General features: G+C 41.7%; 1 protein-coding gene across 1 annotated transcript; it reads left to right on the forward strand.

Annotated features, from left to right (window-relative positions):
- The first annotated feature begins 29,442 nt into the window (after positions 1-29,442).
- LOC135700004 (ras-related protein Ral-a) lies at positions 29,443-57,858 on the forward strand. Its single transcript, XM_065220363.1, has 4 exons — positions 29,443-30,004; positions 41,376-41,536; positions 41,598-41,772; positions 57,283-57,858. The coding sequence occupies exons 1-4, from the start codon at positions 29,852-29,854 to the stop codon at positions 57,397-57,399; spliced, it is 606 nt and encodes a 201-aa protein (XP_065076435.1). The 5' UTR covers positions 29,443-29,851; the 3' UTR covers positions 57,400-57,858.
- Positions 57,859-72,089: the final 14,231 nt, after the last annotated feature.

Genomic DNA, 72,089 nt, shown 5'->3' on the forward strand with positions numbered 1-72,089 from the left:
GGAACTGGGCGAATCAAACAACAACTAAGGTCACATGATGGTTCCACGAGTTTCCTCCTCTTGTTGTACGCCTTCGCCTGCTTTGGATCTCAAAACAATCGCCAAAGATCGGGGGTGAAGACAAGAGCGATAGCAGCTATTGGGAGGGCAGCGCGAAAGTTAAGCTTTTCCCTCATCAAGCCGGGAACCAGCGGAGATAGCTGCGGTAGTCGAATGTTGTCTATTGTTTTCGAAGATGACGGTGACGAATGGCTCTCCAAGATGGGGAAACAATGCGATGCTTGCGAAAAAAAGAATACTATGAAGCATTTTCGTGAGTCAACTCTGTGTTTCTATCTACAAGGAGATAAGCGTTACCCGTGGAACAAATTGAATGTAACCCTACATCGTGAAACATCGTAATAACACCGGTTTATCATGTTGTAATTTTGTGTGTTGAGTATGACTATGCATGAAAGGAGGGGCTTAGAATTGGAATTTAAAAGCATAAATAAAAGGTACCGTCCGTATTTTTCAGTTTTAGGCACTGAATTCTAAAATCTGTGAAAGGGAAATCGCTAATTTTCCACCACAGAAACGCCCCATTTTCTTATTCAAAATGATGGATTCGCACAAAATGCACGAATATTTAAAAATAAGCAATATTTGGCCATAATTGATTGGAAGGATTTCTCGCTAAAATGTTAGCAAAATTTCGCTAAAAATAGATGCAGAATTGTGCACACCCACTTCCTGAAATGTCCGATCGGGATATAATTCAATACTGTTCTATGGGAGTCAGATACAAATCCAAACACACACGCCCGCGTGCGCTTCTAATAGTGGTACATTTTTATTCGGGATACGTCTTCGGACTGCAGTTGATGGTTCCTTGTTCCTTGTAATATGCTTACTTCAATGCTCCAAGAAACTTGCGTATTGACGCCCCAGCAGACGGCGAAAAGCGAAAGCCACGCGGATAGTATTGATTTTTCTTTCGTTTCAGTTTGCCCCTGTTTTTTCCTCACTCTCTCTCTCTCTCTGTTTTACTTATGTGTGTTTGCATTCAGAGGTAACTTTTCCTCACTTTACTTTCAAGGTTTCCACCCATCGTCGCTGCGTTATGGGAGTATACGACGTATCCACCCCTCGTGCTATGGTTATTTTTTGTTACTTTGAAGCTTACAACACGCTGGAGATTCGAAACGGCGAAGTTCACTGTATCAAGCACCCCAGTTCCTAGTAACTAATTACCCAAACCCGCGCGCGCGCGCTCATCTAATTTGAACATCAGAACTCCATTCTTCGTCCGAAAAAAAAAATGAACGGAACAGATAAAAGTGACATTAATGCGTCCGAGCGCTGGTCTGTGACCGCATTACAAAAGTCGGAAATCGTAAAAAATTGAATCTACATTTTTCTCACACCGTAAGGGGTCACTTTACAACGAATCAAAGAGTACAATGTCATGGTATGTGGGAATCATTGTGTGTGGGCACCTCGCACAGAAAATTAGCAGGGCGGGTGTGGGGTTGGGGGTGCATCTGGCGTCTTTTAGATGGAACGATTTTGTTATAATTTTATGGCTTGATGATTTAAGACCAATGGTAATGAAATCCGGTGGGTGTACGGAAATCCGGGAATTTTGAGCTGACCGTTGGAGGAATTTGGTTAATGAACTCCCAAGTAACAATTTTGGTTTTATAAGGGTTCTGAAGACCCTGATTTAGACTTGTAGCATGCTTGAAAACCTCGATAAAACTTGCAATGTTACTTGGGCTCTAACTGCAGATTAACTGGCTCCTTAAGCTCAGTCGGTAAAGGCGCAGCTATAAAGCAAGATCATGCTGGAGGCGGCTGGGTTCGAGTCCCGGTCCGGTTTAGGAATTTTTCGGATAGAAAACTACAAGGGACAGCCCAATGGGGTTGTACGAACAGTTGACGTAGGACTACACTCACATTTGTTAACTATTTTGAGCAAACGTTATTTAAAATTCCCTATATTATTATGACATCCGTGAATTTCTTCCGAAGTGTAATAATTGCCCGAGCAAAGTCTGAGATCAAATTGAAATCTAAATTTAGCTGATAATGATTACTCCGGTTGCTGTCGTTTTGGTCGGTTTTAACGGTTAAAATATCAAAATTGAGAGCAAATAAATCTTCCTGTGACATCACATTGAAAACTATTTCTGCTATCAGTGAGAGCAAACTGAAAACTAAATTTGATATCCATTTTTCCTGTTGATAACAAAACAAGCATTCAATTTGATGCAATAAAAACAAAACCGCCACAACATATTTTTGAAGAGTAAATGTATAGCAACATGAAAACAAAATTAGGTATCAAATTTGTCAATTGCGTAAACTGAAATCAAATTATGATTTCAGTTTGATGTTGATATCAAAACTTGATTTCAATTGGCTGTCATTTTGATGCTGGACTTTGCTCGGGGTCAGTGTCCATTTTCCGTTTAATACTAAAAAGATTCTTTTCAGTTCATGTGTTAGAAAATATTCCAAACTTACTCTTTCTTTGAAAATTGTGGTGGCCCTGAAAAGGGCCGTTTTGATGTTGCATGGCCCTCAAAAGGACCGTTTTGGTGATGTGGTTTTAAAATGAACGGTATGTAAGGTGATGTTGTTGTAAAAAGATACTGTGAACACCCAGTTCAAAAGGGAAGCATCCTACTGCCACTACTGTGTCGTCGGTGGCTATAAAATAAAGCAAATGATCAACCATATTCAAGAATTATTCAGAAACTTACAGCAGGCAACAAGGTAAACAAGGGGCGATGATACGAAAAGTACGTAATAAACCTTTTGGTTGAAAATTCCGGTATTTTCCAAATCGATGCATGTGCCACCCAATGTAGTCGGCAGCTTAGGGTCTGATACGAGATCGAGTTGCAGAAAATTCTTCATAAATTGGACGAATCCGATATTCTCAGCTTTCGAGACGTCTACGTTGAAATCCCCCGCAACGATGATTGGATTATCTTTCGTTCTATAGTGGAACAGATTGCTGGTCATGAAGGTTTTGGCTTGCTTCATCGTAGTATTCGGTGCCAACACAAATATATGAATTTTGTATTGTGTTGCAAGCAAAATTATATTCTATGCATTTCGATCAACATCCGAAGTCCCTCCTTTTTTACATATTCTGCACAAAGTATGCTGTGCAGAATATGTAAAAAAGGAGGGACTTCAAATTTTAATCTAAATGCATCTAAGAGGTACCAGACAAGTTTTGCACTACACTGTCCTCTGTGAACAATTAACGGAGTGAACAATTGCGTAGTTTCAAACAACAGCAGTGATGGAAAAGGAATGTAGACAAAATGGTTAATTATCAAAATCAACTCTTTGGTGGTACAAGTAATATTAGCGCCCCAAAAAAGACGGTTTTGTGTGAATTTTGTTGCGGAAGGAAATGCGGCAACGGCAACTATGTGATGTCTTTGTTAGGAAATACACCTTATGGTGTAAGCAAATGTATGGGAAATTTTAATGCTACAAATTTGAGTTAAATTTCTTAGTTGTTTAAATATTTGCACTTTTTGTACTATTTGCCACAAAATTGCTGGAGTAAGTCCCCGTCGAATGGCAGGTTGCATGACATATTTCACAATAGTGCTTTGGAGATATATGCGTTCAAAACCTGACCCTTTCGTTACATGCTCATTTTTCGTACTCGCAAAGTGTACCCCCATATAGAAAACAAAGACGTAGTCCTACGTCAAAAAATGCTCGACTTCCCTAGGCAATAGAATAATGCTTGCAGTGGCGTCGCGTAACCTCACGTTTTACCTGTTCAACAACTTTGAAAACGTTATTTAGGGTCATGTTTACATTCAATTCAGTTTCAAAAGGCATAGGGTCTTCTAGTTTCACTGATTTGTATCCATTGGAACCAATATTGTTTTGTTTTTTATGTTTTGGGAGTTGTTGAACAGGTAGATTGAGGTTAGGGCTACGCCACTGAATGATTGTACTTGCGCCACGCATTTAAACTTACTAATGCAACAATGGTACAGGCTTAGAGGCCTCTCAATTAAAAACTATGGAAGCGCATCTAGAACACTAAGTTGAGCGGCGGCGTTAAGTCCCAGTTAGGACGTAATTAAGCCAAACATAGGAAGAAGATTAACTGTCTCTGGCTTAACTAAAATGTTTTTATACTTGTGAATCTATTGTATCAAATAGGCTAAATTTCAAGTCTTTTATTGAATTTCAGGTCGCTACACACTTAAAAAATTTCGCCGAGATTCCAACAGCCGAGTAGTTCTGCAATTTATTTTGCTGAGATTCAGTAAAACAATTGCCGAGACTCAGCTAACAAATATCATTTTGCTGAGATATCAGCTAACAAACAGATATTTTGCAGATATATCAGCAAAAGCAAATGCCGAGGTAATCGGCTGTTGGAGATTTTACCGAGCTAGATTAAGTGTGTAGCTTTACGAACGAGACTTATTCCTAGTCAGACGTCTTAGAACCGCGTATGTCTATAACAACCCAATTGATAATTGTTTTCGATTGTTAAGTAATCTGAGCGCTGTCTTGGCTTTTGTCCAATTCTGTGGTTGAAAGAAAAATAAGCAACTTTGGCTAAACATCAGTCTTTAAAAATTGCATTCGAATTAAAAATAAATAAATTTGAGTTTCTAGCTAGCTATGATTAATTTGGGCCAACTTAACATCTATTCTTTATTATTTCGAAGGTAATAAATTCCATACACCCACAATCGGGGCATGCTGACTGGAATCGAACCACGAACGTTGCGATTATCAGACCTGTGCTTTCTCCACTGCTCTCTCCATGTTTCGGAACATGGATAGGCTAAAAGCGAATAAGAAGCGCTTATAGTACGGTAATTTGATTTCGCATACTTTTTCCTGCTGAACGGGATGTGGAGAGAATCGAAGCAATCTATCTATCGTTCTACAATCTAGCTATCTATATACAGTGTATCTTAGCGTACATATGTCCTTAAATTTTAGAAAAAAAAACAGTTTTAAAAGCACAATTTAAAGAGATACGTTTCTGAATTTCTGGCTGTTGAATCAAGATAAATTTATCAATTATTGGTACAGTGTTGCGCTTATATGGTTGCGTTTATTAAAAGTAAAAGCTATTTAAAAAAAACGCCTTTTTCTTGAAAAACCATAATATCTTGAAATATAAACTTGAACTTTTTTTTAAATTTTGTTCATTTTTAGTCATAATAAAGATCATTCAAATTCCACTTATTTACTAAAATTCGTCCACTAGGTAACAAGTTAAAAAACGAGCGTGTTACTAAAATAAATCTAACTTCATGCAGGTTCTTCCTAATAAAGTCCAAAACTAAAGCCAAGATTTGAAAAAAATATATCTATTCACAATGTTTGAAAAAATTTTCCACTAGGGTGTACGCTCAATTTTGCGATACACTGTATATAAAAACTAGTTTCTGTCTGTCTGACCCTTATAGACTCGGAAACTACTGAACCGATCGGCGTGAAAATTTGTATGCAGCGGTAAGGCTCCCAAAGCAAATGAAACCATATTTGGGGGTAGCCCCTTAGATAAGAAGGGGAGGGGGGGAGGCTACGTACAGTATAGCATACTTTTTTTTAATTGACGCATAAATTCAAGCTAATATTGTATCCCGAGCAAGGCCGGGCACACTCAGCTAGTATTATAAATAAAAAGCTTGGTGGTATAGTCGAAACCGTAAACAGACCCGAAATGCAACTAACATTGAATATAATAAATTTTTGGATTGCGTGCACGAATCGATTAGAAAATCTTATGGGCTATGGTCAACTTTGGTTGATTGTTAATTAAGTTTTAAAAATTTCATGCTCGTGCCACCAATATTGAAAACCGGGACATCCGGGAATCGAAACCCACCGAGAAAACCGGGAATTTTATTGCAATCTCAAAATATGTTTGTAAATACAGGATCGACTACCTTGAAAAATCTGGGCATCCCATTCCATTTTAGTCCAGGAAACCTAGCATAACCTAGCATTAACTAATTGTAGTACCTCTAGAATTCCTAGGGTCTATAGACTATTTCGATTATAGAAAGATTGAAAATAAGGTCGTTTTTTAAAAGCAAAAAGAGTCGTTACCAAGGGGTAGGTCACTCCGCACACCAATCTTGGGTCATCTTTTTTTGGTAGTGTGCCACAAGTGTGCCGCAGGTGTGCCGATTGTACCGCAAGCAAGATGCGATTGTTTGTAAAATACCCATCCCGGTATTTCGGTTTGAGGATGCCGCGGAAAGTGTTTTGTGTTCCATAGAGTAATAAAAGTCCTGTGTTTTAGTGTTTTATAATGCCTTCAAAGGCAGACCAGAAACACATAACAGAAGGGGAAGTGCAAACAAATCGGTGAATCAAAAAGTGGTTCATTTTTCTGCTCAACAAGCGATGTGTTGTGGGCTTTCTATGTGCATTCACACTATCATAGCATGCTGGCTATCGGCAGGCAGAATATGCCTTCTACCGCTAGGTGCGCTAGTGTTCGCAAATGACAAGTGGAGCCACTTTCTGATCCGAAGTTCCACTCTTGTGCCAGAAACCTAGCCTTTCGTGATGTGAATGCAACGGACTATCAGCGGCTGGAAAGAGTTGAAACCGGTGGGGAACATTGTTGGAGACCGACTATACAGGATGATGAATAGACTGCATTAGTTTGTTTTGTGGGAGTTGCAGCATTATTTGAATTAAGGCTTACTAATGTGGTCTGATTAACTGCCTCTTTCTCTTGAGCCCACTCTAGAACCTACATTTCGTATTTAGATCTATAGGTTAACTGCTGGTCTGAGTTCCTCTGGTATATTCAATTAGAGGATGTTCCTGAAAATACAGTCAAATAGCACGTAATGTTGTTAACAACTTCAATGACAGTTGTCCAGCAGTGCTCCCATTTTATTTACAACAATCCAATGCCTACAATACTGTGCCGAAGGTGTGCCGATGTATGTGCCCAAGCTGTGCCGAATCTAGTTTGGTTTTGGGTTTTGTAAGTGGCTTATGATCTATAATATAGATTAATGGCCACAAATGTTCATTATTATCCAGAATACAGTCATGGTTCCTATATATAGATCCTTGAGACAATGGAACGGTCCTCGAAAGATCTACAACATCCGTAAAAATGGTCAATCCACGAACCTGAACCTCCGCGGTTTTTCGAAAACATTAGGAACTGTGATATAAGAAAGAATTTGGTGTCGTGCCATAAACATGAACCTGGATGGCCATGGGACCGTCCTCCGGAAGATCCGGAACATCCGTAAAAGTGTGCAATTCATGAAACTGATCCTAGAGCTCCGCAGTTTTTGAAAAACACTAGGAACTGTGATGATGAGGTCGTGACATAAACATGGACCCTGGTGGCCATGGGACCGTTCTCCGGAAGATCAGGAACATCCGTAAAAGTGTACAATCCGTGAAACTGATTTTAGAGCTCCGCGGTTTTTTTTTTTGAAAACATTAGGAACTGTCATATATAGCATTCAAAGTGTTTTTATGTTACTTCATACGAGTAGTTTGCAATTTTCAGAGTTGGTTGGAAATGCTATCTAACATGAAGCTTTAGTGTGATACTTTATTAGCTAGAGAATGGTCTTAGACGAGGGTAGGTAGATGGTTCTGTTAGAGTACGGCGCTCATTTTAAACTTTTATTCAATTTTCACACTGCCGTACTCTAACGGAACTATCTACCTACCCTTTTTTAGGACCATTCTCTAGCTAATAAATTATCACACTACGGAAAATCCTTCAAATGGTCAATCCACCAAACTGATCCTAGAGCTCTATGGTTTTTTCGGAAACATTTGGGGTCGTGGCATAAACATGGATCTGGATGGCCATGTGGCTGTCTTCTGGTAGGTCCGGAACATTCGTATAATTGATCAATCATTGAAACTGATCCTAGAACTCAGCAGTTTTTTCAGAAACATTAGGAACTGTGATATAAGAATGAATTTGGGGTCATAACATAAGCATGTACCTAGATGGCCATGGGACCGTCGTCTGGAAGATCTGGAACATCCGTAAAATGGTCAATCCATAAAGCTGATCGTAGAGTTTCACTTTTTTTCGAAAACACGTGGAACTTCTTGCGTCGACAATTGTCCATACACAATAATTAAAATTGGTATGGGCCGTGGGTCATTGCCAATATTCTGCATGATTGCTTATCATATTAACTGTTTTGCTTATTTTTTAGGACATTTTTGAAATCTTAAATTTGAAAATATCGTTATGGGGTTAAATTGATCAACCCCTCAAATTACTTTCGAGTAAATTTTTGGTAAGTGTTATTATTTAATATGGTTTCCCTGAATCTGAAACAGATGATATAATCCTTGAACGAAGTAATTTTCAGTAGAAATTACAAATAAGATTTCTTAAAATTGAAAATTGCGCCTAAATGTAGACAATTTTTTTTATTCGTTGAGTTTCTGTTGGTAGTGGATCATTCTTAGCATTCGTTTCAAATCTTTTAGGAATTTGTTAAACCCCTTTTTGATATTGGTTAAATTTTTCAAGTTTGGCTTCCATCAGTTCCATTCTGGGTTCAATTCAGGTTTCATTAAACCTCTATTTTCCTGAAGTTATCGATTCAAAAGCAAAAACCTATGAACTGAATATGCAACTGAAAAATAAACATCTTGAAATTCTCCTTTCAGCCGCTGAAATAAGACCTATAAGAGCACCTCAGCATCAGAAATGGGTTAAATTTCGTTTTCCTTGAATGGATTGCTGCATTCCTCCACCGTCGACGAGTTGCTGCCGCCGCCGCCACTTGAGAAGCGAAAGGCAAACAGAACGGAGCCAAAAGAAAAGCACTTCCTACGATGAAGATGATGATGAGATGCGGTTGAGATTGGAAATTAAATGGTCATCGAGAGACGAGCGGCGGCTCGTCGATCAACATTGAAAAGCAAACAAACAAGCTCAAGAACGTTCCAGTGCCGGTGTGCGAGAGGGAAAGGAGCTCTCTACTGCTAAGCTGCTTTGGATTGAACAGATCGGTAATTGAATTTCGAGCACGTGGGGCGAAGAAAGCAAACGTCTGTTTGTTATCTGTGACATACTGGTGATGGAATGCGACTGCGGCATCAGAAAGTTGTTCGCTGCAGATTGTTTGTAGATTTCGAAAGGAATTCAGCAGTGTCGAGTTCGTACCGCTTGAGCTTCATGCTCGTACCCCTAAGTGTTGCTTGCACATGAGCGAGTTTTTTTTTGCGAAATCGAGCCTTATCTTGAACAAACCGCAATGCCAAAGGTACTCATACGTGCACGTGCTTGGAAACGTAATAAATTTCACTTTTCAACATACTTCTTCGATTTTGCAGTCAGAGCTCCATAATGTGAGGCATAGGTTCGAAGCTTAAGCAACAGTCGTACATGGTGCATATCTGCCTGATATTTTGTTTACGCAATCTCAATCTCGATGACTGACCAGCAGCAAACCAAACGAACGAATGAAGCCTTATGTAGAAGTATAGTCATGCTGAGTTTGTATCGGAATCGGAAGCATCTCTTGCCATTCCGCTATGTTATGTTGCCTATTGGAACGGACATGTCCATCAGCTGGTCGACGGCCTTCAATGGTCCTACTACCGGCCTGCTACCATCAGCCCACCTCCATCATCAGCTCTAAATGGGCAAATTAACACCCCGATGGGCGCGTGTAAGCGTGATTATCGTGATTTTACTGTTTCCTCCCTTTTCGGGCGGGCATGTATGTACGTTGAACGACCGCGACGACGACGACGACTCCGTTGTAATCTTGTTGGATCAATTCTTCTATGCCAACGCAATGTGATGAGCATCACTGGTAGGTGGCAAGATCCACACGTGTCGTGTCTAGCTACAATACGATTGGATCTCGATTTCGAACTTACTCACTCGGAAATGGCGCGAGATTCGATCGCAGGCTGCTTGCTGGACCGGAAATTACACAATCTTGGTAGTGCACATCCCGCCGTAGTCATCGACCCTTTCCAACTGAGCATTATTATAATGCTATATTGATTTTTCACGCGCTCCGATGTCCATTTTTGGAACGACCGCCATCGGCTGCTCGATGTTGCCATAAATGGATTTGTTTCCGCGAGCCACCACAAAATATCGGTACAACATACTTGTTGCATGAATCAGCCTGTTCCAAAATTAGAAGTGCCTGCTGCTGCTGCAGCGCAAGTATCAACTTTGGCCACCGTACCACCACCCGGGTTCAAGAGCCTGAAAAACGAAAACTTTCTTTCGCATGCACATCAGCCTGTTTGAAGAACATGGGAAAAAACCGTTGTTTAGGTTGTTGCTCGTTGCTGTGCTACTACAACTATTTGAATGTAATATGCTGAAGCCATGAACTACCACCAGCCGCAGTAGCAGCAACAGTCCGCGCCGTCAGTAGCTATAGCTTAAAAGCGCAACTTGGGAATGAACAATTAACCTTGTTATTAACCTCGTTTAATTTTTCCTCCTTTTTCCCGGGCGCTGTTCGAATTGAAGCTTCCCTGTTGCGGCACACCATCACTCACTCACTCACTCCGTGATTCGGACTGGTTTAGTTTCGTTTAGGTTTGGTTGAGTTAAGCTGCTACTATACTGCTTTTTACGGCACAATTGGTGAAACTGCTGCAATTTGCTGCGTTGGTTTCCCTCGCCATTAGTCAGAAGAGTAGCTCGTCAGCGTCAACAACGGCGGGAGTTGAAGACCTCTGCCACCCAAGCCGGATGAGACGTTTTTGACATGGCACGATGGCTTCTCAGGGTCAAGCCAAGACGTGATTATGCTGGTACTGCCATGCAATGCTAACAAAGTGCCACAAATTGGGACGCTGGCATATTTGCGTTTACCTGGGCAAGGTTTGTGGGAATAGAACAATCTCGTGGAGTTGGGAATTTTTGAGTTTCGGAATCTTAAATAAGTCCAACTCGAAGTGTTCAGAATGGTCGCCATAGGGTGACAGCAAACGAGTAGAGCGGGCCCACGCCAACAGACGAATCGATTTTATTTTTCCCTCTTCGAATTCCATGAAGCTTCGCATAATTAACCCTTTAAAAGGGTGTCACACATCAAATTGCATCACGAAAAAACGTTGTATTTTGTCTTGAAAATTTGGATAGAAGTAGTTTAGAGTGTATTGTTTACACTGTATTTTATCGCTGTCAGTTTTTCGAAAGTTGTTTTTCAAAAAGCAACGTCGCGAATTGATTTTGCGCAAGCACCTTGAAAATCCTCAACTCTCTCATCGGGACATCGGAAAACAACTCGGAATCGTGCAGTCAACGGTGAGTCGTGTGATTAAACGTCACTACGAAACTCTGAGCATCGAATGGAAGGAGAAATGCGGTCAGAATGGATGTTCTATTAGTGATCAGGATCACAAGCGTGTCGTGAAAGCGTTTAAGCGGAATCTCAATGCTTCGGTCAGGGATGTGGCCAAAAAAAATTGAATCTGTCCAAGTCTTTCGTTCAGAGAGTCAAGAACCGGGAGGGACTGCAAACGTACAAAGCCCAGAAGGCTTCAAATCGTGACGAACGCAAATCACGGGCCCGAAAACTGTACACCCAGATGCTGACGAAGCCTCATTGTCTCATGAATGATGAGACTTACGTTAAGGCGGAATTCCGGCAGTTTCCGGGGCTACTGTTCTTCACCGCCCAGCACAAGTTTGATGTTCCGGAGGAAGTAAGGAAGCAGAAACTTTCAAAGTTTGCCAAGAAATACATGATTTGGCAAGCGATTTGCTCATGCGGCAAATGGAGTGTGCCATTCGTGACTACCGGGGCTGTAAACGGGGAGATCTACCTCAAGGAGTGTCTACATAAGCGTCTGCTGCCTCTGTTGAAGCAACACGAGGGCCCTACGATCTTCTGGCCGGATCTAGCTTCGTGCCACTATTCAAATAACTGTCTTGGAGTGGTACGAAGCCAACAGGGTCACTTTCGTACCCAGACCCCCCCCCCCTCCCAACGCACCGGAACTAAGGCCCATCGAAAAATACTGGGCTATTATGAAGCAAGCACTACGAAAGCAGGAGGTCACATGTGAGGAAGCCATGAAGAAAAAGTGGGTTTCCGTACAGAAGAAGCTGCAGAACCTAATGAGTGGAGTTAAGCGCAAGGTGCGAGCGTACGGTTATGGCTTGCTACTAATGGGTTATATTTTATTGTCTGAAAGTTTGAAAAGGATCGGTCAACTAGGTAATTTTCTACAGCGTTTTTTCCGTGATGCAATTTGATGTGGGACACCCTTTAGTCAAGCTTCTGCATTCATTTTCCATCAGATGTCACTTGTTGTTTGCGGTATCGTCTATAGGAAGTTAGTTGTTCACAGTGCAATCAAAAAACCTATAAATCCCTTTCACAGACTACAAAATAGAGTACTTGACAGTCTGACACTGCAAAACATGTCTGGTACCTACATATATGCATTTAGATTCACATCCGAAGTCCCTCCTTTTTTGCATTCTCGGTACTAAAAATACTTTCTAAGTCCCGCCCCTAACAGGATTTCCCGCCGTTTCAATGAATGGGTCGGGGCTTACAAAGTATTTTTTTTTAAAAAGAAGGCACTGCGAATGTTAATCTAAGTGCGTAAATAACTTTTTCGGTGCCAGGTGCTCTATTCTGAAGTCTGTGAGAGGGAAATCACAAATCGCCGTTTGTGTGAAAAATAGCTTTGACTAAATCGTTCACTAAGGGCAATGAACCAAGTTTGTGCCGGAATTCGGTCATTTTGACTTTTGCTTAATTTTTCGAAATGGCGTATTCGATATTTTTCAATAAATTATAGCACGAAAACGACTCATCTAAATAATCGAAATGACCTCTGGGACAAAGTTGTAGAGAACTCAAAAGACAAGGATTTACTCGATAAGCCTTTAGAACGCGGACAAGTTCAGATAATTTCAAGGGTAAGCTCAGTCCCTAGGACTTCCAAGTAAAGTCTAATGGATCTATGGGAAAACACTACATAATTTCAAGGGTAAATCAGGTGAACTCCGGAGAAAAGTATATTAGGTAAAAATACAAAGGTCTTGATTCCGAAATCCAGAAGACCACAAAGACAAGTCAAGACACTTCAGTATAAGCTCAATGGACGTCAATAGCAAATCCAGTGGGCTTCAATAGTAACTCCAAATGAGAAGCTCAGATGATCTTCAATATGTCCCTAGTAGAGGTGGGCAAAAAAGCTCATCTGACTGAGCGGATCAGACCCGTCCAGCTCAATAAGGGGAGCTGATTCTTTTGAACAGCTCTTCAGCTCACATTGAAATTGTAGACATTTTGACACAAATTCAAAAACAAATTTAAAACTACATAAAATAGTAAAAGTAATCTAAACCAATAAATCCGTAGCTTACAATATTGCTCTACTTTTCAATTGAAAACGCCACTAACGCATCAACTGAACAACCACCATTTCAGTAAAAACAAAAAAATGTATGCGAGAGAGCTATACCTATATCACACGCGATGAAAGAATTGACGCCTTAATGCTAAAGTTAATTCTCCAGCAAAATTGCTCTCACCATTCTCGGCTCAGATCCGGTTCCGGAGCAAAATCATGACAAATCGAGAGAAAAAAAGAACCGAAGAGCTGGACGGATCCGAGAGCTGTCATCCTGAACAGCTCCCAGTGAAATCATTCGCTGAGCTGTGAGGTGGAGAGCTGCATTTCGCTGTTCGGTTATCTGCTTTTGTGCGGATCTTCCGCTCCCCCAGAGAATGATGGGAAGAGAGATGAGAGCACATGAGAGCAGCAATAACATCAGCAATAAGAGCCGGGAACGTAAATACATTGGATAATATCAGTAGACATTTAACATAGTGTAAAACATGTAAATATGTCTCTCTTCCATAAAGCCGCTAGGAACTCAAGTAACAATTTTCGTTTTATGAGAGTTCTGTAGACCATGATTTAGACTTGAAGAATGCTTTAAAACCACAATAAAACTTGCAATGTTACTTGGGAAGTTTGCTTTTACCGTTGATACTATCGATCACGTGTTGTATTACGCGCGCATCTTGGTTTACGCGGTGGCTGTTCAATGCATAAGGGGAGTGTGGAGTCCTTCAATGAAAAGTTCCTCTATAAGTAACGGATTGAATGGATTAGACTTGTTATATCAGTGAGCTGATGAGCTGCGGTTCCTAAAAATTAAACCGGGGGTTATCAGCTCACTTTAGTGAATCGACTAGCTCGGCAGCGGATCGCACATCTCTAGTCCCTAGTGGTTGATTGGGGAAAGTTCATCGAAGGCTGGAGGAATATAAATCTTAACCTTTTACAAAAAAATTATTTCGCTATTGATTTTATCATCAATAGTTTAAGAAACATTGCTTTTCGTAAGATATTACAACAAGTGACTTTGCTATTATTCTGAAAGATCCGGAAATTATGAAATTGCTGCTCGTATAGCTCCTCGACTCGGGTCGAATACACTTATAGCTGTAATACTGAGCCACAGAACGGTAATTCATAGGGGTGTTAGGCCAAATTTTGAAAAGTAAAAGATGAAGCTTAGAGTATTAAAATGTGTAACGGCATATTGACAATGTTTGAAAAATCACTGCTCAGCCATTTATCAACAGGTTTGAAATCTATTGAAACTGAATAAATCTTTAAAGTATGAAGTTTCAAATGGCGTAGATAGATTTGAAATTCGTGAATAAATGGCTGAGCTATGATTTTTCAAACATTACAAGTTTGCCGTTACACATTTTTCCGGAGGCATCTTGTTCGGAGTGTTAAAAAAAATGAGAATATTTTTCATAACTCTGCGTTTTTGGATCATTTTAACAATCTCAAAACTTTTTCCTTATTCACCCTGACCAGTAAACCGGAAAATCGGGAAAACCGGGAAAAATCTGGGAATTCAAAATCACCGGGAAAACCCCGTGAATTTGGATGACAAATCGGAAAAATATACTCCTCTCTTCGAAAAATAAAAATAAAATTTTGAACCTTGAAAAAAATTCAAGACCTCTACACTGGACAATATTTTCAGGATACTGTCACTTTGATATGGTACTACCACTCACTGTAGCATGACAACTGTCGGTAGACTGTGGGCCATCCTCGCTGTTCGACTTGATAAAAAATAATAACCTCTAAATGTACTCAACATACCATTGTATGAAGGGCCAAAAACGGTTTGGGTGAATCCTTGGGCAACATCGCCAACGTGCATCATCCACGGGATAAATGAGAATCTCCTTCCAACAACGGGATCATACAACCGGTCAAAAAACAGGCCATCCAACAGGAGGATGGCCCAATGAGTGGGGAGAACAGCCCGCCCTCTATTCACGAAATGTTAAAGACAGGGAGTTGGAATTTCTACTCTCTCCGTCCATTTCGCTTCAATCGGGTGCCTTTGTGAACCCTCCCGTACCCAGTATTTAATGTGTCATATAATAACGGAATGAAAGTTAAGAGAACATAAAGGAAAGATCTCACCCGATATGTTGCAAAGGAAGCAGATTTTCAGAGAAAATGCCCTAGGGAGTTTTGGGATGAACTTTAAGCGAGTTTTGACTAGAACTCCAAGTAAATTGTGTGAGTTCAGAGTAATTTTTTAAGTAGCTCTGTGGAAAGTTCCTTGGCAATAGTAAACAGGATTCCAGGATCCGCGAAAAATACCAAATGAGTAGAATTTTAGGGGTACACTTTCATAGAAATTGTGCCAGGAGTTTGAAGGAAATTCTTAGGATAATTTCAAGGGCATCTGGATAATTCTAAGAAGAATTTCAAGTGAATTTTCAGAAGAATTTAAGGGATAATTCCATGATAATTCTGAACAAAATTTCAAGACAGTTTAAGGAGAATTCAAGCAAATTTATATAAAAACAGAAGGAAGCTTCAGTGAATTCTTAGAGAATGTTTAAAACTCGAAGAGACTCTAACGTCAAATTTCATGATTTTTTGGAATGCCCTCTAGATAATTTTTGAACTGTTATGTTGACTCCCAGAGAGAATATTAAATTTATGTTAGATTAATTCTCAACTCTGTGGAGGGAATTGATTTTAAAGAAAATACTTGAGAACAATCAAGTAAGATCCTGTGACGTATTGAGTACATTTTCATGAACAAATGTTGAAGACCTCGAATGCAGATCCTAATGCAAGATCCACACAAAATGCTGCTGTCTTAACCTAGTGATCTCTTCGGCTGAATCGCATTTTTTTCCTTGATTTGTTTTCCATCGATCTTGTTTTCCGTGCTGATCACCAATGCTACCGACGCCAGGGAGGCAGCTCCCACATCTAGACCCTTCCTATCGACCCATCAACTCATGGACCGGGGACCAACGGCTTTACTTCCCGTGATCAGAGATTTTATGCCTCAGAAAATCCCGGCGCGGCCGACTGGAATTGAACCCAGGCCTTTTGGGATGAGAGGCAATCACGCTTACCACTACGCCACCGGCGCCGCTATCATTGTGCTGTGTTAATCCAGAATTTTGCTCACAGGGCTATTCGACATCGCGCTTGATCAATTGGCACGATCTTCAATAAATCCAGCCATTTCCATTTGCATCGCCGCCGACGTGGACATTGTCGGAAGAACTTTCTACCAAGCTGAAATGTGAAGCGGAAAAGGATTGATTAAATATGAATATATACGTCGAAAACTATGTATCTGTTGGCAGGCTGAACCAAGCAGTCTTATAAGAAAAAAAAAATACGATTTAATTAAATAAACTATAAAACAACGTCACAGTTATGTTTTAGGCTTACTTCTATAAAATTTAAAATATTGATAACATATCTTGAGATCTTGAGATTTGACTCAAAACAGATTCTGTCCACATCCCCTAGGGTATCAGGAACTTGTCCGGATGTGGTCAATATAGTTCTTACGACGCTCAATATGACCGCCAATGGTTCTGGCTTTGGATTCTCATGTAAATTGATTTATCGCATGATGAGTTTGGCACGTTTTAGAAAATGTCTGTCCTATACTCGCCGGAATATCTTCCTGGCCATAGCTCCGGAACCAGCAAAACGATTCCAAAAACATTCAATAACGATCTATGGGACCATGGCATCATTCTACTGTTTAATACTATACTAAACTAATGCAGCATCGTCATGGCGTTGTGACTGACTTGCGGTTATTATTCTCATTGACGTTAAATGTAATCGCAAGTAGGGTTGACAATACCGGCACATTTTTCCTAAAACCGGTTTTACAGTATGGAAAATTCTAATACCGGTAAAACCGGTATTTGGACGAAGTTCTAAAAGAAATAAAAAGCTGCATAATTTGTATAAAAAGCGTTTATTGGTCAACGATTGAATAAAAAAATGCACTATTCAAAGCTTGGCCTGTTTGTTAAAATAACCTTTGAGAACGCAAAGAGCGTTTATCGTATTATGTCCCAAACGAGAACGGAGCTTACTGACAAAGTTTCCGGATGCCGAAAATGCTCGTTCAGACTCCACTGATGTAGGACGTACAGTGCAAAGGGTATCGTAAATGATCTTCATGTATTTTCCTTTCAAACTCTCTGCATCGTAGTAGGCGAACTCTTGTCGAACAACTTTTGTCAAACTGTTTGCTGACGTTGACGTTGAGCCAGAACTAGAAGCTGCAAACTTCGACTGCTGCAACCGTCTTTCAAATTTTTCCTTCACGGTCAAACCATCGTTCTCTGCATCAGCTGCATCATCTAGTCGATTGAGTTCCTCTCTTCGCTCGATCTCTGCATTCATTCCGTCCCCTTCCAAATCAATCAAACGATGTAGTATTTCAATCGACTGCTTTATCAAAGCAGTCCGCGAGGTCTTGAAGAATATTCCAAAGTCATTTGTCATTGTATCGCGGACAGAGCGGTTGCTCATAAATGCAAACAAATCTGCGTAGACGAACCGTCTTTCTGAAATTCTTCCAACAAGAGACTCGAGGAGCTGTTTCGCGATATTTGAAGTTTGTTCCGAGAGCTGCTCTAGCATAAAGTGTAAGCCCACATCGGCTTCATAGATCGTACAATCCTTACGGCACAGCAGTTCAACAGAAGCCAGAACTGGTTCCAGCGCTTCAACAATTTCTTTGATTGTTATCAGTTCTTCTTCGCTAAAACTAATCTTGTTCTTGGTTTTCAGATCGAGCAGGGATTTTTGAACCGCAGTCCGGAGGTCGTAGAATCGGCGCAACATTGCCAGCAGGCTATTCCATCTTGTTCTGCAGTCAGCAAGCAAACTTATTTCTTTTCCGTGGTCTGCTTTGACATTGTTCTGGAGTACTTCGTGATTTTTCACTGGAGATTTTCTGAAGAGCTTCACTGTATCTCGTACTTTTTTCACCGTACAGTATTCGGGCATAATTGTGTGTTCGTCGTGGTCTGTATTGCCAATCGTAAAAAATCCGCGTTTCCATCATCGTCATCATCCGTATCTGTGTCAGTATCACAGTCTGAACCTATAAATTGAATAATGAGGATCATAGTTTTACTAAAATTTTAAGCTAAATTACCTGTGCTCTCTCCGAATTCGATGTAGGCGGCCGGCTTAGATGCTTTCTTGTACAAAACGTCGATTACTGCTAGGTGTATTCCATGTGCTAAACATACTTGATGCGTAGCGGGGACCTCGTTACCAACTTTTTTCATCACTGACGCTCCATCTGTTGTGATAGCCTAGGTTCCACGTTTTGTTGGCAGCATGAGCATTTACATTCATGTAACGTCGATTCCTGTTGGATGTCCACTCGTCAAACGTGAGACTTAGTTTCCTTCCATCCTTTTTTATGTCTTCGAATTCCTTCCGGTATTCGTTGACGACCTTCTCAAAAAAAAATTCCACTCGATGCCTTATTCCTTGATGTCGTTGAAACCACGAGCGACTAACCCTTGCCTTATGTCCTCCAATTTGCATATTGTGTGGAATGAAGTTCCGTCCTTAGCAGATAGTCGAGCAAGAACAGCATCGATAGGGCAAGCCTTTGAAAAATATTGAACGATGGTTCTCTTTTTCGCACTGGATCCGGATGTTGATACAATTTGCTCAGATGTTTCAGACGGGGCAGATGCATTTCGTTTGGCCAATATTATTTCATGTTGTGTTCGGAGATGCGCAATTAATCCATTTGTGCTAGAACCTTCACACTTGATAACTTTATTGCACTTGACACACTTTGCAATTCCTCTGTTCTGTTTTCCTCTTAAGAAATAGTTCCAGGCAGAATATTCTGGCACTCCTGGCTTTACCTTTTCTTCAAAATCCATTTTGCAATATTGTTCTCACGCAATTGGTTCAAAATAATTGTTTCAAGCGCTGCTGCCAACGAACCTGACGTTCGTGAGTTATTCGTGTCATCAGAGCTTAACAAACCTTAAGTTCCACACAGAGAAAAAAAAATTACCCTAAATTTAAGTTCTTTTTACTTAATTTTGGGTAATTTTGAGTTTTGCATCCCACTCTCACTTTTTGTTGTCAAAAACGGAACGAGAGATTCGACTTTCTCATGACTATCGTTCAATAAGCTACTAGTGAGTATATGAGATATTCTCTAAGTTGAGTCAATTGATCTTAATTTTGGGTAGAAAATACTCATGAGTAAGTAATTATTTTTGCCGCAGTCAAATGTAAACTACTATAAGCAGTTTACTCAAAATTAGTTTATTGAACGGAACATGGGAGATGAGTGAAAAGAACTTAATTTTGGTTAATTTTTCGGTTCCGTGGCACCTCTCTCGATACACGCTAACATCATTTTACTCAGACGATTCAAAGAGATTACCCAGATTGGGCATAAAGCGGACTTGGTGGTGTAGTTTAGCCAATTTGGTTAACATGTTCAAAATTAAGAGAGCTGCTTTTTTTTTTCTTTTAAATTGATTATACTTTTGCAATAAAATACCGAAAATACCGGTTTTTGTTTTAGAAAAACCGGTATTTTGGTATTGAAAAACAGCACGGTAGTACCGGTAAAACCGGTTAACCAACCCTAATCGCAAGTCGGTCCCACTCAGATTATGGTCCTAAATTAGAGATTTCACGATGTGTTATCCAATATTTGCTACGAAATTTAGATGCATTCTATCCCATTGCACGTTTATTTTTAAAATTATCCCTCCGAAATAAGTGTAAAATGAGAAAACTTGTAAATCGCCGTTTTCTCATTTCCAGTTTTTTACAGACAGTACTGACTTACGGTATGGGCAGCAGACGACGATGAGTTCGAGCTGGTGGATGAATTTGTGTACCTAGGATCATTGGTGACGTCAGATAACAACTGCAGACGAGACATTCGTCCCAGTACCAAGTGTACCATGTACAAGACGCTGATAAGACCGATGGTTCGCTACGGGCACCGGACGTGGACAATGCTCGAGGAGGACCTGCAAGCACTGGGAGTTTTTGAACGACGCGTGCATCGGATCATCTTTGGCGGTATATGAAAACGGCGTATGGAGGAAAAGGATGAACCACGCGCCCGCTATAGCTGATGGGTACAATGGGCGGGACACGTTGTGAGAATGACCACAATCACACAAACATTGTGTTTACCTTGAATCCGGACGGTACATGACGCAGAGGAGCACAGCGAGCTAGGTGGTTAGACCAAGTGGTGCAAGATCTAGGACATGTGAGACGCTCAAAAAGCTAGAGACGAGCAATAATGAATTGAATTAGTTGACGCAACATTGTACAGCTGGTAAAATCTTGCAGGACGTCGTACGAGCTACATTAGGTGACTCTCTGTCACTTTCACTATTGAAGTGACAATGGTCACCTCGTCTGACGTGGTCTCCTTGCAAATTCAACACGAGTGAGCTACTAGTCACCTCAACTCACGTGCGGCGCAGAATAGGTTCACTTACTTTACTTTTGCTGGTCCGACGTCCTTCAAGATTTGACCTGCTGTACAATGCTGATTTTAGATTTAGATTTCCCAAAGAATCTACTGGGTAAAATTTAGCAAATTTTGAAAGCAGTAGAGTCCTGGCAAAAAATCAACCTCAACGGCAACTGCAGAGGACTCAACAGACACTAGCATACGATACCTCAATAGGAAACGAGTGACCAGAGACGATTTTCAGCAAACATCATGCGCATCAGTTGTCCGATGTGTGAAAAGAAGTGGCATTTAGCAGTTCATTCGCACATCGCAATGCGAAGCTGGTGATCAAAGAGTCAAGTATTTAGCAAGCTGCGCATTCTCGAAATGATGTCACTTTTCGCTTACACGTTTCCAGCTGGCTTTCGTGTGTTGACCACCACAGAGGAATAAAAAAGACGATTCAACCGGACGGACAACACCTCTTCCTCCTCCTCGTCCATATTAGTTGGTCATCTGATCCATCGACGTACCGCTCCACGCTGGCACACAAATTTAGCATAACAAACTGATTACAATGGAGAGCTATATGAGTAGAACCACAACAGCAACAACGATGACGAAGGCGACTGTATTCAACAGCCTAGAGTAGACCATTGACCGTTTTAATAGCGGCTCGCTGCCGCTTCGCCATCGCACTCTTGTGGCTATCCAAAAATGGAACTACAAACTAACGGACCATCGGACCATCTCGCAATGTTTAAACTCCGACAGAATGGTGACGATGATTACGCTTGTCGTTTATTGATCCTCCTTTCAACTCAACAAAACACACTACTGAAAGTCGCATTTCCGTTCCTCGAGTCAATGTCACACGAGCGAGATTACTAGCATGAACCATTTTAGCATAAAATAGTAGTTCTGGCCCTTTCGGCTAATTGAGTTGCTCACAATGGGGCAATCTCACAACGTTTTACGATTTAGCTGTTTCAAATCCAAATGACGCCGGTACCGCGGGCCCGAGGCACAGAACTGCATAGTCACGTGCAAGCGGAATCGATGTCATGCATAATTGATATCGGCTATAATCACATTTTCACCGCTCCATAGTGCTACGGTAAGCAAAATTTTCCAGTTTTGCCTATTTTTAGACAACACGAATCCTGAACTTTTAGTTTCACTCACTGTCATAACCACACTTTGTAAGGTTGCATTGCACAGGAAAAAAAAACGCAAAAGTTCAACCGGAGCATGCTTCAGTATAACGAAAAAAAAAATGAAAACATAGGTACCTAGGTTTACTGGCGAAAAGAATGTGAAAGTCATATCATTGGCATTCAACACTCATGTCATATTCATGTGCAGTGGCAGTGCGTCTTGTGCAAAGTTACACAGCAAACATAACAATAAATAAAACGCTGCTGGGCTGGTTGCTGATATATGACACACTCCATTGTGTATCGACGACGACGACGATGACGACGGACGGCTGGTGAACCCAGGCTTTTTGCACGGCTCATTTTATGAGCTTGTGGGGTCAGCGTCAGTGATGGGAATGGAATTAACAAACCAGACGGATTACTTGAGGCTGGTATGAGGTGCTGATGAACCATAACCTCAATACCCGAAGAACCATTGACAATGAGATTAATGTTTTCAGAGAGAAACCCATGACCTAATACGGTGGCAAATCTAGAAATGTTGCAACGCTTCAGGTCACACGACGGCTTATGGAAATGTCAATGAACAGTGCAGAAGAAAGTTGACAAGATCTCTTTAATAAGTATAACAGTTTCTGACCTCCCTTAGCTTAGCTGGCCGAGGTCCAGCTTATACAGTAAAATTATGCTGGAGGTGATGGGTTCGATTCATGGTCCGGTTAAGGTCCGGTGTTAGACTGGTCCTGTACAGCAGAGAAGCTATAACGATGACAGAAATCTTCCATCTGAATGTAATTTGTGAATAGGGAACGTTTTTGTGGACCAAAGAAATTTTCTAATGTTCTACAATGTTGGTCAATTTAGAAATGCCCATATTGTAAAATATCAGAAAAGTTAGCATTGATAAGCTTTTAATTAATCATAGGTTTAAAAACCATAAAAATGCGCTTGTTATGCCATTGATGTTTTTTTCATTTCTCGATTTCTTTTTCGAAGGGACGTATCAGATTTTGTAAACAATGCATTTAATCGTCGAATGAAAATATTGACTTTGGACGAAACTGAACCAAACAATTTTGCTCTGAAGTATCAAGGAATTCTACTTATACTTACCAGTGAACTCTCCTCGTAATTACCTTTGAATCCACATTGGAATTTCCTTGAAACTGCTTCTAAGAATTTGATTAAAATCCTTCCTAGAATTCCCTTGAACTTATTCTGAGAATTCTATTTCATTAAAATTCTTCTCAAAATTTTCGTTTTAACTCTAGTCAAAACTCTTAGCAGAAATCTTTTGAAATTCAGAAACCTCTTGGAGCATTTGAAGAATTTATTTCGAATTCACAGCGATTTTTTTGGAATCAATTCTATTGTAGTTCCTTTGAAAATATCTCCAGAGCACTCTTAAAATTCGGTTTCTCGTTGAATTCTCATCATAATTCTGTTGAAATTCCCCTTAAAACTTATTTGTCATTTTACTCACGAACCCCATACTTCACAGAATCACGTCAGAATTTCCCTTGAAATTTTCTTCACAACCATTTTTGAAATTTTCTAAACTGACCGTGGAATTGAACTGAGGGGGTTAGAAGGAAAGGGATGTAAGTGACTTTGATCGATTCTCTTCATCGACTTTTTCTTTCGTTAATAATTCAGCTGCAAACACATTCCTTGATTCGTGTGCCATTCTGGATGCTAGATGAGAACCTCCTTTATCAAACTATGTGGCAGAAATAGCGCAAAATCTGTTTATAAAGCTGTGGCTATCAAAAGAGCCAGTCGACGAAGAGAATCGCTCAAAGTCACTTACACCCTTTTCCTTCTAACCCGCTCAATTTAAAACTTCTTTTCTTCTCCACAGAAATTCCTCAAAATTCATCTGATAACTTATTAGGACTACAGTACTTGTTCACTAACTGGGCTAAAAGCGCAGACCACTTAGCGAATTCCACTCGCTAACTGGTGTGGCTTGTCAAACGTCAAAAAACACTGAGGGGAGCTGCAATGGACTGTTTGATCGACGTAAAAAAATTTATGTGCCTTGAATTGATACAGTGTAAAGTTTGTCATTGTTATTTTCACAGCATTCAATCTAGCTAGTTTAGAAAGACTCAATGCTTTTGCTCATTACGCTTTTAAGTCGTGATTTCAGTGTGAAATGAAAATAATTGCAATTTTATTTACATTAACACTTAATATTCCATTCGAATACACCTCTCTAATTATGACAACTAAATCTCAAACTAAATGTGACGTCTATTTTTGACGTATAACTGCTTTTTAACTGGGCTACAGGCCAGTTAACGAGTGTCCAGTTGAAAAGCAGCCCAGTTACAAGTACTGTACATCATAGAATAATTTTGGAATTCTCTTCAGAACCTCTCCCTCCTAAATTAAGTAGGAATGCTTCCCAGTATTTCTTTGAAATCATCACTTTGATTCCTTTTAAATTTTACTTAAAATTCCAGGGTTTGTCCGTAGGATTGTATAGAATTTTCCTGTAAAATTATTCCAAGTCTCGGAGCCTTTATTGACTCCAGGGTTCATAAATTATGATTTTTTGATCAAATCTGTGATATTGGAATTTTTAAAAAAATTCACATTTTAATTTTTTTCTCTAAATCTAGGATCACAAAGATTGTTATTAGTCACACATTGTGAAGGCCTTAATGCGACCGATTTGATTTACTGAGCAGAGAATCATGAGTTTAATCTCGCTTTGGTAATAGCAACAACTCGATAACAAGTGGTGTGTTTTAACGTAAGGAGCTCGTTTGCCTAGTGGCAAACGATTTTGCATACTGAGCAGAAGACCGTGGGTTCAATTCCATGCTCCTTCTCGATATAGGATCGTAAGGTATCAATTCAGCTCATCGTTTACCAAAACGAACCCTGCTACAAACCCAACCCTCTTACCCAACAAGCCAGTGATTCCTCGTAGAAGTGCAGAGGACTCCTCGGCTTCCATCAAAGCGAGTGTCACGTCAATACATGCCTACCCATTCACTTTCTTGATCTGCATTCGGACGTGGCCAGCGCTGGTATGGCCTAACTAGTTTACGATCACCAGTTCACATTGCTAGTCCCAACCATCGTCTATTGGTTCTCTGTGTAATTACAGCTGATCTGGAAATAATGGAGTAGCATCCTTGGGCGGTCAATCATGCTGATGCTCACAAATGTTGAAGAAAAGACCAAGACTCTACACAAATGTCAATGCCCCTGAATCGCAAATTTTTAAAGATGTACAGACAACGGAGTGAAGAGACATTTTTTTTTTAAATAATGCGTTTATTTTTCCAGGCTCATTTGCCGTAGCTTTGCGGAGCCGATATTCATTGTGTGGATCACAAAATTACTAACGTTAGTAAAGCGGAGGCCGATTACTCGCGGCTATAGGGTGTCCCAGAATGTCTAAGCACGATTTTTATTTAATACTCATGTTCTCTAATGTATTCTCTTACGATATCCAGTCAGTCTTAAGCCAAGGAGCGGATTTTTTATCTTACCCTACTCAGACTGTTCCAAACGTTGTTACGGAGTTCGCTGCCTTTCCACGTTTCCGCAAATATGCTTTGGTCAGGGCCCAGAAAGTTTCGATTGGCCTGACTTGTGGACAGTTTGGCGAATTCATCTCCTTGGGTACGAATTGGCTACCGTGTCCTTGGAGAAATGAACCGACGCCAAATCCGGCCAAAACAGTACTGAGGCGTCATGTTTGCGGATCATGGGTAACAGACGCTTATTAAAACACTCACGCACGTAAACCTCCGTTTGTTATTGTGTCCGTTGTCACAACAGGTTTGGAAAGCATACCACACTCGCACATGGCATAGCCTTTTTACCGCATTTTTGGGGTAAAATCGACTTATGCGCGTCGTCAACATTTCGGCCACCACGAACGGTGGTAATAAAATAAAATTTTACGTGTCGTTCATAATTACGCACACCGAATTCCAACACAGAAATCGGTCGCATAACTTCCGAGTCATCGGTTTGACGGATGCGGCTTGATTTTCACTTCGCTTCTTCTGCTTCTTATACGTCTTTTGGCCCATTCTTGCCTTGGCCCGCTGGACGGTACTCTTCGTGGATCCCACTTTTTTAGTCACGTCTCGAACCGAAGCACTTTTCTTGCGAGTGAAAGCTTGCGCGATTTTCCGGTTAAGATTCACGAATCACGTTTCGAACGGCTCCGATGCTTACACCTTCCAATTTCTGTTCTGATCTGTTTGCGGTTTTCCGGAGAAATGCTTTGGATTGTCAATGGGAATGCAAAGAACCGACATTTGCGATACACGGAATGGTTGATCGAAACCGTATAAAATGATTCACAGTGATAATCAGCTGTTCGAACGTCATCTGACACAAGCAGGGGTGTTCCAAAATCGTGCTTAGACATTCTGGGATACCCTATATCTTGAGGTTGGGGGTAACAAATTGTAACAGGGTAGGGATTGAGAACACAAGGTTTGGAGAGCCAAATGCTCTTGATCTCGACCTAAGCGACATATGTACTAACGAAAAAGACAAACATGAGGGTACACCGATGGGGAGCTAACAACTTCGGAGAACACAAGATGACACGACACCTGTGGGAGAATAGAATGCAGCCATCTTCCCAAATCACCATCATTCCTTTTTTGTTGCCAACTCATGAGGACTTGCTGACGAGCAATGGAGGAAAAAATTCGCTCAAAAATGTCGCCTTCATAGCGTCCACCTTAGCCAACGAGTCCGCTTTCTCACTACCCGGAATTGAGCAATGAGATGGGACCCAAGCTAAGGTGATAGTATAGGTTAGGTTATCTTTATTAGCGAGACTTTCAGTCAGAGGCTGGATCATCTCTTGACGAATATTGGGGAATCCAGAAGGGGTCCCCCCTAGTGAATAGCGGTGGGGAGCCAGAAGGAACCCCCTAGTTATAGAGTTAATGAGGTGCCATAAAGATCCCTAATTCTCTGGAAACCTGGGCAATTCACTAAGAGGTGCTCTACCGTCATCGTTGTGTTGCAAATATCACAGTGTTTTCGGAACGAAGTCGCACTTCCCATATTGTGGGTCGTCCGAGTATGTCCTGAGCGGAGACGAGAAAGAATCAGTTGGTCATGACGGTTTGGAGAATCTTGCCACTTGGTGGTTTCCCTTTGATTTTTCGGAGGAACGGTTCCCTTTTGCTGGCCCACTCCTGGGCCCAAGCATTCCGAAGTTTGTACTTCATCCAAGCCTTGATATCAGGCCCTGGAAAGGTTTTAGTAGCGAACCTTCCGGATCGGCCCGTAGCCGCAAGATGGTCTGCTTCACAATTCCCCCGGATGCCTTTCGAATTCCTTTGAAGATCTCCTGGAGTTATTCTCAGAATTGCAATCCTCCTTGTAGCTTCTCCCTCATACCCTAAGTATACACGCAGGCAAAAGAACGTAAGAATTTCATAAGAAACACTTATGAATTTTAGCCACAAGAAATCAGTATGAATGTCATTGATTTGCCTTATGAAAAATAATGTTGACAAAAAATAATAAATCGGAGCAAACTGGAACCGAACCATGGACGCTGAGATTACGGAGCTCGTGTGTTGACCACTCGTCTTTCATCGCTTAATAAAATGGAATGGCTAAAGGCGTATAAGAGCTACGTTATGTTAGACGAAATTTTTTCATAAGTCGAATCTTATGAAATTCTTAAGTCTATTTGCCTCAGTGTACTTCAAAAATGTCAAAGGAATTATTTTCCAGATTCGTTTTCTCCCACAAACTTCATGGAATTATCCTCGAAATATCCTTGGAATTTTCCTCTGAAGTTCACAGGAGTTCTGCTCCCAAAATTCCTATGAGTTTTCATTAAAATTTACGTTGAATTCAATTCATCCGGGTTTTCTTGAAATTCTACTCAAAACTATCACATGAAATCTAAAATTCATCAGAACTACCTTTAAAATGACAATTCAGTTGTCACCTTGAGTAAAGCTCTGTAACATTTTGATATCCCACGAGTAAATTATATTAAGGAAATAATTTGATCATATACAAGTCCCTCGTCTGCTCCTATCATATCTGTGCCAAAAAAAAATACGCCAATGCTCCCTCCCCATACCTATTTATGCTACCAAGCTGATACTTCCGATTTTATTATACCGGCATCCACAAACCCCAATATAAACCTTACAATCAAATTCCCTCTTGTCTCTTGTCTCTTGGCTAAGGAGCTATGTAATACATGGATAGGGTTTTACGATCCGAAATTTTACGCTAAAGCGACATCATCTCCGAGCATAGCACTAGGAAGCAGGAAAATCCTGCGACTTCTTGCCACCATCTACGTCGTTGTTTGTTTTGTTTTTCCGATCGATGCGAATTTACTTCCCAACAATTGGCCGGGTTGGTTGGTTGGTTTATGATTTTAATAGAACTTCCGGCTTTTAACCTCGATGCAGCACGCGAAGCGTAGCTTTCCCGCATTAAAGGTTCGAACACAATGAAGCACGGGGCCAGTTTCAAAGTCACACGCCGCGTCGCTTATATTTTCAGTGTGCTTGCACCTTTAATAATTTAAGGTGATGACGGCGAAAGATGCCCTGATGTTAGACTAAATATGTTACGACACTCACGACTCACCCCGAAGCTAGATTATTTAACCTTAATTAATGCTCGTTACTTCAAGCATTACCCAGCGATTGGCGATTAACTTTTACACCAATTATACATTTAACCTAATTGAACTCTCTCCATCTAGGCCGTTAAATACCCGAATGGGGAGCTGCTGCATTCCATCGTCGTCGTTTAACGTTAATCATGTTTGAAGCCATTAGGCAAACCGGCTTTCTTCTAGCTTCCAGTAGTGTACCTATAATATAAACAACCCCGCGCTGATGCATCGTAAATTAAACCCGTGATGATTTTCACAAACATTTGCCCGGTCCCAGTTGGGACCGGCTGTTGCTACGGTACCAGCAGATGGGAAAACTGTGGTCTGGTTTCCCCGATGAACTTTGTATACGCACGCTCGAACGATTTTCAGTACACAAATATTCCAGAGTTTTGAGCAGTTCGGGTCGATTGCTTCTTATTGCTCTATATTCAAAGGTCTACGGTTTACGTTCGGGAATCAAAGGGAACGGAAAATCTGCAAACACACACCCACCCACTCGACGTCGTCGTCTTCCACCGGAATTTTCCAGCACACACCGTCGTCAAATGTTGTTTAAATCACCACCAATTCGGCACGTGCCATGCGTGTCTGGTTTTCCAAACAAATGTACAGTGGGCATCGGAATCAGGATTTTTTTTCTAAAACGCATCATGCGTCTCCAAAGCTTTGCAAAAATCATGGAGACGCATGGTTCATTTTTGAAACATTCGCTTTTTTTAAAAAGTAGATTTCTTTGCCCAGTGTAATTCAGAAATTTCAACCATCCAACCAAAATAAAACATAAATCCTAAACTCTTGATTACTTTACCGCATTTGCAGATTCCACAACATCATCGAGCAGGCGAGAGCAGCGTACGAGTATACCAGGGTTCCAATCATGATGAACCGAAAGCGATGATGGTGATGATCTCGGTGACGACAACCATGATGGAGCCCAGAGTTGGACTGGAGTGAAGTAGCAGCAGAAGAAGACGAAGTGGCAGGCAGTGCGCCATCTCAGTAGAGATAAGAAGTGATATTATAATTACCAAGTGTTCATCTCATGTGGATAGTAGAGTATCGTAAGGACTGAATGCATTTGGCGAATCAGTGCGAATCTGTCTCTAACGTGTAACTAGTGATAACAAGCGACCAGAATTTAAAAAAAAAACGATATTACCTCAGACGTGCTTACATCATCCTGCTGAAATACTAGCGTTCTACTGTGTGTTCTCGAGAAGCGAAGAAGAATCAGAAAAGATCGGAAAAATGTCGAAGAAACCTACGGCGGGACCAGCGCTGCACAAGGTCATCATGGTGGGCAGCGGTGGCGTTGGAAAATCGGCACTCACACTACAGTTCATGTACGACGAGTTCGTGGAGGACTACGAACCGACCAAGGCGGACAGCTACCGGAAAAAGGTGAGTGTCGGTGAACCACTTAGGTTGGGCTATTTTTCTCACAGATGGTGCTTTTTCAGTGGTAGAAAGTTATTAAACAGAACCATGCACAAATTTTGAAACGTAGAAATACTACGCCTTTCATACGTATTCAGTTCAAGCAAAGTGAACGACCACTTCAAGAAATCATTTATGGACTTCGTTATTCAGTTTTGTGTTTCGGAAGCTATTGTCGAACATATCTCGATGAACATTTCAAAAGGTCCTACCTACTTTGATCGATTCTCTTCATCGACTTTGCCACAAAGTTTGATAGCAGAAGTTTTTGGCTTACAGAAGTCATTGTCTTAGAACTTTGAACACAGCAAGGAATGCTTTTGAAATTGAGTTATTGACGAAAGAGCTAGTCGATGAAGGGAATCGATGAATAGGATAGGACCTTTTGAAATGTTTATCTAGATATTTTCTCTCTCCGACAAGCTCGCAATCTGTCATCTTTCCATGTTGATGATACACGATGTGCTTGGATCAGCGCATCTGACTTGACTTCAAATCCACGTTTAATGACACAACTCGAACTCGCTAGAAGTTGCCCGATATTTTTTGTCAACCTACACTCCCGATCATAAGATTAAGGACACCCCCCAAAAAAACATGAAAAATTTGTTGTGTTCATATCTCTGTCATGTTACGTCCAATTTTCGTTTTCTTTAGATTACATTTGAAAGGTATTGAATGGAACTTTTCTCGTCGGCAAATTGTTCAATATAATTTTCAAATTTTGTGTGCTAAAAGTTCACCCAAAGTTACAATATTTTTCAAAATTTACTCTGAAGAATTGTGACTGATTTTCTCAGAATTGGGTTGGCCAAATTTTGAAATAAAAGTAGTAGTAGAACACTTATGCTATACCATTATTATTATTTAGCTTTATTAAGGAGGCTTTCAGCCTTGGGCTGGTTCGCCTCCAATTATGCTATACCATTCATACCATTCAAATAACCTTTGGAGATCGAAAATTGAACGCAAAATGAGAGATCCTTGAACAAAACATATTTGCATGGTTTTTTGGGAGTGTCCTTAAACTTATGATCGGTAGTGTACTTCGAGCTGTTTCGAACTGCTTGTGTCAATAAACATCCGTTTGACTCGATTCACAATTTTCTTCCTTTTTGTAATATGAAAAATAAAACTTTTTAATTGTAAGAAGTAACGATGGTTTTTGTGAAAGCTCGCGCCATCACGAGAAAAGGGTCTATCATTGTTGATCGATTCTCTTCATCGATTTTCTCTTTCGCGAATAATCCGACTGCAAATGCATTTCCCATTGCGTGTGTTGTATCAGGCTAATCAGGCAAGCTAACGTCTTCTTCTGTCGAACTGTGCTGCGAGCTTAACGAGAAGTTCGTTTATGTTGCCGTGGTAAACCGTCGATGAAGAGAATCGATCAACGAGGATAGGCCCTTTTCAAATGTTACGCGAGAAATGCTGCTTTTCATAAGTCAGTCGATATAGTTCAAGCTGGTAGAACTTGCTCGGACTTGCGATTTGAAAGGTGCTTAGGTTTTTCAAACCTCTAGTCCCGTTTAGCTCCGGAAATGAGCCCTAAATCGTATTTTGAGGAATCCTGATGAATGTGGGCGTCTTAGTGGAATACCTGTATAAAGAGAGAGCGAGAGAGACAGAGAAAGATTAGTAATTTTCATTTAACTCCACTACCTTATTTGCTTATCCTTGCCAGATACGCGTATTTCGTCTACAATGTGCAGACTTCTTCAGTGTCTTGTACTAATACTAGACTATTTTGAGGGTTATTTACGTTTTTCAAATTTTTAATCCTATTTATCTCTGGAAATCTGGTCTTAATCGCGATTTGAGGGGTATTTGCAGGGTGATCAGTGAACCGGGAAAACGCCGGGAAATAGAAAAAAAAAACCTGGAAAAGCTCGCGAATTTTGGTGACAAATCGAGAAAAACATATTTTGTCCTCTCTTCTGGAAAATAAGATTCTGGACCTTGAAAAAATGTCAATATCCTTGGACTGGTCTAGAATTTCAGGATACAGTCACTTCGATGTACTATTTGGAGCATTTTTAAGAATATTCCAAAGAAATTTTGAGCAGATTTTTGATTTTTTTTACGCGGTCTTGTTTTCCGTTTTCCTGACGTTCAACTAAAACCCGTGTTTGGTTTTGCTGCTGGTTGTGTTTCGATTAAAGCTCGAAAACCAAACCGTGTTTCGTTTACACGACACCCGGTTTGGGGTTGGTTTTCGTTTACCGGTGAACGAGTTTGAATTGGAAAATTTAAAAACACAAAACCGAACCTGGTTTGTGTTTTCGGGTTCATATTTTGCGGACATGCAATTGAAGAATCAAAGTGACGATTGACTCATAGTGAATGAAAATGGTAATGACGTTTTGATATCTGTCAAATTGCATGATTTTTTTTAGTACATCATCATTTTTTTAAATTCGGATTTTAAAACTAGGTGTCGCAACTTTGCTTTGATTCGCCAATTGGTGTCAGAATTTTTATAAAATTTTAACGGGATGAAATTTTATGAAATTTTTTTAATATTATCTCAAGACATCTTTCCCATACCAAAAATTGATGTCCGCCACCATTTTGAAATTAAAGATGGCGAACCGATGTCCAAGATGGCGAATTATCATCTGAAACCATGCAAAATGTTGATATGGCAGACCGAAATGCAAGATGGTGATCTTTTCTTGACGATTTATCATCTGAAACCATGCAAAATGCTTTGTTTATGGGGCTTATTACGGATGTCACTTCACGGTGAAAACTTGTCTTTTGTCGTCACGGTGAAGTGATTCCCATTTGATTTGTACGGCAATCACGGCTCTTATTCCGAATATCACTTCCTTATCACCGTGTAGTGACACCCGTAATAAGGCCCTATATATGAGCAAAAAAAGGAATCAGAGGTCAAAAATCGTGGTCCACTGCCATTATGAAACCCAAGATATCGAACCGAAATTCAATTCATCTGAAACCATACAAAATGGGTATTTTTTTTTATCTGTGAAAGGTGCTCAGAGGTCAAAAATCGAGGTCTGCCGCAATTTTGAAATTCATGATGTCGGATCGAAATTCAAAATGGCCGCTCTCATGACTATTTTGCATCAATATGGGTATTTTTTTGTATGAGGAAAGTGTCTAGAGGTCAAAAATCGAGTTCCACCGCCATTTTGAAACGCAAACTGGTGGACTAAATTCAAGATGGCGTTCTTTTTTGACGATTTATAACCTATAGAAAGACCATAGAGGTAACTCTAAGACCAGAAGGTCCCGAAGAAACGAGCTCAACTTTTTGGCTCAGCTCTGGTACAGTTCGCTCTTAGCTGTTGACATGAGCAGCTTTTTGTCTTTTTTCGGTTTGAGTCACGTTTTTCGATAGCAACTCTTTGTTGCGGTGCTTTGCTCATTATTTGGAGTTCGTTTGCTTCTGTCGTTCCCCTTTTGGAAGCAAACAACTGGAGATGTCCGTTGAAATGAAAATGACGATTAGGTTCAGCTTCCCATATGACTCGCCGAGACCATCGATGGATGAATTTGCAAATTTCGTGAAAGCCGTGGACGCGGATCCCATGCATTTGATCGCTACATATCACATAGCGGAAGAAAAATCTATGTTTATCAAGTTCAAATCAGAAGATTCCATGCTTCATTGCTTGTTGAACATCCGTGAACAATTAACTTTTCATTATGCCGGTGGGAAGTCAGTCGAAGTACGCATGTCAACTGCTGGGGGCACCGTTCAATACATGAGAGTATACGACCTCTCACCAGAAGTCCCGGATTGCGATCTAGCATTGGTGCTAAGGAAATACGGTGATGTAAAGCGTGTAGTTCGGGAGAAATTTCCAGCTGTCTTGTGCCTCGATATGCACACAAGTGTGCGGGACTATGTATAGAAATACAAAAAGAGATTCCCAACTCGCTGCATTTTCTCAATCGAAAAGTGAACATACTCTATCAAGGGGACACTAATTTGTGTTTCCTTTGTAAGGCGGAGGGGCATCGGATGAATTCCTCCCCCAAGCGGAAGGATCGGAAGCAGCCAGCAAAACAACGAACGGAAGAAGAAACATGAGGAAGAGACTAGTACGTACGCTGGTGTAATGACTGGAGGTGCATCGCCAAACGAGGAAGCTGTTGAGGTCCTGGAAAAATAGGTGGTGGTGATGGATGTGACGTCCTTGGACACCGAGAAGAACAGTGGAGAGGAAGAAGAGAAACAACGGCCACCTGTTTTCAAGTGCACAAATGATGCGTATTACTACCACAAATTCGGAACAATGGAATCAGTGCTGAGTTGCATCACGGTACTGACAGCCTTTAGATTGACAAAAGAGATTCCTACGGTTAACAATCGAAACAACTGAGAACCCTTTTTCCGTAAAACTTCTCACCAGTATGACACAACAACCGTGAGATATCGTTGTTTTGCTTTTCTCACTCATTCGAAATATCGCTAACATCTGCCATGTGTTACCATCATATCACCGAGGAAATATATACAGACATGTAAATTGACCGTCATCTCATTTCGAGCATAAATACGGTTATGACGGTCATTCCCCTTCCAAAATCACGGATGAGGCGATAGTTGTGATGTATCAAGGAAAAAGTCTTATCCTGCGTTATACGTTCTTATCATAACCAATCATTATTATTGTAAGAATTCATATCTGCATGAACACGTACTTACCTGCAGCCACGAATGCTTATTCATCGATAGAGATTTTGCAGCTATTGATTTTTTCGGATACCGCTCCAAGAAGAAGGATGCTGACCGCATATCGTATCCACATTACCGAAGCCCAAGTATCAAGGGATCCGTAAAAAGCAAAACCAATAAAAAAAAATAGGAATTTCCCTCTAAATATTGGAATTGTGGCTAGCAATCAAAGCAACCATTGGTATCCATCAACAAAGAAAAATTCAAATCGTTACTTTGAAGTCCGTAAGGGAATGCAATGTATTTCAATAAATCTTCGCTAAAATGTCGTTTATTATTCAGTTCCAACCTGGATCGGGTATCAAGATTGGATCTGCTTGGTTTCGGACAAACGTCAGTTTGATCGTTTGCTTTTAAAACCCAGCTCAGATTGAGGTTTGCACTGACAAAAAGTTCGGTTTCGCACTGATTTGTCGAAGTTCCACCTGTTGGTTCCATGATGGTCCTTGCAATTTTTCGGAGCAATTCAAAAATTTAAGATTTTTCGCTTCACTTTTCACACGAAACGTAATAACGTTGAAAAGATATTTGTTTTGACAGTAAAATTCTCGTGAGTTTGTCAAATGTGAGTTGTGCCAGTTTTTAGATTTATTAAACATCGTAAACAATGACGCGTACGTAAAAGAGAATTGATACTGCCGATGGATCATAAAAAAAGTGAAAGTGGCTTTAATTTGCACGTTAAGAAATTGAATTTTTGAAGATAAACGGATATTTTTCGACATTGTAACGTAATAGCACCCACATATTTATTTGTTACAAGGAAAATGAAAATCCAACGTTTTTTTCAAAATGTTTCGTATGTTCTGAGCTTAACAACTTTTAGCAAGAACAGGAAAATGAAGGAGCATTATTCTCACTTCCCACTTATAGTTAAATGCCCAACAGAGATGATTAATGAGAGAATGATTTTGCTACTGTCTCCTTGTCATTTAATCTAACTGTCATGGATGGCTTTTATGAAGACGGTCTAGTGAGGTAGAGGTGTTTCCAAGTGATATGCTAGTTGACCGTAATTTCTGAGATGTGATGGTTATGCGAGGACGACCGTCCAGGTACAATAACCGTTCTGATAATGCACAGCACTGAATGGAATATACCGAGAAGGAACGGGTAAAGGACGAGAAGTGGCGGGCGCTGCTGAAGGAAAAAAAAAAACAATTGGATGAAGCAAGGGAGTTGAGAGCACGGATGAAAGCGGAAGCTAAACTCAAGTAGGAATAGTAAGAAGAACTCATAAACAATGTCCCACTTAATATTTTACTGTAATTATTACAATATCTAATTGTTCTCGGCTCCGTGGAGTCCTTTTGGACATCTGAGTGGAAAGAAAAGTAGCAGGGGAAATGGCTTTGATGTAGGCCCATGGATATAAGATTGGGCCCATCGCTAAAAATCTGCTATTTATCAATTTTATCTAGATGAACGCGGCATTGGGACGGTACTAATGGATATTTTTGGTCGCTATTGAAAATTTAGTCGATTGCTGAATTTATGTATGGGCCCAAATAAGAGGCATTTAGGCCGACATTACATCCATTTCCCCTAATTGTTTTTTTGGTGTAGGAAAGTCGTCTAGAGGTCAAAAATCGTGTTCCGTTGGCATTTTGAAATCCAAGATGTCGATCCGAAATTCAAGATTGTGTTTTTTTTTTCATGACGATTCATCATCCTTACAAAATGGGTATTTTTTATATGGGACAGGTGGCTAGCGATCAAATATCGATGTCTGCTGCCGTTTTGACATCCACGATGTCGGATATTCGGATTTTCAGGGGCCTCATAGCCTAGTCAGTAAAGGCACGGTATTACCAAGCCGGAGGCGGCGGGTTCGATTCCCGGTCCGGTCGAGGGAATCTTTCGGGTTGGAAATTTTCTCGACTTCCCTGGGCATAGAGTATCATTGTGCTTGCCACACAATATACAAATTCATGCATTGGTATTTGGCATCGAAAACTCTCAATTAATAACTGAGGAAGTGCATTTAGAACACTAAGTTGAGAGCACGCAATAAGCTAATATGCGCTAAGCAATAAGCTTGAAATGCGAACAAGAAGAAGAAGATGTCGGATATTCGAGATGGCGGCTCTCTCATGACTATTCTTCTTCAGAAACCAAGCAATATGGGTATTTTTGGTATGAGGAAAGTGTCTAGAGGTAAAAAATCGAGGTCCACTGCCAGTTTGAAATCCAATATGGCTGACCGAAATTTAAGTTGGCGGTTTTTTCTTGACAATATTGACCATATTGAATTTCGGTCCGCCATCTTGGATTTCAAAATGGAATTTCGATTTTTGTGCTTTAGACGCCTTTCCAATATCAAAAATACCCATATTGCATGGTTTCAGATGACAAAACGTCATGAAAAAGCCACCATCTTGAATTTCGGTCTACAATATTGGATTTCAAAATGGCGATGGACTTCGAATTTTGATCTCTAGACGCCTTCCCCCTGGGGGGGGACGTGCTGTCAAATCAGCCTACTGATCATTCTTGTATGAAACTGGCTCCAAACGTAAACAATCGCTGTAGGTTTCTTATGGCTTGTTTACGTTTGGAACCAGTTATGCGAGGCATGCGAGGTAGGCGACGATTGTTCGTATTTGACAGCCACCTCCCCCCCCCCTTGCCTTCCCCTAGGGGAGTCTCACTTTTAGAATGCCTATTGAATATGCATTTAATTTAAATCAAATCCATTTAATTTCCATCGTTTGCATCAACCATTCAGTGGGATGTGAACATCAATAGGCGAAGATAAACAAACACAACAGGAAAAGAAAACTCGGAGTAGAGAATTCACGAAAATCTCCCTGCAACCTTCTCTGGCAGCAAAGAAAATCTGCGAAACCTGCTCCGCCGAGAACGCGAGACAACTCCATCGAAATTCCGTAGAACCACCGTTGGCAGCATCAGAAATCTCCACCGGAATCATGCGGAAGCTCCTCCACCTAAAAAAAACTCGAGAAAATACCGTACAGATATCCTGAAACTTCCGTTGGCAGAATCAGAATATGGAACATCCGCTGGCAGAATCAGAAACCTCCACCAAAATTGTGCAGAACCTCCTCCATTGTATACTTTATGTAATTGTAGTTTATTTATTTGTCAACATCAACAGACTCAATGTAGCCCCAATGTAAGGTATGTAGTCAAACGTAATCCTGGTGGAACCCTTTATCAGGACAAGACAAAGCTCCTAAAGGGTGATACGGTCAAAATTTGGTCAATATCAACTTGACGTATTTCTTTCAATTTTGCATTTAAAAAACCTGAACACCCCACATTTTGAAGGTGTGTGTGTGTAGAATGTTGCTCCTATTTTGATTTTGGAATTCACTCTTCAGTTGTCAAAATGCCGTCCAAGCAAGAAGAGCAGCGTATCAAAATTTTGCTCGAGCATCGTGAAAATCCGAGCTACTCGCACGCAAAGTTGGCAAAATCGCTAAAAGTTGCCAAATCAACCGTTACAAATGTAATTAAAGTGTTTGGGGAACGTTTGTCGACAGCCAGGAAGTCTGGATCGGGGGGAATCGAAAACCGGAAGCCGCTGAGACGACAAAGAGAGTTGCCGGTAGTTTCAAGCGAAACCCTAACCTCTCTCTCCGAGATACCGCAAATAAGCTGGGTGTATCGTCTACAACCGTGCATCGAGCCAAAAAACGAGCCGGACTATGGACTTACAAGAAGGTAGTGACTCCAAATCGCGATGATAAACAAAATACGACGGCCAAAGCGCGATCCCGGAGGCTGTACACGACGATGCTGACGAAGTTTGACTGCGTGGTAATGGACGACGAAACCTACGTCAAAGCCGACTACAAGCAGCTTCCGGGACAGGAGTTTTATACGGCAAAAGGAAGGGGAAAGGTAGCAGATGTTTTCAAGCACATGAAACTGTCAAAGTTCGCAAAGAAATATCTGGTTTGGCAAGCCATCTGTACCTGTGGCTTGAAAAGCAGCATTTTCATAGCTTCCGGGACTGTCAACCAAGAAATTTACGTGAAAGAGTGTTTGAATAAACGTCTGCTGCCTTTCCTGAAGAAACACGGTTGTTCCGTACTGTTTTGGCCGGATTTGGCATCTTGCCATTACGGTAAAAAGGCCATGGAGTGGTACGCCGCCAACAACGTGCAGGTGGTTCCCAAGGACAAGAACCCTCCCAACACGCCAGAGCTCCGCCCAATTGAGAAATACTGGGCTATTGTCAAGCGGAACCTAAAGAAGACCAAAAAACTGCTAAGGGCGAGCAGCAGTTCAAGGCAAACTGGCTTTCTGCGGCGAAGAAGGTGGACAAGGTGGCTGTACAAAATCTGATGGCAGGGGTCAAGCGTAAGGCCCGGCAATTCGGATTTGGAAAAGCGGAAGCCTAACTGAATATTTTTCCTGAATTTTATACTAATTGAACTTGAAAAAGAAATTTAATTTGATTTTTTAACTAAACGATTTCACCGATTTACACGCGTTTTCCCTTGACCAAATTTTGACCGTATCACCCTTTAGAACCTTCGTCTTCGAAATCATGCAGAACCTCCTCCATCTAGAAGGCAAGAAAAATTCGTTTGAACTTCCAGAAACTCCCGCTGGCAGCTTCCAAAATCACCGAAATCACGCAGAACCTCGTCCATCGATAACGTGAGAAAACGCCGTCGATATTCCCTGGAACTTTCGTCTGCAGCATCCAATCTCTTCACTGGTATCGTGCAGAACCTCTTTCACCGATAATGCGTGAAAACTTCGTCGAAAGTCTCTGGGAGCCTCCCTTTGGCAGCATCTGAATTTTCGAGGGGAGTTTTCATATGTTCACGGCGAAGAGGGCTCCGAGAGATTTCGGTGCTGCCAAAGGAGGTTCCAGTGAGCTTCAACGGAGTTTTCTCGCATTTTCGGTGGAGTAGGCTCGGCACGATTCCAGTGGAGATTTCTAATGCTACCGGAAAATTCGACGGATTTTTTCCGCGTTCTCGGTCGAGGAGCTTCTGGAATAATTTTCTCAAGCCAGGAGTGCGGATTTTAGTGAAACCGAAGTGAACTACAAAACAGGACAAAACCTGGGGGGAGGTGACTGTCAAATACGAACAATCGTCGCCTACCTCGCATAACTGGTTCCAAACGACAACATTTGGAACCAAATTCACATCTGGAAAATCAATGAGCGTAAACAGGTAAGGCCCAGAAATGTATCGTCCCTTTCGTTCTCTGGCTGATTAAATCGATGATGGAGTTTGAAGTCACACCAAAAACCAAGTGTATCGAACTTTGACGGTACAAACCCGATGGAATTCCGAGGAGAGTTATATTGGAGTCCCGAGGATAGTTCCAAAAATTTCTCGAGAAGAAATAATTCTGAGTAGAATTTGAAGACAATTCTGAGGTGAATTGCTAAGGAATTATAGATATAAGGATGAACAGTAGGGTGCGGCATATTTTTCGAATGTTCATGAAACCTAAAATTCATTCGTTTTTTATAACTTCAAAATGACTAGGAAATTGATGTACTCGAGCATGAAGTAAAAATATATTGATTTAGAGGTGACGCAAACGTCTCCTTCAAGAGATCACAGTAGCTCTTTAATTGTTCAATCAAAACTCTTTGCACTATTCTCTTCATAACTGAATTCCTAAATACCGCTGAAACAAGATTCTGATACTGTTTTGTTTGACATAAATTATTGTTACTGAGATATTGTGAACACCCCATAACTCGACTTCATGGAAACCACCTGAAGATATGTTTCACACTTCATTACTTCCATCACCTTGCTAATCGGTTAGATTGAGAGAGATTTAGTTGCAATTATTTTTTTTTTTTTTTTTTTTATTATAGTCACTTTAACGCTCTTGGGTCATTCGTGACTTGTCCGGGGGTGAGATTTGAACTCGTGACTTTGGCGTGAGAGGTATGGGTGCTAACCACTACACCGGGGTCGCCCCGAGTTGCAATTATGTTTCAGAGGTTATGTGCATTAGCTGGTACTAACTTAGCGAGTACCTTAACCAACTACCGACAATTTTGAACAATTTCAATGCTGCGTTTCAACGAAGAGTGATAAACTACTGCAGCCATGACTACTAATGACCATTATCGATCGCATTACTGTCGTTTCTCCCTGCGGTGTCTATGCAATGTACCCGTGTAAAATTTCCCGTTAATTTGCCGTTGGCTTTCTAACGTCTACATTAGCAATGAAAGCTTAACACATTTTTACTCGGGTAGTCTGTCAGCTCACCGCGGGAATTTTCGCTCGTCAAATTTAACGATTCACTTTCAATAAAAGGGTTGGCTCGTCCACACTCGAACTACTCGAACAACCAGAGAAACATAGAAGAGAGAGATGGAGATAGAGAGCAAAATAGGTTAAAAGTTACGAAAGCCATGAGCGATGAAAGTGAATTGATAAGTGAGTGAAATAAATAAAAATACGCAGGCTTGGCGCCAGGGATGGTGTAATTGTACTATTGCGTGACATGAATGATTATAATTTGTGAAAACATGTATTTTCTCCTATGTAAATAGCATTAATTTTTGAAATTCTTAACTCCAAACCAAATTCTGCACCTCTTCTAACGACACTTTTGAGTGCATTTCGACACGAAAAAATCCTAACAACAATCTTTTTCACATTGCAGGTGGTCCTGGACGGCGAAGAGGTACAGATCGACATCCTGGACACGGCCGGCCAGGAGGACTACGCGGCCATCCGCGACAACTACTTCCGCAGCGGTGAAGGGTTCCTGTGCGTGTTTTCAATCACCGAAGACGACAGCTTTCAGGCGACACAGGAGTTTCGGTACGTGCTTTTTCCCTCCGAGTGGTTTGAATTATTTTCGTGACGGTTTCGTCTTTTTTAGGGAACAGATATTGCGTGTGAAAAACGACGAGAATATCCCGTTCCTGCTCGTCGGCAACAAGTGCGATTTGAACGACAAACGGAAAGTGCCACTGGCCGAGTGCCAGGCCCGTGCGCAGCAGTGGGGTGTGCCATACGTCGAAACGTCGGCGAAGACGCGCGAAAATGTCGATAAGGTAGGTGTGGTGAAGCGGGCTTCATTTCATTCTATGTTTGGTTGGGTTTTGAGGTCATTGGTAACAACAAAGCTTTGCGGAATGAGCTAGCCTGCCCTTTAAATGCTTTCTTTTAGTTGTTTTGCTTGTGTTTCTAAATTGGTTTTGTTTTCTTAACTAGCTTATTTGTTTGGACAACAGTTTGTACGGTTTCATGGTGGTAAGCTCCAACCGGTATAATCCAGAGATTAAATCCCGATCAAGAATGTCCGGCTGCTTTGATGTCGACATCGGAGTTATCCCATCAGGGTCGGTATTAAAAGTTAATCCAGGATGGAGCTTACCGCCATCAGAGTAAAATTTGGTTTTATCGCTCACATCGTAAAAATTGTTTTCTTGAAGATGTTCAAAGGTTTTGTGAACTTTTTTCTGAGTACTTCTAGGTCTTCTAGAGGACTAAAAAAAGCAATTTCAAGAAAGTATGAAAGATTTCCAGGTGCATGTGAGGGACGTTGGACATTCCAAAGTGGGAAGAGTGGAAATGCCAATTCCCTGTTGCTACTCTCCATTCATAGGGGCATCTTCGTGATAGATTGCTTATTTTCTGACCGATGGTAGGATGTTGGTGGAAGGAGATTCTCAATTATCCAGGCGATTTTGCCTACGGAATTATCCAACCCGTTTTTAACTCTGAACCGAATAGAACGCAACAACTGCCAATTGAAAGGCACTATGGTCCCACAGAACACATTAATATGTTTGGAATCGGTCAACTGGTTCTGGAGAAATGGCTGAAATATGTTCCGGATTGTATGGGCCATGAGTCAAAATCTGACTAGAAACGAATAAAATCTATTTTTTAATATCTTTATTAAGGAGCTTTTCAGCCCTGGGCTGGTTCGTCTCCGGCCAAAAACCTATTATGTGACACTTCAAATTATATTAGAATTCAAAAACTAGTTCAATGAAAGTCATTTGAAGTACTCAGGACCACACTGGCTACATCCGGACATGGTCCAGATACCCGCGGGGAAGTGACCACTTTCTGACCAGGGTCAAAATCCAGCATGCGATACCTCAAATCACATGATAATTCAAAAACTAGTTCAATGGAAGTCATATGAAGTGCTCAAGATCACGTTGGTCACATTCGGATGCACTATTTCTGAATTGGAAACATTGGTTTCATTTTGTAGTTTAGGGTATTACCTTTGATGGTTTTCTACATTCATCGAGTACCTATTATTCATTGTTGTAAACAATATTTAGAATATACTTCAAAATACTATCAAAGTTACCCCGTTTTACGGTACCTAAAATTACATTACTATTAGTAAGAAGGTTCAGATCCATACTTGCAATTGCTTATTGCAGCTTAAATTCTATTAATTGAAATTATGAAACTAATTATATTATAATGATATATTTTATTTGTAAGACGCAGCAGAGGGGGTAAAGTTTGTGTACGATAAATACAACCTGCCAATTTCACTTTCAAAGGGTCAGTGATTTTATGATTGCTGATTGCTCAGTCATGGCTCATTACAGCTAAAATCGCTGATTGTAACCCTCTGAAAGCAAAATTGACAGGTGTCACACTGTCGTTATACGCATAACTGTCCCATGTTCTATGCAATCCTTATGGACCGTGGGAATCTTATGCGTATAACGGCAGTATATGTCATACACATACTTTATCTTATATCTTACATGTCCTCAGAGTCCAGTGGAATTTGCGGCGTAACCCCCGAAATTTTTGGAGCTTTGTCAACAGCAAAAGGAAAGATGAAAGTATACCGTCCAACATGCTACTCGATGGGAAAGAGTCCACTTCTCTTAGCGAAGCGTGTGAGATGTTTGCTAAACACTTTGCATCTGTCTTCGATAAAAATATGACAAGTGACGTTGAAGCTGAATCTGCTGCCTCTGATACGCCTAGTGACATAGTGGAACTGAGCGCATTCGAAGTAACTCGGGATATGGTACTTTCAGCAGCAAGGAGACTGAAAACCTCAATCTCTCCTGGTCCAGATGGAATTCCGGCAGTGGTGTTCTGCCGTTGCTCAGCTGCCTTAGCAGAACCTTTAGTAGCCATATTTAATGCATCCTTTGAGCAAGGAAAATTAGGAACTATCGAGGTATCACCAGTCTTTCGGCAGCGTCCAAACTGTTTGAGATCATCTTGAGCGAATTTGACCTGAATCGCTCGAAGACCTACAATTCAACTGACCAGCATGGATCTATTCCCGGTAGATCGGTAGCTACTAACCTTTTGGATTTCACCAGTACATGCATCACCGCGATGGAGGATAAGGCACAAGTCGACGTCATATATACTGATCTGAAAGCCACATTCGACAAAATCGACCAGAAGGTTTAGTTTTTGAATTCCGAAAAATATAAATTTAGCTGTAATGAGCATTTGCAAGCTTCGGCAGATCTCACCATAGGTGGATCAATTCAGGTTTATTACTTTTATTTCAGTCACTTTAAACACTCTTAGGCCATTCATAACTTGCCCGGGGTGAGATTTGAAGTTGTGACTTTGGCGTGAGAGGTGTTAACCGCTACGCCGGAGCCGCCCAAGGTTTGTCTTTGATATCTGATGGGCTGTAAAATTGCAGCTGCAGATTTCAGTTTGATTATATGGTACTGAGTCATTACAGATTCCGTCCAAGAGCTTTTCCAACCTAGAAGATTATCTCATATTGGGTCATTATGAATGAATGACGATTTGGTATTTGATATTGCACCTAATATACCATACACATATGTGAAAATTCTTCAATTATTTATGGAACCTTTTTTTTAGTTCTCAAACATGTTTTCTATTGCTACTTTTCATTTTCAATAGTTTATTGCTCCTGAGCAAGCAGGTTTATTGGCATTTTTGTTATTCAATTCTAGCGTTTTGGAGACTATTTTGGTGTTTTCAGACCATTGCAAATCTTCCATAGATTACCCGAGCAAAGTGTGAGATCAAATTAAAAACTAAATGTGCTGTTTTGATGTTGCTGGTAATGATTACTCAAGGTGCTGTTGTTTTGGTCCTTTTAACGGTTCAACATTGAGTGCAAACAAATCTTCCTGTGACATCACATCAAAAACTAATTCTGGTAGCAGTGAGAGCAAACTGAAAACACAATTCGATGTCAAGGGGTAATCAACTCTGCACACTGTGCCGAAGGACATCGTAGCACATTGATTGGCAGACGATGACAAGTATGACAAAGAATATAATATAAAACAGCATCACTACTGCTAGTGTTCACTCGGCTGTCGACAAAAGCAAACCACTCTCGATGTGTGCCACGCGATCGTCTGTTTTCTCGGCAGCAACCATTGTGTGGTCCTCCTCATTGTACTTCATCAGCAGTTCTTTCAGTCGATGCGTCGTCGACTTTAGAAAGCAACCCTTTCGAGATGAGTGTGTGAGTGCTGACCACGTTTTGCGTCCATTGCTGCATTGGAAGCACTCTGACCCTCGATGGCGTAACTGTCATACAATGAAAACACTGGAAACGGCTCAAACTCTGTTGGAGGAGGCTTTTTGGATAGCGGAAGATTGTTGTTGTGGTTGTTTATTGAAAAATTCAACTGACAATTACTGTTTAAATGAAGAAAACTTAAACTAAATAGTTACGGTCAACGGTACGGAAAAGGCCAAGTAGTCGATGACGAAACACGTCAGCTGATACATTGAAGTCGAACATATAAAAAAAGTTGTTGAATTGCCGGCTGATTGCTCGAATTGGCTCGTTTTGTGTATAATTCCGGCTCCGTGGTTCCAAAAATAGAAAGTCGTGTTGACGAAGAGACCTCTCAGGGGCATACATATTTAGCTGTGACAGCAGTGTTGGGCAGTCAATGTCACCTGTAAGCAGCTTTCCAGCGAACATAGCTTGAGCGACCGTCCGTCTCACCTCTAATGGCTCGATTCCCAGGAGACGGCAACGCTCCTCGTACGGTGGCAAGTTCGTTGGGTCACGCCAGTTGAGGAAACGAAGAGCATATCTCACAAACTTGCGTTGAACGGATTCAATTCTAGTGATCCAGCTAGCATGGAAAGGGCACCAAACAACTGAACTTAACTCCAATAAGGATCGCACAAGCGAGCAGTAAAGTGACCTGAGACATAGCGGGTCACGAAACTCGTCGGCAATTTTGAAAATAAAGCCCAATTGTCGATTAGCTCTGGAGATGATGTCATTGTAGTGGATTCTGAAAGTGAGTCTGCAGTCCAAGGTAACGCCGAGATCCTTCATGTGCTCTACACGAGCAAGACAGCGTCCGTAGAGAACATAGTCAAACATGATTGGTTCGATTTTTCGGTGATAGGAAATAATGTTACATTTTTCTATGCTTAGACTTATCAAATTTCTTGAGCACCAGTCAGCAAAAATACCTAACATATTCTGGAGATCCCAGCAGTCCGAGAGGCTTTTAATAATTTTGTAGTTTTTCGTATCGTCTGCATAGAAAACGCGGCATCCTGATGGTATCAGCAAGGCGACATCGTTTAAAAAGATCGAAAATAGTAGCGGTCCTAGGTTACTGCCTTGCGGGACTCCCGAGTTGTTTGAGAAAACATCCGATTCCGACGCGCCAATCTTGAGATGTACATAGCGATTCACCTAGTAAGATCTGAACCAATCCACAGCAGTTGACGAGATGCCAAGTATCTCCAGCTTGGCCAGCAAGATATTATGGTCCACCGTGTCAAATGCAGCTTTTAGATCCATATACGCCGTATCGACTTGCCATCCTGAATCCATGCATCGCAGACAGTTAGAAGTGAACTGCACCAGGTTCGTGGACACGGAGCGCTTCGGGTAGAAACCGTGTTGTTCTGTATCGATATAATTTTTGCAGCGTGCGAACAGAGCACCATTTATGATAATCTCGAACAGTTTTGAGCAGGCACACAGGGAGGTGATTCCACGATAATTTATGACATTCCGTTTATCTCCTTTTTTGTGCACTGGGAACAGATAAGAAAGTTTCCAGCGGCAAAGGAACTCACATTGCTGTGCCGAGAGATTGAATAGCCTCGCAAGTGGAAGGCAGAGATTGGCTACACAACGTTTTAGAACTGATGACGGAATGCCGTCAGGTCCGGAGGCGAACGAGAGCTTCAGTTTGCGTGTTGCGGCTATCACCATGTCTTCTGAAATGCGCGGAATAACGAAACTAAACACATCACGTGGCATCCCAACAGCAGCATCCAGCACTTGTGTTGGCGAAGCGGAGAAATCGTTGAACACTTGCTTGAAATGACGAGCAAACAAGTCGCAGGACAAGATCTAGCAAACGTCCATTTCGGTTCGGAAAAGTATTCACTTGTGTGAACCCGTAAAAGTTAAAACCGTCCAAAAGAGCACAGCAAGCAACCGGCATATGCGAAAGCAGTGGATCAATTAATGGTGTGCCACTGTCTGTAAAGCGCCACTGCAGACCAGCTTGATTGTAGTCACCAAATACGAAAGCGGGAGAGCAGGGACTTAATTGTGACGAAATTGTCCCTAACGATTCCACATGCTCACGGATGATCGTGCAGTCGTTTTTGCGGTCGGGAGGCAGGTAGATTGCGCCTACACTAAGCTTGCTTTGTGGAAGTTCTACGACAATCCACAGCTGTTCCAGTTGACTGGAAATGGGTGACGTACTTACGTAGCTGGCTAGTCTAGTAGATACTCCGCCACCGCGCGATTTTTGACTGTTTAGGGCAGACCGGTCAGTTCTGAAGACGGAATAGAGTGACCCGAAAAGTTGTGATGAGTAAATTCGGTCGTCCAGCCACGTTTCCGTCAGCACAATCAAATCATATTCGGCCTCCGCAACAGCCAGGAAAAACGAGTCGATTTTAGTCCTCAGCCAACGCACGTTTTGGTAGTAGATCCGGAGACCATTCGAGGAGCAATCACGGGAACTAGAAATCGAAAGGACATCAGGTACCGAAAGCTCGGAATCGCTAACATACTCGCCTGAGGTTGCAGGCCGGAAGCCCCCGATACCATCACCGACCACAGAACCGGGACGATGACGATGGCGGATGTCTGCAGCAAGCGCGACTGGGTCGGGGGGTTCGGAAGCTTCCTCAGTGCCTGTTTTAGGGTGTTCCGGATCCGAGGAAGAGCAGGTGGCGGCATAAACTTGCTGGTAGTTGGCAGGACGGATGCATGGACATGATGTGGCTAGTGTGGAGATCGCAGAACCGGAAACACAGCTAGAAGTTGAAGCGGTATCAGGCAAAGGAGAAGCTGAATCGTCAATATACTTGCCAGTAATAGCTGGTTGGAAGACCCCCGACCTACATCTACACTCAGGGCCGAGACGACTATGCAGAGCGCTAGCTGGAATAAGCGCGACTGAGGTAGAGAAATCAGGGGCTTCCAAAGTGCTATCCACGATGCGTCTCGGTGGTGATGGTGGTGGTCCAGAAGCAATAAAGGTAACAGCATTATTCTTGGAAATTGTGTAAACATCATGAAGCGTTGCACTGGAACACGGAAACTGATCAGGCAAATGACTGTAACTAATGTATGCATACTTGCCTGACGACGATGCTTGGCAGACCTCACCACCGAACTCGACCGCAGGGCCAGAACGACTCTGATGGCAGGAAATAGAACGGCTTTGATGGCGGGAAACAGCTAGTGCGACTGGATCGAGTGGTTCGAGGTCTCCCATAATGCGACAGGCAGTGCGTTCTGGTCTACACCGCTCCAATTCACAACGCAAAATCCAATTCTGAATCAGCAGACTGGGTCTAGTCCGGAAATGGGAGTTGAGAACTCGGAAGGTCCCGGAATAGGAGAGATCGTGATGGTAGGCGTGTTCAAACGAGGCAACCACATGTTTTTTGAACCGTCTTCAAATTCACGGAACAAAATTCCTTTCGGCCATGTATCCGATCTAAGAGCAGCTTCGCGTAGTTTGGGATCCATTCCGACTTTGTACGAGATGAAGCTCATACGGCTGATGCCGGATCCTTTTTTGACTAGCGGCACAACCTTAATCGGATCTTCACACTGTACACAACCTTTGACCAGCTTCTCGATTGATTCAGATTTCACGCTAGGATGAATACGAGAAAGGTAAAGCCAAAACAGCTCGGTGGGTTCAGGGACAGTAAGGACCTCGGTAAAGGCATTGTCGCCTGTTACTGCTTTAGAACCACCAACAAGTGGTTTGCTAGTGAGCGAGCCTTCATCGCGGCGCCGTTTTAATGGCGGTTGACGCATGAAATCGGAGTTTGTCGGAGTTGTCAATGCGATTCGTTTCGATAGCTGAGCGATCTGCTGTTCTTGCTTAGCCATTTCCTTCCCAAGCTCAGCGTGTGCGATTTCCTGTCTCTCAGTGATAGAATTAATCACACTGCCAAACGACGAGACGGCAGTTTTGAACCGAGCACATTTCATCAGCTTGGCGCACTCGTTACACATTCAAAACAGGTTCGGGCTAGTGTGGACAATATTCAAAAAAGCCTTATTCAGGTTTGTGCCGCCGCACTTTAGGTGAATCATCCTGTCGCAAAAAGCCATGCAGGAGATGGATTCTTCATCGCCTTTAACTGGTTTAGCGCATTGGTCACAGGCGGAAGTCATGCTGGCTCAGTTTCCAAAAGTGATTTAGAAACAGCGGTGGAGATGCTCTAATACGCAAAGAGGAATTGGATTGTCAAGATCGCCCAATGCTAGTCTGATATCGACAATAACACAACAGTATATACACTACAATATGTCCGATTGAATAACTTTTTCACTGTTTTCACAACACAAAATATGCTCTAATTAGACGATTATCGCAACGAACTGAACTTTCCACTAACAACCAGTACAATATTACAAGTATACCGAACGGAAAAAAACGAATAACGATAGCCCGTGTGATAAAAAATCGACAAATTTAGCAGTGCACAATCACGACGATGTGAATAACAATGTATGAGTATGTATATGAAGTGTTTGTTGTGTTGTACACGGTAAGAAAACATACTCAAACTTAAGTTAAAAAAAACTCAACGTTGGGTTCTATCATTTGAGGTCCGCCGTTGAGTGAATCAGAAAAGCGGCGTTGGTTGAAATTTACTCAACTATTGAGTAATAATAAATGAACTCAAATATAAGTTTATTTTCATTGAGGTTGCGCTTATGCGCCTTTAACCATTTCATTTTCACAAGCGTTGATAGACGAGTGGTCAACACACGGGCCCCGTAATCTCAACGTCCATGGTTCGGTTCCAGTCTGCTCCGTTTTATTATTTTTTTGTCAACTTGGTCATCATGATCAGGATTTTTTTTTTCTCTGTTCGGGACATTGATCTATTGTAGTAATGATCAGGATTACTCAAAATTGAGTTATCTTCTTTAACTTAATTTTACCTAGCCCCACGGAAGCCACGTGATGAATGAAAGGAACTCAATTTTGGGTACTTTTTTTCTTACCGTGTACCTTTTGACTATAGTTTTAAGATGTATTGTATAGTGACCAAGAGTCAAAGTCAATTCGTTTGAGCCTTATCAAATAAATTAATAAACAAAAAAAAAAAGCATCATTGCTTGATGTTGACATTTTACCAATCGTTGCTAAGGATTGCTGCTTTCTTTACTTCAAAGTAAGGGGGAAGTTTTCTTTTTCAGATTAAAGTCGATTTTCCAGCGAGGTTGTCCCAAATCATAATACAAGATTGCATAATTGACGAGACTCTCTGTGGGATGCACTTCTAAAGAAAGTCTACAGGATTTTGGGGACAACCCAAACAAATTAGTCAGAGTCCCCTGCCGCCTAGAATAGGCCTGCTTACACCAGATGGCCATAGGATCCGGACCGAATGCAAATTGTATAGGTAAAGAGAATTGCATAATCCAGTTCCAATTGATGGGTGGTGTCAACAAGATCCCGATGCAGAATGGTCCACCAATCAGTTAACCGGCTGCTGGAGTTAGTGGAAAATATTAATGAATAACAAGCAGAGACAAAGTGGATCAAACGTTGGCAACCGGTATCAAGATTCTGGACCAGCATTTGGATGCTGTTGGATATTAGTCGATGGAAGATGTGGATGAACGTATGAAAAGTGACAAGATTTTTTTCCGTTTCGGGTATTTTGATCACTGCGACCAGTACTTAGATCTATTGTGATATATTCCCCGTTTTAATATTGCTTTACCAGCATGTCGTATCACCATTTTATGAAGCGACCGACATAGACTGACCGAAAGCATTTTTCCAGTCAGGTATTACATTTCGAATGAATTGCACTACTTGGCTGGGAACTGAATTTCAAATATCAAAGGGTTCTGTCAGTCCCTTATCCAGAAAAATACGCCACAAGCAAGTGTTCAGAGTCTTCTTTTTCTATGCCACACAATCGACACATGTCCTCTTGAAGTTTTCCTATTATCTTCAAGTGATATTTACATGGACAGTGTTCTGTTATTAAACCAGTGTACATACTGAGATCTTTCTTTGATAGTTCAAGAATTTTGCTAGTCATTGAAATGCTCGGATTAATAAACCGTTTCGACTGCCTAGCAATGAGAGTGTTGTTCCAATTGGTCTCCACTTTCATTTTTTCCCATTTCTTGAACTCCATTCTAAGAGAGCAAGTAGAAACTCCACAGAATGGTTCTGGTCCTATAAATTGTTGAGATGATCCAAGCCTAGCTAGTGTGTCGGCTTTCTCATTCTCTTGAATTCCGCAGTGACCAGGAACCAGGCAGGCCAATTTTTGGAGTGACATTGCACATTCCCATACAAGTTTAGAATTACGTGTTGCTGATTTCAAAACATTTAGTGCTGCTTGCCTATCATGCAGGTACTCGAATGTCTATAATTTCTATGCAAGCAAATTTTAGAACATTCAAGAATTGCTTGGACTTCTGCTTGGAACACGGTAGGCCAGTAGCCCATAGATATTGAGATATTTATTCCTGGACCTGTTACCCCTGCTCCTACACGATTATCCAATCTAGAGCCGTCTGTATAAAAGACAATTGATCCTGGACCAATATTTGGTCCCCCACTGTCCCACAAATCGCAATCCGCATCAAAGTGATATTTTTTCTTCATCCAATCTTCATTTTGTATCACAAGAGAATCAATATTGAACATTTTTAGTATGCTCATATGTTCTCTAAGGTCCTCTTCAAGAAAGTTCTGTGACCATCGGATCCTTAATGCACTCCTTTCGGTTTCTAATTGAATAAATTGATGCAACGGAAGCAGATAAAGTAGAGCATCTTGGTGTGCTGCTCATTGCACCAGTTTTGAGAGAGTGACTAGTCTTTGCAGTCTCCACAGCTTCTTCAGAACTGATTTTTCATTGGTTTTAGGCCACCAAACCAATGATGCATAGGTTATTCTGAGTCTTACAATCGTCAAATAAATCCAGTGGATCAATTCAGGACACTCTTTTACAGCTCTCACTGTTATGGATGAGCTTTCAAGGTTTCCATTTCGTTAATCCAATTAACTATGCTTTTATCGAACTCATGTTTTATCATAGCGTTTTTCATTGAGTGATAAGATGCATTATCAAATGCTTCTTCAATATCAATGAACGCTGCTAGGGAAATTACTTTTGATTCAAAAGATTTTTCTAGATTTGTAAGTAAGTAGCTGAGAGCCATGAGAAAGACGAAGGAGAGCAACACTAGTTCGTTAATGTACAATCTCAGCGGTTTGGGTCTCCTGTTTATTTATTAGGGTGTTCAAAAGTTCAAAGTCTCACCAAAAATGTATAGCTCAGTTAGACGAATTCAGTACCCAACAGCGACTGCTGACATTAAGAAGCTACTGAAGGTCTATTGCTGCTTCTACTGTCGCCGGTGGGTCGGTAGGTCGAATCCTTCCTGATTGCCCGAGTAGCATGATGATAATGTAGAGGCACATCTTCAACTTGCCGGTTGAGTTCTTATGATACAAGATTCGGTGAACGTCTACCAGAACTTTTTTCTCATGGGTGGACAAATTCTGGCATCAGTCACCCTTCTCCTTCCCGTGGAGGTGCAGAACTTCGAGGTTGGCAACGGTCAGCGTATACTGGCTAACAGTTCCAGCAGTGGCCGACGATTTAGTGCTTGCCGATCTTCTCAATCGTTTGGCATCGTTGAACCAAGAGGAATGAATGTTCTTCAAAAAAAGACTCACATGCGTGTTATTTGATGCTCGTTTTACTTATAAACAGGACAGGCACAGTGATTACCCTTGTAAGAACGTGACAAGGTAAACAAACAATCTCAAAAGTCATAACTGCAAGGTTGCCAAACTCATGTGGTATTGAGACCGACAACTTGATTGCCACACTTCGGCACATTCGGCACAACGCTGGTCGCTGGGCTCAGCTTTCGGCATGTACATTTTTCCTGTTGATAACAAAACGAAGTGTACAGCAAAATGAAAACAAAATTTGTTATTAAATTTCTCAATCGCGTAAACTGAAATCAAATTATGTTCAGTTCAGTTTGATGTTGATATCAAAATTTGATTTCGATTTGCTGTAATTTTGATGCTGGACTTTGCTTGGGTAAGCTATTCGAATTAAATCAAAACGCTTCCTAAGGACCTGAACCATTTAGCGGATTTTTTTTAACTATTGTTTAAAATTTGACGGATGGAAAGTTATCGATTAATCCTGCTATCCGAGCGTGGTTATTTCTGACCGACAAGAAGTTAGATTGTGACAACCGTGGCTGAGTTCTGCACGAATATCGGTCGATTGATAACACAGGGATATTCGACCATGGAAAATAATTTTCGAAATGTCACTTTTATCAACGAATTGAATCTAACTCGGCAGCCTAAGTCGATATATAAGATGCAGATGAGACAACATCGCTGGAATTGATCAAACAATTAGAGGATTTTTAAATGAAATCCTAAAGCTTTGAACTCTGAGTTATTGCCCATAACAAACGATTTTACTAAATTTCATGCTAATCAGAGAAGGTCGAGTTTTCAGATTCGTCATTTGCTCAATGTAAATTTTCTTAATTGTTTGGATATCTTTGCAAATTTGTCAAAGATTTGCTTAGGATCATTCCAAAAAGTCTTCAGTGTTATTTTTACTTCCAGGATTTACCCCAACAATCTATAAATTATGTCCGGTATTCTCCAGAAATTTTCACCATAACAGGAATTCTGTGTAAAACTCTTTAGGAATTGCTTTCAGAAGACTTCTTGAAATTTACTCTTAATTTATTTTCGCATTCTTAAAAATACTGGTCGCGAGAATTTGTTTAATTTCGCTTCATAATTTTCTTGGAATATTCCTCGATAAATAAATAAATCTTTTCTGCCAAAATTTCTTTGGATTTCACCTCAGAATTTTTCTCAAAATGCCCTTAAGTGTATCTATTAGAATGAGTGTTTCCATTTCCCGACCATTTCTGACTACCCCGCAATCAGGAAATAGACAATGCACACTTAATCTAGCTCGGTAAAATCTCCAACAGCCGATTACCTCGGCATTTGCTTTTGCTGATATCTCTGCAAAATATCTGTTTGTTAGCTGATATCTCAGCAAAATGTTATTTGTTAGCTGAGTCTCGGCAAATGTTTTACTGAATCTCAGCAAAATAAATTGCAGAACTGCTCGGCTGTTGGAATCTCGGCGAAAAATTTTAAGTGTGTGGCTCTTCCAATGGAATGGAATTCCCGGGAAACGGGAAATAATTTTCATCAGAATTTTCTCCTTAATTACTTTCGATGAATGACCCAGGATGCAATCAATAGCTTTCTTCAGACTTCATCCGAAAATTTCTTATAAATTCCACTGGAAGTGGCTTTTTCTGGAAACTTCTCCCAATTTTTCTCTGATTTTTGTTTCGTTTTACCCTGAAAGTTCTTCTGGTTTTCACTGCAATTGGCTGAAACCTCTCCCGAAAGTTTCTTCTGACTTCCGCGCGAAAATTCTTCCGACTTCTTCCGAAAGTTCCCTGTGGCTTTGTCAATTTTTCTCGGAATTTTCATTCAATTCCCCTGATTTTTTTCACCATATTGCTGGAAGTTCTGTTTGACTTTGCCTGAAAAATGCTTCCGTCTTCACTTTGAAATTTCATCCAACTTCCTTCGGATTATCAACGAAAGTTTCTTCTAGGCATCCCTCCAAAGTCCAGATCTGGTTTCCAGATTCTTACGAATTATTCTCAAAATGTTTTCTCATAATTTCCAGAGTTTCTGCCAACTACCATCTAAAGTATCTTTCTAGCTATCGCATTAGTCCCTTTCAACTCCCATTAGTACAGACTTCCCCCAGAAGGTTCTTCCGGCAACTAATGGAAATTAATTCCCCTGGAATTGTCTACTGAGGTTTCCTAGTAGTATAATTTTAGTAATAATGCATATCTATCATATGCCTTTTGTAAACAAATAACTATTTCCCGGTATTCTTAACCAAATTCCTAGCCAGATTCCAAACCAAAGGCAAATTTCTCGGGATGTCCTGGGCAGGAGACACTGCTTCGAACTATCATGGAATTCTCTTGAAATTCTCTTTAGTATTCCCTTGGAAATGTAGTTAGATTTTCTTGGAGCACAACTCACAGTTTCATTGGAAATACGTTCAAAATTTCTTACCAAACCTTCCCTGAAACTCCTTGAAATTCCCTCAAAATTTGTGGAGGTGCGACACATCTAAATCTCAATTTCAGATGGTCGGAAAACCATACGCTAGCGCATTAATCTACGAAAAATCGTTTTTCATCTCTTACATCTAAATCCATCTACTCGCATCGCTCTCCATCTTTTTGCAGAAAACCTTCAAAATCTTCATCGATATTCTTTCTATCTACGAAGCATGCACAACAGCAAAGCAATTTTTTTCCTGCATCTTAGATAGAGTCGGCCCCTTCGCAAAATTCTTATAAATTCGTTTGAAACTATCTTCAAACTAACATGACATTATGCAAAGAATTTTTCGAGCTATTTTAAGATTTAGATTTCCATGGAATTAGCACAGACAAACAGACATAACTCTTACATGTTTGTCATCGATCACGCATTTAACGGTCAATTTAAATTTGTCTTAGTTGGTAGTAGCGTCGACTGTGGCGCGCGTTTGACATTTTTACACTGCCGCCATCTGAAAAATGTTCAATGTCTTATTTCTGTTCGTCTGTGGAGTTAGTAGCCATATTTCCTTGCAGCTCTCGTCAAAATTTGTCTTTGATTAATTGATTGATCAACACTTAAGAGATTTCCAGCCCTAGGTAATCTTTGGGTGTAGTTTCATGTGGCCAAGGTTGCCGTAGGGTTAATTTACTTTGAAGGAAAGATGCTGCGAATTCCCCTAGAATGCTTCCAGAAATTCCTTTCGATTTGCTTCTACAGCTCTCTGAAATTATAATCATAATTCCTATAATATTGAAATTGCTACGATATCCAAAATGGCCGAAATTGAGCATAAATGTGAATCATTTCCAATAACAATCAATTACGCAAAGTTTCAAACAAATCCGAACTAGATCTAGGATGTCTCTTTGGTTGGCTTTATTGTAACCGCCCGGTGTCTTTAGAGGCCTCTCTATTGTGAAGAGTATTAATTACATGATATTATTTTAAAAACTACTTCTACCTTACGATACACTGTAAAGTGTTGGCCTCGATTTGTATAAAAATAGGGGTAGGAGGGGCATAACGAGCATCCTATACTCTAGCTTTAAAATTCTAATTGTTCCAAACAAATTAATTGGTAGTAGGTACAATATCATATTGATATTGAACCTAGTACCAATTCTATTGTTCTGAACAATTAGAAATTTAAGGCTAAAGTACAAGTTGCTCATTATGCCCCTTCTACCATTTAATTACCTGTTAATCAATTCTAGATAGAGCTGGAATTAGGGCGTAACAGCCTTTGTAAACAATGACTTCTCTCGATGTTTTCTAGGAATTCAAGGCACGCCCACGTAAACCAACAGAACGTCTTCCCCTACCCGATGGGGATGTTGATTTGCGTAGATGAGTCTTGACTGTCTAGAAATCATCAAGAGAAGTCATTGTTTACAAAAGCAGTTAGGCCCTAATTACAGCTCTATCTAGAATTGAGCGGTGATCCAAATGTCAAGAAGAACGAAATTTTCCACACGTTGCCACTCGATTGTGAGCGGTAGAATGGAGTGTTAACGCTAGCTTTAAGTTCCGTTCCCTAACTGTAACTGCTGTATATTTAGTTAAATAATGTTTATGTTAAGGTCCCAATTTAATGCGTGCGTTTTTGTTGCGGCAAAATTGTTTTGGAACATATTTATTTTTAATTCTGGACTGATGAAACCCAGTTCAAATATTTCGACATCACTTTTCAATCGATTACGACACTTGAGTGAGATTAGTAAACTCCCCCGCCGCATCGCAACCGCACGCATTGCATTCCAGTATAAAGAAGAGCATTCCCCATTCTGTATGTACCATCTTTCTCTATCTTTCTCCTGCCCTTTTAACCCTATCGCTGAAACTTTCCGCGTTTGCTTTTTCCGTCTCTCCGTCACATCCAACACCACCCCCCTTTCCCCACTCATTTCCAAATAGGTGTTCTTCGACTTGATGCGCGAGATACGCTCGCGGAAAACGGAAGACTCGAAAGCACCGAACGGTCGCGCCAAAGACAAATCGAAACGAAGGAAACTCAAATGTACGCTGATATAGGAGGTGGAAGCAGCTGGTGAACCCCGCGCAGTGTGCTGAGAGCGACGAAGAAGCAGAACAAAGCGGAATGCAAAAAAACACACTCACACAAAGGCGTGCGCTCAGCACTTGGCATAAGCACACAACACACGCATACACCTACACAGATACACTCACGTGCAGAACAAAACAGTGAAACATCCGGTAGATAATCTCCACGTTTTTATTAAATATTATTATTTAAGTTTAAGTCGTATCATTACCGAGAGGGAAAGAGAAAGAAAGGAACGGAGAAGGATGACTAGTTAAGCCGAAATGATCAATTTAGAATGAGGAAAATCACTCTCTTAACATTAAGGAGGTTATCAAACAAGCAAATGCTAATTATTTGTTACAAATAATGCAAGGTCTATAAAATATGCTAAGGCGAGAGAAGACGAACAAATAAACTAGGAAGAAATGCATATTAACTAAGCTAAACGAATTGGTGTACATTTTATTTTGCTTTTGCTCTTGTTTTGGTTATTTTCGTTTTCCATAATCCCCATTATTTCTCTATTGGTTTGCCACGCTAAACATATGTTGATTGCGAACTTAATGCTTGTATTTATATCGCTAAACAATAAGCACCGAGCTGGTATTGCACCTCCCAACCCCCTCCCACACCCCCCCCCTTCTCTCCGCTGCGTCAATTCTGTGCTGTGTTGTTGCGAGTGTGTGAATACCGTACCGTACACGTGTTGATGTTATCGTTGTTGGTGTCCGCCATGTTTGCACCTGGGAGCTCGTGTCCGCCATATTGGGTTTAATTTCCATCACCTCCATCATACCATTGTTTACATTCACCTTTTCCTTATTTTCTTTACAATTATTGCAAATTTAAACCACAAAACCAAAACGAAACAAACCCCCGTCAGACTTTCTACGACCTGATTCGGGACATTTCCAATCGCAAGAAGAAGAGCCAGGAGACGGTACAGCAACCGAAGCGGGAGAAGCGCCACTGCTGCCAGTTGCTATAGAAACATCAACACACACACACACACAGCAAAAATAATTGGCGACGAACGCGTGGCTTGTTGCAGGCTTAGGATAAAAATCTTATGCATATTCTCCGCATATGCAGATATTTCGCTGGAACCGCACGTGCATCATCATCGTAATTAGTTTTTAGTTTATCCCGTCATCGTCGTCGTTGTTGTCATCTTTGTGTAAGCAATAAATCGAAAAACAGAATGGACATTGACAGTTCAAGCGTTCTATTTACTTTGCGTTTTTAAGTTATGGATCTATTTCAAATCGTTGTACAAAATTATACTGCGAGAGCAAATACCTACATTTAAAGCGAGAAAGAGAGGCAAGGAGCAAGAATCGCTTTGCATGCTTAAGTTTTCGATTTTAAAATGCTCTTTAAAAGCTTAAGGAAAAAAAAAATCCGAATGCAAATCATAACCTCACTTCTTGTGCCCGAGGAAGTGTGGGACGGAGGAAAATCAAGAACAAATTAAACAAAATTCGTTGTCGAAGTAATTATATACACAACAGGTATCACATCATCATCCGTATGTTTAAGAGTAAACAAATAATAAAACAAAACAAAACCATCTAAACCCTACCCGGGAAGCAACAGTCAGAGATATTATGTCAGGTTTAAGCGAGCTAATTACATTTAAAGAGAAATGTGCAAGGTTTTTTTTGCTATGGAAAAGCTGGAAAGAAACAATCTCTCACAAAAATCAATAAAGACAACAATGAATTTGACATTTGAGCTTGAAGGGGTTTCGCCTTAATCCGAAAGCCGTTACATTTTAAGGGGTCTGTTCAACCGTATTCTTTCGGTTTTGCGTTGACGTGCCGAAAAGCGAGGTTGGTTTCGAGGGGGGCGACTCTATCTACGATGCAGGGAAGATTGTGTTTTGCTGTGGCTCGCTGCGCGCACGCTGAGTAAAGGGTGATACGGTCAAAATTTGGTCAAGGGAAAACGCGTGTAAATCGGTGAAATCGGGTCGGAGGGTTCTTGTCCTTGGGAACCACCTGCACGTTGTTGGCGGCGTACCACTCCATGGCCTTTTTACCGTAATGGCAAGATGCCAAATCCGGCCAAAACAGTACGGAACAACCATAGAGGTAACTCTAAGACCACTGGGTCCCGAAGAAAATCATTATTATTTTTGGCTCACTCAGTACCAGAACAACGGTCCCAAGCAGTCCCAAGCTATTTCACTCACCCCTGCATGTTCTGCATGAATCCACACACCCCTGATGTTATCTATCAAACTTTCATAGCGAATCAAAACAAACATAGTGTAGTAATAGAATTTCAACTAGAATAGGGTACGTTAATCGTTTGCTTGGGACCAATAGGCTACTAAAGTGGTGAGCCAATTTAAAATCGTTAGTTTCGTATTGATTGTTGGAACAACCGTGTTTCTTCAGGAAAGGCAGCAGACGTTTATTCAAACACTCTTTCACGTAAATTTCTTGGTTGACAGTCCCGGAAGCTATGAAAATGCTGCTTTTCAAGCCACAGGTACAGATGGCTTGCCAAACCAGATATTTCTTTGCGAACTTTGACAGTTTCATGTGCTTGAAAACATCTGCTACCTTTCCCCTTCCTTTTGCCGTATAAAACTCCTGTCCCGGAGGCTGCTTGTAGTCGGCTTTGACGTAGGTTTCGTCGTCCATTACCACGCAGTCAAACTTCGTCAGCATCGTCGTGTACAGCCTCCGGGATCGCGCTTTGGCCGTCGTATTTTGTTTATGTTTTATTTGGAGTCACTACCTTCTTGTAAGTCGATAGTCCGGCTCGTTTTTTGGCTCGATGCACGGTTGTAGACGATACACCCAGCTTATTTGCGGCATCTCGGAGAGAGAGGTTAGGGTTTCGCTTGAAACTACCGGCAACTCTCTTTGTCGTCTCAGCGGCTTCCGGTTTTCGATTTCCCCCCGATCCAGACTTCCTGGCTGTCGACAAACGTTCCCCAAACACTTTAATTACATTTGTAACGGTTGATTTGGCAACTTTTAGCGATTTTGCCAACTTTGCGTGCGAGTAGCTCGGATTTTCGCGATGCGCGAGCAAAATTTTGATACGCTGCTCTTCTTGCTTGGACGGCATTTTGACAACTGAAGAGTGAATTCCAAAATCAAAATAGGAGCAACATTCTACACACACACACCTTCAAAATGAGGGGTGTTCAGGTTTTTTAAATGCAAAATTGAAAGAAATACGTCAAGTTGATATTGACCAAATTTTGACCGTATCACCCTTTAAGTAGAATAAAGATTGATGACGATTCTGAAGATTTCCTACAAAAAGATGATGCACGATGCAAGAAGATGCGAGAAATGAGTGAAGATTTTTCGAAGATTGATTCGCTAGTGTTAGACTATTTGAGCACCTAGAATTGAGATTTAGATGTGTCGCCCCCCTCGGTTGGTTTTTGGTGTGCACCTCGATCAGAACACTCATCTTCATCTTCCTTCGGTTTTTCGTCAGTTTCAGTAGTCTCCGCGTCAAGATGTAAGTCTTCCGAAATTCATCCAACTTCATTCCCGACTAAATCAGTATACAAGGCGGATTTCGTACTATCCTTTCACTACACCGAAAATTCCCATAAGAAACAGTCAATATAAGCTAGAAGAGACGATTTTTCGGCGGTGCCGTCAATGCAAATGTGGTGCCGGGTTCAAACCCAACGCGTGCTTTCGTTCCTGCTCTTTCAACCACGTACGCCATCGAATTTGAATTTCTGACGGTGAAGCCAGGCATTTGAGATGCAGTTGTGAGGCCACGAAGCATGAATTTTATACCTCCGGAAACAGTAACTGTTTGCTGCAGTACGATTAAACGTTTTATCTGAACATTCAAAGCTCCAAATACATAGGGTAAGGTGGGGCTAGATGGGTCAGCAAGTACATTTATTAATTTATTGGTTTGTTAATATCAACATGATCCATGCAACCCCAATGATGGATTGCTTTTTCAGCCTTAAGCAAAAATCAAAAATATAAATAACTCAAGTAGATTTCTCAGCTTGCCTCACCTGGAAAAGGTAACACTAGCCCTAGGAGCTTCATCAAAGGTGACACACAAGGAAGAAGTGTTAGTTTGTTTACAAAAATCACGGATAACAGACATCCAAGTCAAATTCCTAAGTGTGTAAGAAATTTAACTGCTATTTTGAATAGACATTTGATACTAGCAATATCGTGGTGGCGCTAGTGTCGATGCCCATCGACGTCGGTGACCGGCAGACGTCATCTTAACATAAATGTCAAAATTGTTGTGAGCCTGTTTGTGCGAGTTTCATTGGAGCGCAAATAAACAAGGAGTTACGATACAGGTAACTCTAAGACTAGTAGGTCCCGAAAAAACGTGCTCAACTTTTTGGTTCAGCTCTGGTAATTTCTCCGGTCCCTAGCTAATCGATGAACCCCTCGGAAAATAGGAAAATCCACGAACCCCTCATGTTATCTGTCAAACTTTCATAGCGTATCAAAACAAACATAGTGTAGTACTAGAATTTTGACTAGAATGGGGTACGTAATCGATTTGCTTGGGACCAATAGGCTAGTCAAGTAGTGTGCCAATTTAAAATCGTTAGTTTCGTATTGATTGTTGGTAGTACCATAGAGGTAACTCTAAGACCACTGGGTCCCGAAGAAAATCATTATTATTTTTGGCTCACTCAGTACCAGAACAACGGTCCCAAGCAGTCCCAAGCTATTTCACTCACCCCTGCATGATCTGCATGAATCCACACACACCTGATGTTATCTGTCAAACTTTCATAGCGAATCAAAACAAACATAGTGTAGTAATAGAATTTCAACTAGAATAGGGTACGTTAATCGTTTGCTTGGGACCAATAGGCTACTAAAGTGGTGAGCCAATTTAAAATCGTTAGTTTCGTATTGATTGTTGGTAGTACTATAATTTCGACTAGAATGGGGTGCGTTAATAGATTTGCTTGGAACCAATAGGCTAGTCAAGTAGTGAGCCAATTTAAAATCGTTAGTTTCCACCGGTTGGAATTACCAAGCGAAAATCTTTTCACAATTTTCCCAAGGATGCTTCCTGAACCCGAACTACAGAAGATTTTCTTCTCACGTTGAGTGCAACGAAACATTTATTGTCCGATCACGGACACTGGAGATGGTGTGGCAATCCTCGGCTCGGAGGATTCCAGCTGATTTGGCCAATTCCCCCTGTGGGAATGCCAACAGGAACACAACGAAAAGCTCGACTGAAATTCAATTCAACTCATAGCCCTGAAAAGGACTGTTTTGGCTTCGGCTTGTCCAAGGAGGAAAAACGAGAATTAAAACTTTCAACGGCGCTATATTTCGGTGTTTGCTTTACAAAGCTTGTGGACTGTATGATCGCGACGCGCAAAATGCGTCGCTTTAAATGTGTTTGGCTTTCTTCTTCTTGATATTGCATTCATTCATTTCTCCTTCATTCAGAACCAATCAGCACTCGCTGCACGTTCGTTGGTTTGTGGTCGGTCGGTCGCTCGTCGCTCGGTCGGTGCTGCTGCTTGCATCCTCGTGCCAAGCCAGTGGCAGCGTAAGGAAATGATCAAAGCTTGTTTTCAGGGTCTTGATACAAATTACACATGTAGCACATTAGGGTTAGTTTCGGAAACCGATTACCCGCGGTCGCCTCGGGGTTAGTAGAGTTTTAAAGGATTGGGTAAGTGGTTAGGGCGATTACACAAAACAACAACTACTACTACTTCTACAACACATTACGTTCGCTTCAATCGCGAACATTCTCCCCCCGGGCAAAGAGGAACTTGATGAACAACAGAGGGCTGGGTTGAATCAAAGGGTAAAGGGGCCAACTTCGAGATTGGGCGGCGGAAAATACCATGAGAGGTTTGGACATCTGCAACCCTAACAATTGAATCTGATCCGGGGTAGACCTTCAGAATTCGAGCCAGTTTCCACGCCTGAGGTGGAAGGTTATCTTCCTTCAACAATACTACCATCCCTGGAGTTACATTCTTGGAACCCTTTGTCCATTTTTGACGGGTTTGTAGGGTATTCAAATACTCGCGAGACCATCGCTTCCAAAAATGGTCACGGATACGCTGGACAAGCTGCCAGCGTGTAAGTCTATTAATGTTTACATCTTCAAGTGAAGGTTCCGGAATAGCAGTCAATGGGCGACCAATGAGGAAATGCCCGGGCGTAACAGCTTCAAGCTCATTGGGATCTGAAGAGGACGGAAACAGTGGTCGGGAGTTAAGGATCGCCTCGATCTGTGTGAGCACAGTGTAATACTCCTCAAACGTCAGCGAAGCATCACGAAGAACTTTTTTAAGGTGTGTTTTGGTACTCTTTACTCCAGCTTCCCACAACCCCCCAAAATTGGGCGCCCTGGGTGGAATAAAAGTCCATTTTATCTCCCGAACCTGACAGAACTCATTCAACTGTCCATGCAGTTGATCACTTTTGAACAACTGGAACAAATCGTGCAGATCAGATTTGGCTCCTACAAAATTTGTCCCGTTGTCCGAGAACAGTTCCTCGATGAGACCTCGTCGAGCAACAAAACGATGAAGTGCTGCAACAAAGGATGAAGCAGACAAATCCGATACCAATTCCAAGTGTATGGCCTTGGTGGTCATACAAATAAAAAGACAAATGTAAGCCTTCACTAGAACAGGTTTCCTACTGCCTTGGCGAATGAAAACTGGCCCTGCGAAATCAACTCCTGATTTCGAGAAAGGTGGAGCTGGAACGACTCTAACCTCAGGTAGATCGCCCATACATGGCTGAAGCAACCTCGGATTGGATCGGAAACATGTAACACAAGACCGGATGATTTTCCTGACAACAGAACGAGCATTCAGAAGCCAGAATCTCTGGCGGACCAACGAAATGAGACCAGACGGACCAATGTGCAACATTTCGCAGTGCATTGCTCTTAGCAACGATTCGACAATTGGGTTTTTGTCAGGGAGTACGGCTTGGTGCTTTGAACCATATGATAAACATGAATGCTTCAGTCTTCCACCCACTCTCAACACACCATCATTCATAATAACATTCAGACTACTGAGTCGACGCAAAGGTTCACCTGATTCAAGCCGACGAATTTCGTCAGAAAATGCGACTCCTTGAATATACTTAACAATCAAATTCAATGACTCTTTCAACTCTCGCACAGTTAGGTATTCCGAAGTGATGCGTTCCGATTTGGGAGACCTTGCATTCACAACAAATCTCCTGACATATCCAATCACTCGCTGAAGCTTTCGGAATGAACTAAAGGCAGTCATAACTGGGAGGGTTTCAGGAACAAGAACGGCAGTAGACGCGGTTACTGGTTTCAATTCCGGTAGTTCATCATCGGGAAGAGGATTAAGCTCAACAATCTGATAGCTATGACTTCGCAGAAACGGAGGTCCGTTCCACCAAAGTTCGTTCGAGGCAAGGAGTTGGGAGGGTTGACCACGACTGACAACATCAGCTGGGTTTTCGGACGACTTGATGTAATTCCAATTAGCATCAACAGAATGATCAACAATTTCTGCAACTCGATTGCGAACAAAAACGTCAAGTTGAGATAGAGGCTTTTTTAACCATGAAAGAACGATCTGACTATCCGACCAATAATGGATTGAGTGGAAGTTCATCTTAATTGCCGGAAGAACCTTCATGGCCAATCTGATTAGCAACAATGCAGCACACAGTTCGGATCGGGGAATCGTCAATCCTTTGATTGGAATGACCTTCGACTTACTACAGACAAGAGATACCTTTACCCCATCATGGGTTACGGTTCGGATATAAAGACATGCTCCATACGCATAGGCAGAAGCGTCGGCAAAGCCATGAACTTCAACATAAACATCATCAGGGGCACACATATACCGGGGAATTTTTATTTGGTGGATGTGATTTAGAGAATCACGAAATATGGTCCAATTTTGCATCAACTGACCATCCAAAACATCATCCCAATTCAGCTTACTCATCCAGATTTGCTGCATTATCACCTTAGCAACTATTATTACAGGTGACACAAGACCAAGGGGATCAAATAGTTTAGAGATCTGCGAGAGAACATTCCGTTTGGTAGGAGGAGAGTTGGAAAGACTTGGTAGCTCCACGTGGAATCGGTATATATCCTCAGTCGGATCCCAAAGAAGTCCAAGTGTCTTGATGGCCTGGTTAATATTCGCATCTTCAAAAGACAAGAACCTTTCCCTTTCTTCTTCTGGAACTGACTCCAAAATTGCTGAGTCATTCGCACACCACTTATGAATGGGAAATCCCCCTTTTCGGAGTAGCTCCGTGAGCTCGAGACGACATTGGATGGCCCCTTCTATGGTTTCAGACCCAGACAGAACATCATCAACATAAAAATCTTCAAGAACGATCTTGGCTGCAATCGGAAATTGATCACCATCATCAATAGCAAGCTGCTGAAGTGCCCTTGTGGCTAAGAATGGCGCAGAAGATGTACCATAGGTAACTGTCGTTAATTCCAAAACTTGTAAGGGATCATTTGGATTTTCTCTCCAGAAAATTCGAAGCAAAGAAGTGTGGATTCTGGCAAGTGCTATTTGCCGGTACATTTTACTAACGTCAGCAGCGAAGGCGAACCGATGCTTACGAAAACGCAGGTTGATCGAGAAGATATCATCTTGGACCACTGGTCCGATCATCAAAGCATCATTCAGGGAAGGTCCATTACCCTTCGATGAAGCATCAAACACAACTCTGAGCTTCGTTGAAGAGCTCGTAGGCTTCAAAACCGCATGGTGAGGGACATAATACTTCAAAAGCTTTGGAGGATCTTGAGACTCATCAATCTGAATACAGTGACCGAGGGATTTGTACTCATTGATGAACTCTGCATATTGTTTTTTCAGCTCAGGGTTTTTCAGGAACCGTTGTTCCAGCATGAAGAATCGACGAAGAGCAATCGAACGATTGTCTTCTACCCGATGAATAGAATCTTTCAGGGGCAACTGAACAATGTAACGACCATTCTGGTCGCGATGGGTTGTGGAGCAGAAAATTTCTTCGCACAACTGTTCTTCATTGGTGAGAGGATTACATGAATCCACGGATTCAATCGACCAAAACCTTTCCATAGAATCAGCAAGACTTTGCAGACCCACAGAGTAACAATGTTGTGCAACATGAGACTCTTCGATAGAACCAGCAACAACCCATCCAAGCCGAGTTTCTTGGAGGATTGGAAGTTCATCAGCCATCTTGACTTGACCTGGCAGCAATAATTTGAAAAACAACTGAATTCCAATCAGCAAGTCAATTTCACCAGGAATATGAAATTCAGGATCTGCAAGTGGAAGATTCGGAGGGATGTTCCACTTCCTTATATCAAATGTAACAGATGGCATAGGGCCAGTAACTTTGTCAGCAACAAGACACTCAAGTTGCGCAGCATAGTTAGAATTACAAGAACGTATCTCAATTCTAACCATCTCAGATAGCGTTGAACGCTGACCATTTGCTCCGACTACCTCAACGTTAGTAGAGAAACGGGGTAGATTCAAAGACTTAACCAGACTACGAGAAGTAAGGTGAGCCTGGGAACCACAATCCAAAAATGCTCGACAGTATTTCAGATTTCCATCCGAATCCTTAATCTGAACCCTAGCGGTCATCAACAAACTATGACTCAGACGTGGGGTTTGTTTCAGTGAACGCGAGACTGCACTATTGGACTGGGATTCCTTGGGAACAGATTGATATTGCACATTTGGGACATTCGATTTCAAGACAGACTGCGAAACATCAGGAAAAGGTTGAGACTTCGAAATTGACTGTGAAACCTCAGAAACAGACTGGGATTCAGCGTTCGAGACATTGGATTTCGAGGTAGACTGGAAAACCGGTTTATCCCTATGCAGAAGGGTATGGTGTCTACCCTTGCATTTAGAACACGTATATGACGATGTACACGAATTACTTAAATGACCCACTTTCAAACAATTAAAACAAGCTTTGATCTCTCTTACCTTGGCTTGGCGTTGCACGACGGTCATCGCTCGGAAGATCTCGCACTTGAAGTTCGGGTGGGCTCCAGCTCCACACACGTCACAGGACTCCTTTCCGGTGACAGCAAAAGCTTTGGTAGAGATGCTCTTCACTTGATTCTTGCTTGTTACATATGGCTTCGTAACGGGCGGCTTCACGATCGCACCCTCGCACCGCTCCAGGATTGCGCAGCGCTTCTTTAAGAACTCCATCGTGTCCTTGTACGTGGGAATTTGCTTGTGGGGAACGGTTGATTCCCATTCCATCCGGGTTTTGGCATCCAGAGCTGTTGCCAAGAGGTTGACAACGAAACGCTCCGACATACCGTTCATCACTTCCTCCATGAGCTTCAATCCATCGATGTGTCGGGATACTTCGTCGACTAATTCCCGAAGATCCTTGGCACTTGTTCGGTTCATTTTCTTCAGGCTAAGCAGCCCCAGGATGTGTGTGTCTACGATGAGCCGCTTGTTTTCAAAACGTTCTTCCAGCAGCTCCCATGCTCCGGCATAATTATTCTCGTTCAAGGTGCAGACGTCGATGATTCCAGCGGCATTACCAATCAACGCTTTATCAAGGTGGTAAAGTTTGATGGCGTCGGAATCGGTGGATGTTCTCATGACGTCGAGAAACATGGCCTTGAAACGTGGCCAGTTCTCGGGTTTCCCATCGAAGGTGGGAATGGGAGCCTTGAGTGGTTGCTGCTGTACGATGATGCGAGGAATCCCTTCTCGCTGGGACGATGGCATCGGACGAGGTTGCGGCTCGGTCATCGACTGGATTAATGTTTCGACCAACATGCAAGCCTCGTTGTGTTGGTCTTCGAATAGGATGTACGTTTCATCCTGGTCCACTAGTTTTTCGGCGGGAGTCAAAGCGACGATTTGCCGATGAATATCACAATACTCCTGGTAGTGCGTTTCCAAATTGCGTGTGAAGACTTTCAGCTGCACCATACTCAATTGCCTTGCTCGAGCTCCAGATGCTTCTTCAACGGCCTTCCGGATCCTCGTCACTTTGGCCTTCGCTTGCCCACGAAGGTGAACAAGAGTCTTCACTTCAGCCATCTTCTCCTTTTCGTTCTTCACAGGTGTGTGTTGAATTGGCATCAAGCACAGCGATCACCTGCACAACGGTAGGCAGGAACGGACAGGAATAAACACGTTCCACCACTTGCACACGACGTAAGACGTTCGCGTACGTTTTGTTTTGCACACGCGACGACGAACAGGTTCGATTTCACTCGCGACTGTACTTTCGAAGAAACTTGCGGTTTTCCTTTTAGCCAAGCCACAAGAAAATTCTAAAACAAAACTCTGCGAGCTTTTCGTGAGGTAGCAGGAAATCCGATTGGCTGATCACAGCGACGAAAGGCAGGAAGTTTTCGACAATCGTCAGATTGTCGAAACGCTGTTGCGGTTGCAACAGAAACGGATGGGATCACACGGATCCGGCTCGAAGGACCAAAAATGTCCGATCACGGACACTGGAGATGGTGTGGCAATCCTCGGCTCGGAGGATTCCAGCTGATTTGGCCAATTCCCCCTGTGGGAATGCCAACAGGAACACAACGAAAAGCTCGACTGAAATTCAATTCAACTCATAGCCCTGAAAAGGACTGTTTTGGCTTCGGCTTGTCCAAGGAGGAAAAACGAGAATTAAAACTTTCAACGGCGCTATATTTCGGTGTTTGCTTTACAAAGCTTGTGGACTGTATGATCGCGACGCGCAAAATGCGTCGCTTTAAATGTGTTTGGCTTTCTTCTTCTTGATATTGCATTCATTCATTTCTCCTTCATTCAGAACCAATCAGCACTCGCTGCACGTTCGTTGGTTTGTGGTCGGTCGGTCGCTCGTCGCTCGGTCGGTGCTGCTGCTTGCATCCTCGTGCCAAGCCAGTGGCAGCGTAAGGAAATGATCAAAGCTTGTTTTCAGGGTCTTGATACAAATTACACATGTAGCACATTAGGGTTAGTTTCGGAAACCGATTACCCGCGGTCGCCTCGGGGTTAGTAGAGTTTTAAAGGATTGGGTAAGTGGTTAGGGCGATTACACAAAACAACAACTACTACTACTTCTACAACACATTACGTTCGCTTCAATCGCGAACATTTATGTTCCGACCACTTCCCCCCGGAGGTTTTTCGAATTCCTGGATGAACGGATGCAGGGTAAGCAGTGTTCAAATCTTACCACATTCCTCGTGTTTATTAGCGAAATTCACATCAAAGGTTGATTAATTGCATAGGAAATCAGTTTGGCACGGCATTTGTGACCAGCATACACCTTCCGGTCGTCCGAATCCGCCCATACAATTTTTTGTTTTGAATTTCTGTATGGTATTACCAACAATCAATACGAAACTAACGATTTTAAATTGGTTCACCACTTTAGTAGCCTATTGGTCCCAAGCAAACGATTAACGTACCCTATTCTAGTCGAAATTCTAGTACTACGCAATGTTTGTTTTGATTCGCTATGAAAGTTTGACAGATAAAATGAGGGGTTATTGGTTTTTCCTATGTTTCGAGGGGTGATTCGACAAGCTTGGGACCGAAGATAGTACCAGAGGTGAGCCAAAAAGTTGAGCACGTTTTTTCGGGACCTACTTGTCTTAGAGTTACCTCTATGGTATTACCATAGAGGTAACTCTAAGACTAGTAGGTCCCGAACAAACGAGCTCTACTTTTTGGCTCAGCTCTGGTACTATCTTCGGTCCCAAGCTAGTCGATTCACCCCTCGAAACATAGGAAAATCTACGAACCCCTCATTTTATCTGTCAAAATTTCATAGCGAATCAAAACAAACATTGTGTAGTACTAGAATTTTGACAAGAATGGGGTACGTTTATCGACTTGCTTGGGACTAATAGGCTAGTCAAGTAGTGAGCCAATTTAAAATCGCTAGTTTCGTATTGATTGTTGGTATTACCAACAATCAATACGAAACTAACGATTTTAAATTGGCTCACCACTTTAGTAGCCTATTGGTCCCAAGCAAACGATTAACGTACCCTATTCTAGTTGAAATTCTATTACTACACTATGTTTGTTTTGATTCGCTATGAAAGTTTGACAGATAACATCAGGGGTGTGTGGATTTATGCAGAACATGCAGGGGTGAGTGAAATAGCTTGGGACTGCTTGGGACCGTTGTTCTGGTACTGAGTGAGCCAAAAATAATAATGATTTTCTTCGGGACCTACTAGTCTTAGAGTTACCTCTATGGTATTACCATCCTAAATGGTAACATTTCAGTGCTAACATTTGAAAACGGCACAAAAGCCATGTGTAAACAAATGGTTTGTGGGCCCTTTACTCGCTACCCGAAGAACGCCCACGCAAACCAACAGCATCGTCAGGAAGGGGAAAATTTCCCCTACCCGATGTTGCTGTTGTGTCGCGTGGGTGTACTTCAAGTAGTGAGTAAAGGGCCCACAAACCATTTGTTTACAAATGGTTTTTGTGCCGTTTTCAAATGTTAGCACTGATTTTGTATTTTTAGTGTGTGTGGGAACGTAGGACACAATTTGTTCAGCAAACTTCAAATTTGAATTGCAAACGGTAGCACCGATAACGATTGTGGGTGATGAGTGAAGTCAGCTATACAGTAATTGGAAAGGAAATGGGGTAGCGAACGAGAGAGCTGAGTGGTGTGAGTGTGACTATGGGTGGATGGTGAGGAGGATAGAGAGTTCGAAGGAGTTGGTGTGTAGCGATGCCTCTAGGCAGACGTGCGGTGGAAAAATGGTAGAGACGGAAGTGGACGTGATATGCGAAGCACGAGGTTCGCGTCACTGCAGGAAGATAATCATCGTTGGTCTCATGACGGAACGACGCCATCAGACAGCGACTATCAAATCATGATCCGCAAGCCGCCATCAGGCCACCGCCAGCAGGCCACCGCCATCCAGCCACCGCCATCCAGCCACCACCATCCGGCCACCGTCATCCGGCCACCGCCATCAGAGAGTCACTATCTGGCCATCGCAGGCCAGTGACAAGGCCTATACCAACAGCAGCGTTTGACAGTAGGCAACATGTCCCGGGCTCAAATCGCTGTGCTGGGCGACAGCGGGCACGGTATAACATGTTGCATACGCGCCTGCCAGTGGGCTGGGCCATCGCCATCTGGTCAACTTTATCCGGCTGGCTGTCGCAAACAGGCCACCGCCTTCAGACTGATTCTATTCTGCCGCCGCCATTGAGCCGCAGCCATCGGGCTACCAACATAGGGGTGCTTCCCTTCGGCTGCGACCATACGGTATTGGGCTGCCGCCATCTGACCGCCAACATCCTGCTGTCACTAACTGGTCGCCATCATCTAGGCAATACCAAGCTCATCGTATTGGTTCGCCTAACAAATAAAGGTAAGGTAAATTCTACTTTTATAGTTGGTTAGAACATCCCCACAATCCGAAAGCTTCCCCACGCAAAAACGCCCTGAGACCCGGAACCAAAAGAGGCCTTGAGTACCCACCCCAGGAGCTGCCGGGGCTAAGGCTGGTTCCCTTCTGGGACTAAGCGGTTCCGGGACGTAAGTTGTTTCAATGGCAAAATTGTGAACTTTTCGTGAACATTAACGGCAAAGAACTCACCAACACTGGGAGACCTTGAGCTCCTGCCCACTGATAAAACCACCGACAAACCGACATCAATGACCAATGAAAAACAATAAATTTTCTG

This window comes from Ochlerotatus camptorhynchus, unplaced genomic scaffold (genome assembly GCF_037179485.1).
Source record: "Ochlerotatus camptorhynchus isolate MF236.1 unplaced genomic scaffold, CSIRO-AGI_Acam_v1.1 ptg000124l, whole genome shotgun sequence".
Taxonomy (NCBI): domain Eukaryota; kingdom Metazoa; phylum Arthropoda; class Insecta; order Diptera; family Culicidae; genus Ochlerotatus; species Ochlerotatus camptorhynchus.

Excerpts from the sequence above, each read along its gene's own strand:
- LOC135700004 (XM_065220363.1), top strand. The coding sequence starts at position 29,852 with ATGTCGAAGAAACCTACGGCGGGACCAGCGCTGCACAAGGTCATCATG. Across the intron at positions 30,005-41,375 it reads CGGACAGCTACCGGAAAAAG|GTGGTCCTGGACGGCGAAGA; the intron begins GTGAGTGTCGGT and ends TTCACATTGCAG. Across the intron at positions 41,537-41,597 it reads CAGGCGACACAGGAGTTTCG|GGAACAGATATTGCGTGTGA; the intron begins GTACGTGCTTTT and ends CGTCTTTTTTAG.